This window comes from Cetorhinus maximus, chromosome 26, assembly GCF_964194155.1.
Source record: "Cetorhinus maximus chromosome 26, sCetMax3.hap1.1, whole genome shotgun sequence".
NCBI lineage: Eukaryota > Metazoa > Chordata > Chondrichthyes > Lamniformes > Cetorhinidae > Cetorhinus > Cetorhinus maximus.
The window spans coordinates 5,661,123-5,733,211 of NC_135904.1; the positions used below are offsets into that span (position 1 = coordinate 5,661,123).

At 45.7% G+C, this 72,089-nt stretch overlaps 1 long non-coding RNA gene across 1 annotated transcript; it reads left to right on the forward strand.

Moving 5' to 3' along the window:
- Positions 1–26,155: 26,155 nt before the first annotated feature.
- On the forward strand, positions 26,156–54,970 carry LOC144668158 (uncharacterized). The gene is made up of 3 exons (XR_013573430.1): positions 26,156–26,176; positions 39,056–39,116; positions 54,854–54,970. It is a non-coding gene; the product is annotated as an uncharacterized LOC144668158 (long non-coding RNA).
- The last annotated feature ends 17,119 nt before the right edge of the window (positions 54,971–72,089 follow it).

Consider the following 72,089-nt stretch of genomic DNA (forward strand, 5'->3'; position numbering starts at 1 on the left):
GACGCATCAGGATAATTCACAAGACTACTAAATTGTAAAGGGAACAACAATTTATACTGCATGAGAAGAGAGCGCTGATTGGTTGGCAAGTGGATTCCGATTGGTAGAGGAGCTGCCATGGAGAATGCATCACTTAACTGATAATTGACAGTTTCCAACTAAAGCCTTTTTCCTACTGAACAAAATAGGCGACACTGGTTCATTCCCCAGGGCAATGCTTTGTCAACCTGCCTGTTTTGAATTTAAATGCCAACCAATCAGCACTCTCTTCTCATGCAGTATAAATTGTTGTTCCCTTTATAATTTGGCATTCTTGCTAATTGTTCTGATGAGTGCAAGACGAGAAGCTTCACCAGCAAGTGCCTTTTTTCAGCAATACTTAAGCTCTGTGCTACCAAATGACTATTCTTTTTTTCTTCAATGGCCTGTCAAAAAAAATTGGGTAATGTGATTCAGTTAATCTTCTACAATATTGGCAGCAACGCTATGTCAATAACCTAATTTAGCTAATGAAATACATCATATTAATGAGTCCAACTTTTGAAATGATTTTCATGCAGTAAAGACTATATTGATGTGAGATACAATAATTGGATGGCTAAGGCATCTCTTAGAAGGATTTATTTTCTATCCTGAGTAAAATAAAATCTCAGCTCAATATACTTAAAGTCTGGTATATGTCTCTCACTTAACCAGAAGCCTGGCCTAGTCTCCCCATACAGCCTGAAGGCCAGCATCCTATGTAGTCTGAGGCTTGGCCTAGTTGTCCCAGGTAATTTGAGGCCTGGTCTAGGCCTCCCATAAAACCAGAGGAGCAGGCACAGGCCTCCACCAAACCAAAGGGGAAATTGGGCATAGGTCAAGGATTAATGCACTTGAATAAAACTTCCAAAAAAAAAATGCCTGGAAAATGATCACTCTGCAGTATTCCACAGTGGGTTTGGTTTGGTCTGGTTTAAACTTACCCACCACATGAAGGGCCATGGTCCATAATACCAGACTGGATCGAGGTTGAACCAATTGGGTGAGCAGGAGCAATGAGTTAGTAGCAAGTTTGGGTTTTAAAAGGCTCGAGCATGTCAAGGAAGGGAGGACTAAAGGAGTTGGGTCCTGAGAATGAGTACGAGGCAGTGATGATAAGTCTTGAGTTCAACGTGGTGAAAGAATGAGTAGGAGGAAGAACTTGGAGCTAAGAAGGAGCAAGAGATGCCATTTTAGAGGAGTCTTGATCACTGTGAGATAGGAATGCATGTGATGTAAAAACATGGAGGACGGCAATAAGTGGAGGATCAGATATTAAATGTGATATCATTTGATAATTTCATGGTACCACTGACATGCATTAATATCTCATTATGACAGCATTCTTGCTTTACTTCATTCTGTTTGCTGACAGACTCACAAGGACTAGTGCTAAATGATGCACTTGATAGTTGCAAGGAAGGATCATAGAAGTACTTGACCTGAGCTATCTGGTGTAATCTGACCATCATTGGCTACTGTGTAAAGCTATAAAGGGACAGCTGTGGAACTCCAGAGATACCAAAACTGCTCAACCAGGGATGATGACAAGTCAGTTTTATTGTCACTTTTTACTACCAGTAAATGATCATTGAGTGCAAAGAGCCAATGACGATTTATGAGGCATCCGTCATTGGGAATAGTTAGCAGTGAACGTTGTGCTCCAGCCTTTGGCACCTTAAAGCGTTACAGGTCTCCAAACCCCGCTCTGTAATTCTTTGACAAACCTTGTAAACCGAAGGAAGAAACTACTACAGCCTTCCAGACTCAACACTGAGCTCAACAATTTCAGACCAAAGGGCAGAATTTTACACTGATGGGATTTTACAGTCCCGTCGAAGTCAATGGGCTTGTGAACGTCTCGCCGCATTTTATGGACCTCCCCCCGCCCACAAAATTTCGCCCATTATCTCTGGCCCTCGTTTTGTTGCCTTTTCATTTCATGTTTCAGCTCCTCACTTATTTTGCTTTCTGACAGCATCACCCCTGCTCTAGGCACATCTCTAGTTTCTTTGTTACTATCCTTGTCCCTTCTCCAGGCCTGTAAGTTTAATTCTTCTGTCATTCAATCTCTCCTGTCTTCCACCCTCTCACAAACCTTCCTTTAGCCCCTTTTCCTGCCCACCCCTGGCTCAAAACCTAACCCTTTTCTAACTTTTCTCAATTCTAATGAAAGGTCATCGACCTGAAACATTGACCTGTAACTTCTGAGCTCCTGCACGCTGTAACTGAGGGGTTACCCCAAAGATGCACTGGAGAGCGACAACACCACCCTCCCTGACCCTCTCTGCTCCCAGAGGTCCCAGGTAACTGCCCAGGAAATGCAAACTCCCTCTGGGTAATTGCCCTGCAATGGAGGCCATTCAAAAGTACGATATAAATCACAAACTTCAAATGGTTCCGACTGTCTCACAGCAATAGTTACCCAGGACAAGTTAGAATTAAAACCATTTCCATCTCCTTGGTAGCTATCGTACTGAACCACCCCAAACCCCCACGGATCCCCATGACCGTTGCCCCGCCTACCCACCAACCCCCCCACACCCCCATCCAACTACTGGCCGACCCCCACAGGACCCCCTGACTACCACCCCACTGACCCCGCCCCCCAACCCCCACAGGACTGTCCACACCTCTAACTCCCCATGGGACACCCCAACTACCCCTCCCACCGATCCCGCAAAGGACTCCCCTCACCCCTCTGACCACCCACGGGACCACCTGACTGTCCTCCCCTCGACTACGCTGCCCACCCTATCGACCACCCCCTGACCATCTGACCCCGCCCCACTGACCACCTGACCCCCCCCACTGACCACGTCCTGAGCACCTGACCCTCCCAACTGACCACCCAACCCCATTCTCCCTCTGACCAGCTGAACACCACCTACTGTCCATCCAACCTCCACCCCCCCCACTGACCATCCAACACCCCCCCCACTGACCATCCAACAACCCCACCTGATCCACATGATCACCCAACCCCCCCACTGACCATCCAACACACCGCCATTAACCATCTGACCTCCCACCACCCGATCCCCCCCACTGACCACCCAACCTCCCCCTACCACCCGACTCCCCCTACTAACCACTCCATCCCCCTGACCCCTCGACCCCCAATGACCCGACCTCTCCTGATCACCCGACTCTCCCCCCACCATCTCATCCCACCACCACCCAACCCCTCCCATGCCCCCCACTGACCAGCCAATCCCCCGACCCCCTGAACACCCACTGACCCAATCCCCCAATCCCCCCGACGACCCCCACTGACCACTCCACCACCCCACTGACCACTTGAGCACCCCCCAACAACCCCACCCCCCCAATCCTACCCACTCACCTAACAAATTACCTTCCCCCTGGCTTCTCAAAGTGGCCGGACCTTTAAACCTACCTGCTTTACACCTGTTAGTGCCGTAAAAAAGGACGTGGTTTCCTTACCTATGTCTCTCTTTCCCTCAGCACAAGGTCTCGGGAACCCGCTGCACTACACTGTTCTCACCCAGCCTGAGCCAGAAGGCCAAACAAGATAGGAGAAGCTTCATTTCCAAGTAAGTAAGTAAAGTGAAGTGGCAATTTGACTCTGATTGCCACTCTATGGAAGTTACCAGCCATTAACTCTGTTTCTCACACCACAGATTCTGCCAGACCTGCTGAGTATTTCCAGCAATTTACGGTGTTATTTCAGATTTCCAGCATCTGCAGTGTCCTGCTTTTGGAGTAAGAAACCACTGTTGGTTTACGAACAGGATCATAGTGCAGGATAGGACGTACATGGTTACTTGGGCCATATCCAGATTAATGAATGATCCTGAACAGACAGCAAAGAGGTAGAATCATATCGAGGAATGGGTCGTGACTGTAGGTTTGTAAACCCCGGCTCCTCTGACCACGACTCCCAGCTGGGAATAGTGAATTTGCAGAGCTCATTTTAGATGTTGGATGTTCTGCTTTCACTAATGGCACTGTATATAACGGCAATACGTGGTGTCTTACTGGTACAGAAATGTCCCAAGTTCGATCACTGGTCTGGGCTAAGTTAGCTGATTTTAGCCAATTGAATTATCCTTAGCATCCCTGGGCTACTGAAAAGAAGCAGCAGGATTGTGTAGAATAAAGGGTGAACTCTAATGATAGCTGCTGAGTATGAGCATAAGGAGCTATGTCACAGTGATGTCACTCACTGAAAGTAGGTGAGTGTGAAGAATCTTAGTGGGTAGCTCCAGCTTTATATTGGTCTTATTTAGCCTTTATAAATAGTTAGTATGTAAATAATTGTGTTTTCAACAAAAGACCATTGCCTGCAGCTCCCTTCTAGAGTAAGAAACGAACAAGTCCCGGGATAAAGCCACGATTACAGAGATTCCTGACCATGAACTCTGCACTCTAACCCCAGAAGGAAAGTGCACATGTGGATATCGGTAAGTGTAGGATTGGATTTGCCCCTGAGGGTGCCCACAGTTGAATAGCCTGTTGACAAGTCTGGTCCACACTCAAGCAAAGGATGGGCCATGCACGCTATTCCCCAGTAAGTGGCAATATCTTCCAGGCAGGAGGGGGTGAGAGGATAATGTAAGAGAGGTAAAATAAAATCTTTAAAAATCAGTCCAGCACAATTTAGGTGGGACATAGCACCATACGCAACAGATTCTAAATTTCGAATAAGATCATGCTGGGAGAATAGCAAGACTGTCACTGGAATTCCAATTCTGTAGCCCACCAATGATCCCCACCCCACCAATATGTACACAGGAACCTCAGGACTATTATCCACCATTGTACTTATCCAGCAGAGTTTGCTGTGCAGGACCCATAACCTTCAATTCTAATGGGTTTTTAACCTGGTGAATGTTCAAGGCTATTCACAAGGCAAAAGGACACTGAGCAGGGACTGAGGAGAAGACTGAGGTGGTGACTGAACATGTGGATAAGGAGATAGGCTTTGTGGGGATTTTTAATGGTGGGCAGAGGAGCTTAAGGAGGGAGCACTGTATATGATGGATGAGAGGACATGCTGGCAATGGTGGTGCACAAGGCAAACGATGCAGAAGTTTTCATTCTTTGTATTTCATCTCGTTTTCTTGATGAATTAAACAATTCACCAGCGCCTCCCACGCAGATGTCGTTGATACTGGGTATGTTGCATTCCTCATCCTTTATGGTGGGTCTGGAATTAGAGATATCAGTGAATTGTGCCGGTATCACTAGAGCCAAATACAATCCTATCATTGTGGGTAATTTCTTTCCTGGTCTTTATGGATCAAACTCTGTCTTTATTCCTGTGCCCAAGTTGCTTCTGTACCACATGTGCAGCAAAATCCTCCACTTTCTATTTCCTGTTTGGGAAGGAAGAAGTTCTGTTGGCTGGGAGGTGGGGAGTGGGGGGATGGTTGGCGGGGGGTGGGGTGGGGGGGGTGGGGTGGGGGGTAGCGGGTGTGAGGTGGGAGGGAGGGTATCTGTCTTCTTCCTTTGTAGCAGATTTCCTCTGCGCTCACAGTATTCGATTCAGACTCCAGTCTGGATGTAACTGTCCCTCAGTTATGTTATTCTCCTGCAAATTTAGTATATTCTTGTGGCTTAACCTTGGCTTGTTCGACCCTAACAATGTCAATATAATGCTGTCAGGGTGGACTAACCTTGTGCGAGACGGTTAAGGCATGAAGTGGAATTTTGAATCATTTGAAATAACACAAGGGCAGTCATGATCCAAACAGTATGTTCACGGGAAATCCTAATAGAGGCAAACTCTCCATGTTATAGGAGGAAAGAAATATTTTTCTCTCCATTGATTTTCTCACTATCATCCCTTCCTCTCCTGCAGATTGTGACTCAGGCTAGTGTACAGTTTAACAGGCCTTTCTGTCCCTAGTTATTTCTTGGTCTGATGATCGCAGCCTAGGGTTGTGAGGAGGAAAATGTGCTAGGGTCCCTGCTCTTGAACACCAAACCAATAATTTGCTGCTGCAAGGAAAGAACTTGTATTTATATAGCACCTCTCAACTTCAGGATGCCCCAATACACCTACAGTTAGTACTTTTGAAGTTTAGTCACTCTGGTAATGTAGAACATATGACTGCATCAGCTAAGGACAGGATTGGGGTCATCTTTATGATTCCCACATCTGCTCACACCCGTCAATCCTGCATAATAGCCTCTCGGGTGAGACGATTGGATTGGGGTGGGGCAGAATGATGCCAAAGATTCAGGCAGCTATCCAGGGAAGGATTAATATTGTCAGGAAAGGAGTGAGGGGATTAGGTGGGGGAGGCGGGAAAGTTCACAGGAAATAAATGCCTGTTATTTGAGCACTACTTGCTCTTTTCATTTGGGCTTCATTATAATTTGTCAATCATATACTGTTTATTTACAGATCCTTGCCAAATCTCATCTACACATGCAACCATGTGACAGGACCACAGTAGCTCAGAGATGGAAACAGTGTCAATTTTTAAAAAAACAACTTTGGATGATTCACCCCAATTTGTTTTGGACAGTTTACAGTATAACTTATTGTTGATCTACTTAAATTGTAACTCAATACAACCAAAAGCTGTGAGTCATCTCCTCAAAGATGCCTTTGGAAGTGAAACTGTGTTTTGTGGATAATTTTATGATTATTACGTATTGTTATTAATCTTCCTCCTTCCTCCATTCCCTCCCCCAATCCTACTTTCCTTTCGAGATGATCCCTGACCAAAGGAGAAGATACCAAATCTGGCTTCAAACTTCACCTCCAGCAGCAGCTCCTTTCACTGGACTGGAGGCTAGAACTTTGACCTCTGCAAACCAACGCGATGACTTCTGACCCCAGCAAGAATACTCTTTCTGGCTTGGTGCATCATCTGCCTTGGAGGTCCTTGCTTGTATTTTATGTCATTGCGATAGTTTCTGGAGTAAGGGGGAGAGACCCAGAATACTTGGACTGCGAGGGATTGTTGAACACCGTATATGGAAATACTTATGTTTATATAGCGGTATATCACATCATACTTTACACTGAGAGCATTGTTCCCTCAACTATCCTGTTTTGGCCTAAAGGAACAGAAACACTGTTTAACTTTGTTTAATAGCCAAGCTAGGCCTACATGAAGGTATTTGTTTATCTCTGCAGTTGTCAAGGTAATGCTGTGGGTGTGACTAAGACGCCAGATGGCTGTCAATACTGAAGCCAATAGATCCTTGTGCTCAGTAACAGTTCCCAAAGATAAACAATGGCGGCAAACTTTACATAGCTACATAGAGCTCACGGCCAATTTATTTTAATGGTTTGTAAAACACTTTATGATTTAAAGAAAATCACAGCCAGCCACATCTTTGAAATGCTGCAGCCAGGCTTCTGATCATGTATCTTTTCTAAATTCAGTCTTTCAGAGTTTAAGACGTACTTTGGTTGATTCTGATGGTTCAGTAGATTAATGCATTGTGTGATGTGGTCCTGAGTTACTCCGACCAGCAAGGTACCAGCTGGTCTGCACCCAGTTCCCTGATCTCTGTGAGCGTGTGCTGAGTTCAGGGTCTCTGGGGGACACCATCCAGGATTCCTGATCCTTGTCTTCTATCCCACATTTAAATTTGCTAGTGGATACTCACTGCCTAGGTTCATGCAACAACAACTGCTAGTTGGATGAGCTGTTGAAAAGAAGCTGACAGTATTTCAACAAGAAGTAGCAAAAATTGAACAAATGAAATAGGAGTGTAGGAGACCATTCAGTACCTCAAACCTAATTTATCATTTAATTAGATCATAGTCCATCTATATTGGCGATCTTATGGCGCATTGAACAGTGTCCCTGCTTCTGAGCCAGGAGTTTGGGGTTCAAGTCCCACTCAAGGGCTTGATGGCCAAGGAAGGTCCATTCATAATGTGGCCAAACAGGTTGAATAGCAACTTGTAAATCCTTCAAACATTTGCCAGTGGCAGATGATAAGAGTAGATGAAATCCCTAGACAGCCATGTGATGGAAAGGAATTGCAGCCTCTGCATCACTATCCATAGGTCCAAAATGCAAGTAAAAATGTACGTTGCCATAGCAGCTCAGACTCTGGAGAGCCAGTTGGCTGGATGGCCGGGGTGGATCAGATTGGTGCCAACAGCGGAGGATTTGGTCCTGTTCCGGCTGGGGTGGGTTTGAGACCTGCCCCCTTTGTCCTACCCATTTTGTTCGAAAATCAGATGTTTTAGAAAAAGGAATAGGCCCAACAAGCCCACCCCTTTTTAACAGATTTCGATCTCACCTAAACCCTTTGTCACCATATCCTTTGATCCCTTCTCTCTCCAGAAACGCATCCAGTTGGCTCTTGAAACCATTTATACTGTCTGCTTCATTGACCTTTTCTGGTAACTTATTTTGCAACCTTTGGTTGATAAGGTTTCCCCTGACATCCTTCCTTATTCCTAACTTTCACCTTTTTAAACTTGTGTGTCTGGAATTTGAATCCTTCACCATAGTGAACAATCGGACTGGATTCATTTTGTCCATTGATTTTCATGATAATTTGTGTCACAAGGTCTGGTGGAAAATATCTAACCCTTGTAATGGTCAATGATTTCTTGCAAAACCCTGATTATTTATCAAGTTTTCCCTTAAGAAGGGTGGGAATATGCTATGTTAAGACTTCTCATTTCTTCAGCCCTTGGAAGGGTCCTCTGTAGGGGTAGTCGAGGTGAGACCACAGGCTCAGGAGACAATGTTAACCTAACCAGACTGCGTCAAAGTGATGAGATTGGTTCAATATTGGTTTTAAACCCTCAATCAATTCAACTCTCCATTGAAGCCAAGGAAAATAAAATCGGTATAAGTTGCAATAGCAGCGTTCCATGCCATCCTGTGGATTTCCTGGTTCCCAGCTTGGCAAAAACTCCATCTGTGCAAGAGCTTTGTAATCGTACAATTTGTCCACTATCATCAAACCCATCCATAGTATAGACAAAGCAGTGGTATAATCAGTGGTATATTTTGCATGAGGTTAAATGGGAGTCAAGAATCATGTTCATTAGCTGAAGCTTATATGAGTCTTTCGAACCACTTTTGGTTCCATTGTTAGTTTTGGAGGAACATGAGTGATCTGGGTTGGTGCCTCCAAATTGTCTCACAGGAATGCAAGCCTTGAGCCAGTGACAAACCAATTCATTTCCTATTGAACCTTGAAACTTCGAGTTCTGAGCTTGAGAGCTGGTTCTGTCTCTTTCAACCTCTTTTACCCCACAAGCAGCATCTTCCGAGCCCCTCAAACCTACAGTTCTATTCCCTGACAATAACGTGAGGGGTGGTCTTCCTTTAGTTGCAAATGACATCTCGGCAGTGTAATTAGCCAGGTCATAATTGAAAGCAGAGGAAAAGAAGGAAGCTGACAGAGGCCTCATTTATAGAACAAAAAATACATATTCATGTGCTTTTGTGACTTGGAAATTGCTTTCCCTTGTGTCTTTTTTTTAAAGGCTGCTGCATTCTTTTAGGCTTCCGTGGAAGCCCCTACGAAGCAATTGTTGGTTTTAAAAGGAGCCTCAGTGTTGAAATAATTGGTGCCATTTCACCTCTATGAAGGAAAGTGAAGCCCCATTTACTCTTCCTGTCTGTCAGCTTTTCATCCCAATGCTTTTTGTTTTTTTCTCCAGGAAGTTCAGGCCTACAGAATTGCCTTTCTAAGGCGTGTTCCTCATGACCGGGACACCGTACCCATGGAGAGCACACTAAAATCAGCTAGTAAAATGCAGCATTTAACCCCCTCCCCGCCGCTTACAGATTGGTCTTTGTTCTGAACTCCGGTTACGTTTGATTTTGTTTTTCTCTCTCACCTTTCTTCCCTCGTACATTTTGTTTCCTCTTGTGCTTTCCTTCTCCTCCACTCCTCCCCAGAAGCTGGTGGCAATTCACCATCAATTTGCTTTCGTAGGCATCATTGCTCGCCAAGCAGCACCGCTCTCGTGGTGAAGTTTGGGCAGTGAGCAGCACAGGTTATTTGACTGGGTGGCATAACAGCCCAGTCAGATCCTGCTCTCACCCAATATGCCTCTTTCAGCTGGGAGAGTCACTGGCTATTGGTCAGCAGCAAGACTTTTGCAGGGGAGCCTAGTTTTGAGTCACTGTGGGGAGCAGAGTGATTAAAGGTGGAAGGGGCACAGCAAAGTCAGACTTTTAAAATTTATTCTTTTATGGGATGTGCGCATCACTGGCAAGGCTGGCATTTACTGCCCATCCTTAATTGCCCTTGAACTGAGTGGTTTGCTGGGCCATTTCAGAGGGCCGTTAAGAGTCAACCACATCGCTGTGGATCTGGAGTCACAGGTAGGTCAGACCAGGTAAGGATGGCATATTTCCTTCCCTAAAGGACATTAGTGAACCAGATGGATTTTTACAAAAATTACAAAAAGCCTAGCTTTCAATTCTAGATTCTTGTTTTGTTAACCAAATTTAAAGTCCACCTGCTGCTGTGCTGGGACTTGAACCCATGTGCACTCGGCATTAGGCTGGGCCTTCTGGCTTACGAGCCCAGTCACATTACCACTACGCCACTGTCTCACCCATTTCCACAGTACCATGACCACCACCATGGGTAGGGCAAGGAGGCAGGTTCCAAATCCACCATAGCCAGATCAGGGATCGAAACCCATGCTGTTGGCATCAATCTGATCCACACTAGCCGTTCGGCAAACCAACCCTCCCCAAGGAGTCCGAGTTGCTACGGCAACATGCACTTTTACATGAATGATCTAGGCCCAAGCTGTGAGAAGTGATGGTCGAGGCTCCGATTTTCATTTCTGACCAGGAATCTCTCCCGCTCTTACCGCCTGCTATGAGCCCATCTCTTTTGAGCACAACAATAAACAGGTGGGAAAGTTAACAAATTAACAAATCAAATTTAAGGTGATAGCAGCAAAGGGGCACCGTAACAAAACCAAACTCCAAAGAAAACTTATCAAACTTATTAACTAAATCAAAATGTAGTTTTGGGGGCTGATGAAACACTCCAGCCCCCGCAGTGCCCACCAGCCACAGAAAGCCTCAAGCATGCCAGTGGGCATCGCGTGCTCCCTCTCCAAGGACACCCAGCCACGAACGTAGTCTCCCTTTATAAGTGCTCTAGGCACTTATTTAAACAATGCCCTTCACCTGTGTATTTTAGCAATATAATTAACATACCATTAACATCCTATTGGATTATTCTTGCTTCTTTATTCACATCCCAAATCCAGATGAAGAGACAGATTGTTATGGCCTGTTCCAATAAGTTCACCAAGCATCTCGCAAACACCAACTCAAACTCTTAGTCAAATGTTCACGTGATTGGGCACAAGACAATTTTTAGGCGTGAGAGTATGACAGGGCTTTTCTACACACAAGCTTCATGCCCAATCACTGGGGTTCGACAGGTTTGTTGAAGTAAGTCCTGGAATGGGTTCCTTTGATCTTTTCCAAAAACCATAATTTAGCTTGATGTCTGTCTGTGAACTGTTTCTACCATGGCAGTGGCTGAGTGACCAAGGTACTGGTCGTAGACAACGACACCATTTGCTCTTTATACATAAAAACATTGGCTAGGGGATAGAAAGTGGAGGGTAAACTGCTACCAGTAAACTGCTATCTCTCAGACTGGACAGAAGGATACAGCTGTGTATATAGTGGTGTCCACCAGGCGTTGGTATTAGGACCACTGCTCTTTTCATTATGTATTAATGTCCTGATCTTGGGAATGCAGGGCATCATTTCAAAGTTTGTAGATGATATGGCACTTGAAAGCGTAGTAAACAATGAGGGGGATAGTAACAGATTTCAGGAAGGCTTAGAATTTAAATGGGCAGGCATGTGGGAGATGAACTTTAACATATCCAAAACTCTGCTGCCTACCTCTTAACTCACTCCAAGCCCCATCCCCCTTTCATCCCTGTATCAGTCAATGTATCATGTATCAGCCAACATTAATACAGCTGAAAAACCACCTGACATAACTGAAACCATCTACACAATTGGCCTAAGTGTCTCTAAAGATAATCTATCATCACTAATCCTCGGAGTTTTGTGCCATCAACAAATTTAATAATATCATGGTCTCCAACTGAGTAAAATTTAACTCCGACAGAAGCACCAAACAGGTGGCCAGCAGCTCTGCCCAGTTTCCCTTTGCACAGATGATTCAGCACCGCCCATTCTCGCCCCTGCCAAAGCTGATTTATACCCCTCCCCATTTGGGATAACAGCGGCCCCTATGAAAGTCCACTGCTTATTGTTTCTCCTCAGGCAGGACAACAAGCATAGTCAAGTTCTCAAAGAATCCCTGCGTGTCTGCAAGGCAGCCGCAGTTACTGCTAAACCCATGCTTACTGCCTTCGATGATTCCTGTGCTCTTTAAAGACTCATCTATAGAGTCCCACGGAAACCCTCAGGTATTTATTCCATGATAGAGACCAGCCTAGAAGGCCTGTGAGTGCCAAAGATGATGCCTTCCAAATTGTTGGAGCTATATCTGTTTTCCTCCAGTGCTTGGCTACTGCAGCTCCAAAAAATATCAACCAAAACACTATTTTCCATGTTTAATTTCTCGAGGATTTTTCAGATGTATCCCATATGGCCAGAAGCTTGGTTATGCCTTCCAGTTTCTGCACAGTACATCCTTTAATAAATTCTAACTGTGCTTCGGGTCACTTTGTCGTATTTACTGTAACTGGAATTAATCTACAATTCTGCCTTGTGAAAACTAACGTGAAGAGGTGTTTGAAAGGAAATTGTTGGGATCAGTAAGGAATGATGTTTCCCTATATGGGGGTCCAGAGCAAAAGGGACATAATCTTCAATTTCAAACAGTTAAAAGCATTTCACACAGTGTGATGCATGACATGGTGGATAAGCTCTCAATTTCCTGGTCTCCTTATTTCCATTTCTCTCTGTGTTTTCCTCTATCATTTATCTATCTCTATCATTCTGTCATTCTGATTCTCATTCTGTCTCTCTCTGCTCTCACTCTGTTTCAAGATAACTGCTACACAACTGGTCAGCAGAAGCTTTATTCGTTGCGCACAGCGTGACATTCCAATTGATTTTTGTTTCCCATGAGCTGCCCCAGTGTTCCTCACTGCAACTCATTCAACGATCAATAACAAACTGAGCACAAATGAGACCTCAGTTTGAACAGTACAGACTCAGAAACAGGCAATAATATAGCTAATCTCTGAGCCTACACTTCAATCACACCCTCCAGTTCCTGCAGCAGTTGCACAATGACTCAACCCACTTTAAACAGAAATGACCTACACATGAAGTGATCCCCTCCACTCCAGCAATGCTCAATGTAGTTTATATTAATGAAAAGACCAGGTGACGATCTAAGGCCCATGGCGAAGAAAGGAGGACAGCAAGAAGGAAAGACTTGCATTTGTATAGTTCCTTTCATGACCTCACGATGTCCAATGGTTGCTTCGCAGTAAATGAAGTGCTTTTGGAAGGATTCTCACTGTTGTAATGTAGGAAATGCAGCAGCTGATTTGCAACAGCAAAGTTCCAAAGCAGCAATGTGATAATGGTTAGATAATCTATTTTAGTGATAAAAACAAAAAACTACTGTGGATGCTGGAAATCCAAAACAAAAACAGAATTACCTAGAAAAACTCAGCAGGTTTGGCAGCATCAATGGAGAAGAAAAGAGTTGACATTTCGAGTCCTCATGACCCTTCAACAGAACCTGTTCTGTTCTGTTGACGGGTCATGAGGACTCAAAATGTCAACTCTTTTCTTCTCCGCCGATGCTGCCAAACCTGCTGAGTTTTTCTAGGTAATTCTGTTTTTATTTTAGTGATGATCATTGTGAGATAAATATTCACCAGGACACTGGAGAGAACTCCTCTGATCTTCTTGCATGGGAATAAAAATTTGAATTATCCAAATATTGACCTATTAAATTAAGCAATTTAAATAAAACAACATAGATGGGTATTTTTAACACAATTAAATTCGAAGTGGCAGATCATTTGAAGTAAGCAACTTCAAAGGTAAAGTAAACTCTGATGAAGAGTCATACGGACTTGAAATGTCATCTCTGTTTCTTTCACCACAGACGCTGTCAGACCTGCTGAGTTTTTCCAGCATTTTCTGTTTTTGTTTTGGATTTCCAGCATCCGCAGTATTTTGCTTTTATTATAGCAAAGTAAACTGTGTTGCTAAACAATTGAGAAATATAAATGGCTGGAACGCAGAGAGGTTGGAGATCAGAGGTAAAAGAGGGATTACCCATTGAACACACTATGAGCTTAGAAATTACTGTTAGCGATACCAGTGAACAGACACTTAACATGTTCATATTGGAAATCTTTGTCCTCTATTGTAACACAAGTGCTGACCTGTATATGTTAACTGGATCAACACCTCTGCTAATGAAACAGACACAGAAGCGGCAGACGGATGCATGAAACATTAATCAACTAATGTTGCTGAAACAGAGACTTCTAGCTTGCAATATTTTTGTGAATCTTTTTTTCCTCGATTGCTCAGGCTCTGTAACATTAAGTTGTCCTGGATCCAAGACCAGGCTACTCCTGCTGTCAAAATAGACAGAAATCATTCATAATTAAAATGTTTATAAACAGACTTTCTCTTACAGAAGACTAATAGCACAAAACTATCTGCAATGGCTGCATGCTATTTTTTGTTCTTAATTATTTTCTGTCTTTTCTTCCCCTTTTCCTTTGTAATGTTGATGATTCAGGCCTTTTAGAGTACCTCAAATGTCGAATCCAAGAGATCTGAACCCATTACCCATGAACTTGCTGACCTACAGTGGCTTTGGGTCCAGCAATGCCACAATTTTTAAAAATTCTTATCCTTGATTTCAAATATCTCCACGCCTTTCCTCCCTATCTTTATAACTTTCTCCATCCCTAAAACCTTCTGAGATCTCTGTAGCCCTCCAATTCCAGCCTATTGCACACCCCTTGATCTTAATCGCACCACCAGAGGCAACTGTGCCTTCAGCTGCCTAGGCACTAGGCTCTGGAGTTCCCTTTCTCAACCTCTCCACCTCTCTACTTCTCTCTCCTCCTTTAAGATGCTCCTTAAAACCTACCTCTTTGGTGACCAGTCCTAACAGCCAGTCCACCCATTGCGGGACTGGAAATTCCTGTCCGAAGCCAAAAGACCCTTGGCTGGTCGGTCAAATTTTCCAATTTGCAATGGTTCTGACAAACCTCAGGTATCCCACTAAACTTATACCCCTCTGTCGGTGGGACCGTGAAATCCCATCCCTTGTGTGGCTCAGTGTCCAACTCTGTCTGACGATGCTCCTGTGAAAGACCTTGAGATTTACTACTTTAAAGGCACTATATCAGTGCAAGTTAGTGGTGTTGCTATTGTTGTTGAGACCAGGCAGTGAGTGGTGGAAGGCTATTCATCTGTGGCGGCATCACAGCTGAGGATAATCCCCTCCTTCCCTGGTATCTACACACAATCAAATTTGCTTTCCAGCCAAATTCGTTGGATAGTGATTTGGAGAGTGATCCCTATCTGATTTCAGCCCTCCCTAGCTCGAGGACACTGCAAAAACTACAACAGCAACAACTCGACATATATAACTGCATGAGGAGATAAAGGTTAGATGACCAAAAGCTTGACCATGGACAATAATTGTAGTTAGTACAATTGCAGAACAATTGTAATGTCACTATTACCAATCTGTCACCGATTAGCTAATGCAGCATTGACCAGGGATCAACAGGTGGCCTTTCTCATTGCTAGAGGATTGCCAACCCCGCTAGGTTTCTGCTGGCATCTCCAGCAATTAAAGATTAATCTCGAGGACACGGCAATGAGCAACCCAGAAGAAAAATCAAGCGTAAAAAGAAGCGTGTTTATTTTTCATCTTCTGTTTTTAAATAGTTATAAAAATTTTGGAACCAGGGTTTAAAAAAACGTTGTTTGACAAACAGTCTAATGCCATCCAATCGGGCAAATAAGAGTCTGTTTGCTTTCCGATTGGTAGGGCAGGTGTTATTGCTACAAGGATGGGTATAGCAGGTGACCAATGCATGAGCATGGGTACAGGAAAGTTGGAGGTGAATGGTCCCATGGTGGAACCTCCAGGAATGCCTCCAACCAGAGTTGGCAACCCTATAATGCCATGCTAATGTACCCAGCATGTGGGCATATATAAGGTAATCGGAGCTCTTGTTTTTTTATCTTGCTTTAGGGCTTTTAGTAATCCAAGATTGAAACAAAAATTCTATTCAGTTTTAAACAGCATTATATACTGCAACACTCAATAGATCAGTCTGCTTAAAATCTCCATCTTCAGTCAATGGTTAACGCTACATCAGACTGCTTGGTTACTGATACTGGTTGTTAAGGGTAGGTCACAATAACAACAGACATTTATATAGCGATTTTTACTGTAGTAAATCTTAAACAATGTTTCTCAGAAGGGAAGTGATGCACAGTAATAGAAACGTTAGGGGTGACTGGATGCTCAGTCAACAAGCAATTTGGAGGAGACTCTTAAAGGGCAGAATGTAATTCTTTCTTTCTTTCAATGGCAACAGGGCAATAGGTGGACAAGACAAATACAACAGGGTGCTGGGAAAATCCAAATTTGTTTATTTTAGGCATTGGCATGGTCAAAATTGGGGGAAATAAATCACAGAATACTTGAATATATCATATGTTAACTCTCAAAAGGGCAGGTAACACATTGCAAGAGGGGGCACGAGTTAAAACTGAACATGGAAATCATTTTATGCTCCCAGAAAAGGGGAGACTTGCATTTATATAGTGCCTTTCATGAGCACTGGCTACATTATAGCACTTTACAGCCAATGAGCTACTTTTAAAGTGTAGCCACTGTTGTACTGTAAGGAGAACAGCATTCAATTTGTGCCGGGTTTGGGAGGTGCTGTGAAGGGAGGCTTGGCGAATTGCGGCACTGCGTCTTGTAGATGGCACTGTCGCACTGAGTGCCGCTGGTGGAGAAAGTGAACGTTTCAGCTGGTGAATTGGTGTTGGGATGCCAACGAAGTGGGGCTGCTTTGTCCTGGAAGATGTCAAGCTTCTTAAGTGTTGTTGGAGCTGCACTCATCCAGGCAAGGGGAGAGTACTGAGGTGGCAGGAGTGAGAAGCGTGGTTTACACAGGCAGAGTCGGGGAGCGCAGAAAGCGTCTCCGCTGCTATCCCTTCACGAGAGTCTTTTTTCTGAGCTGAGAGTTTTGTTTTTCTGTTTTGTTAACTCCTTCTTAATAATAGTTCACCCGCCAACCCTGTAACTGCCTGCTCAAAGCTAGAAAACAGCTGGCTGTGAAAGTTTAAGCTTATGTGTGTTTGTTAATGAGTCAGTCTCACTGTTAGATTAGACAAATGTGCTAATTGCTTCATATGTGAGATTGCCAGAAGCAGCTTGTCGATCAGGAAGGCTCACAGCTAGTTGCAAACAGCTGGCAATGTCAGTTTCAGCTGATGACATGGATACGAGCGCCATTGCAGCCAAAGCTAAGAGTATCCTCTTGCCATTTAATTAAAAGATCTTAGTGCCAAGTAATGTTCGAGTGAGACACCTTTTCTGCACCATTAGTAACAAAATTGTAAAGATTTAGAAAAAACCTCATTTACAACTGTGCCAAATAAAATGTTGAGGAATCCTTCCCCTTATTGTGTTGTGTGAGAATATTCGAAGCAAACTTCACTTATTCTTCCCTTCAATTCAAAGTCAGCCTTTACGTGAATCTTTTTTCAGCGTTGTGTGGATTCACACCCGGCTACAATTCCACAGGCACCAGCTGTACCATTTATTTGGCCATTCTTCCTTTGAGAGTCTGGGCATTGAGATTCACAGGCTGTGCAAACAAGGTAGAAATATTCCAATTCCACTTGATTCTGTCCTCACCTGCTATCAAGCTATGTACATGTTATCAGTAGTTTTACTATACATTGCTTGATTGGCATCCCATTCACCAGCCATATCACTCACCACCTTCAACATTCACTCCCTCCACCACCAGCACACAGTGACAGCAGTGTGTACATTCTACAAGATTGCACTGCAACAGCTCACCAAGGCTCTTTCAACATCACCTTCCAATCCCATGACTGCTGCCATCTAGAAACACAAGGGAGGAGATGCATGGGAACGCCACCACCTGCAAGTTCCCCTCCAAGCCACCCCCCCCAAACCTGACTTGGAAATATGTCGCCGTTCCTTCTTTGTCGCTGGGTCAAAATCCTGGGACTCTTCCCTAACAGCACTGTGGGTGTACCTATACTACATGGGCTGTAGCAGTTCAAGAAGGTGGCTCAACTCAACCTTCTCAAGGGCAATTAGGGATGGGCAATAATAGTTGTCCTTGCCAATAACACTCACATCCCAAGAATGAATAAAAAATCAAGAAGTGGATGCTGAGTAAAGCTTCCCCTACACTATCCCACCAAACACATCCAGGCCAGATATAACATTGGTTAGATGCAGAGTAAAGCTCCCTCTATGCTGTCCCGTGAATCACTATCGAATCTGGTGCAGTAAGGATTGAAAGTAAAGTAAAGTTCCCTCTGCACTGTCCCACCAACATGTTGGGGCAACATGGACTATATATGAAGTTATTTCTATTCTACTGAAATACTTAAGAAACAAACTTAGAAGAGCAGCCCCAACTGTACCTTTGGGGCATTTCTACACCCTTACCAAATATCTTTATGGCCTCTGTGAGTAGGAGGGGGCAGGTTTATGTTGAATTCCCATGTTAGCCTGAAAAGTAAAATGTTTTGTATGCAGAAACTAATATCAGTCCTGAAACATGTTCTATTTCCAATTCTAATTATAAATTTCTGCACTTGCAGGCCAGGGACTGAGTTGAGTCCATTGTTCACTGATCTCCACTCACAATCTCCCATTGCAATGGTTCTGACAAGTCTCAGGTATCCCACTAGACTCATATCATGACCTGTTCATCCATCATCCCCATGCTCGCCGAACTCCATTTACTCCCAGCCTGACCAACCTCGATTTTACAGTTTTCATCTTTGTTTTCAAATCCCTCCATGGATTTGTTTGTCCCTGTAACCTACAACCCTCCTGGATCTCTCTGTCCCTCCAATTCTGGCCTCTTGTTCTTGGTGTGATCGCTCTATCATTGGTGGCAATACCTTCAGCTGTCTAAGCTCTAAGCTCTGGAACTCTTTCCCTAAACCTCTCCACCATTTTACCTCTCTCTCCTCCTTTAAAACATTCCTTAAAATCTATCTCGTCGGCCAAGCTTTTGGTCACATGTCCTGAGAGCTCCTTGTATGTCTCAATGTCGCGATGTTTTTGATAATGTTCCTACGAAGGCATCTTAGGAAGTTTTACTATGTTAAAAGGATATTAAAATGCAAGTTGTTGTTGTAGGTGCAGCACATACCCAAGCCAGTGGGCCTGGGAGAAAGCAGAAGAACAGCCAATGAGATTGAATCCTACTTGCTGTCAGTTAAATGACGAACTGACCTCCGTAGAAAAACTTGAAGCCTAGTCAGTCTTATCTTCTCGTGAGCGACTATTCCAACCCACTCCTGGCTGGCTTCCCACTATCTACCCTGCTCAGTATTGAGGTCATCTAAACTTCTGCTCCCTGTGTCCTTACTCCAAGCAGGTCCCGTTTACCTATCACCCTTGTGCTTGCTCACTTATATTTGTTCCTGGCTGAGCAAAGCATCAATGTCAAAATGTTTCATCCATGTTTTCAAATCCTCACCCCTCACCATCTCTCTAATCTCCTCTAGCCCCACAACCTTTCAAGATTCCCATCTAATTCTGACCTCTTGAGCTCCCTGATTTAGATCGTTCCATCACTGGTGGCCGTACATTCAGCTGCCTGGGCCCTAAACTCTGGAATGTCCCCCTTCTTAATAATGCTCCTGTGAAGTGCCTTGGGGCATTTTATTGCATAAAAGGAGATATATAAATGTAAGTTGCGGGTGGTGATGGGAGAAGGAGAAAGAATAGCAGCCAGAGACAGCAATGGGAATCTGAAGGGGAGAAAAAGCAAGTTTTTAGATCCTTATTCTTAACTGTCTATCTTCATTATTCCTGATTTAGTAATAGATGATTTTCATGTTCCTTAGTTTCAGTGCAGTTGACAAAATGGGATAAATGTATTTTTCAGCCTTGCCCATGTCTTGTTGATCAGTGTAGATTTGACAGTTTCCAAACACTGCAGGACAAACCTAACATCGTAATGATTATATATTATACACACCCAAGTCACAGAATCATCACAAAAACTCAAGGAGACATTTCTCCCTCTTCCACCGAATTTTGTCCCCTTCTCCAATCACAGTTTAAGGGCATGAAGGCAGAATTGGCTAATGCAAACTGGGAAACTAGGCAAAAAGGTAAGACAGTAGGGGCACAATGATAGACTTTAAAGGGGCTATTTAATAACTGTCAGCAAAGATTTATCCCAGTGAGAAAGAAAGACTCTTTGGGCAGAATTTGCCCTTGTCGGGCGGGCTCGGTAGGGGCAGATTGGAAAGGTCGGGAAGCCGACTGCCGCCCGCGATCGGGGCCGGACCGCTATTTCCGATTGAGGCCCGCCCAGCGTGAAATGCGAGCTGCAGCGGTCAGCACTGCCTGTGCTGGGGTGGGGGGAGCAGGGGGAGCGGGGAACTTGATGCATGCGCGCAGGTGAGCACCTGAAAGTCTCCCTGAGGCACCATGCTGCTCTCAGGGAGATGAAGAGTTTTAAAAATTAGAAATAAAGATTTTTAAAATGTTATAAAACATGTCCCCCCATCTGACACTGTCACAAGAGTAGGAACATGTTATAAATTAAATCTTAAAAATTTTATTTTATTTTTATTTGACTTTAGAAACCTCATCCCACCCGTGGATGAGGTTTCCAAAAAAATCCAAAGGCCGCTTGGCCTTAAGGTTGGGACGGGCAGCAGAAATTTTTATGTTAATTAATACTTTAATGGCCTTTATAGGGCTTCTAATTGTCAGTGGGAGAGCTGCTGATCCCCGCACACACCTGCCGACCGAACTATCGCGCGACTGCACATTGACATCGGGACACTCGCCTGACATCATCGCGCGCCATTTCACGCTCGAGCGGGTCAGGCGCGTGCCCGCCCACCGAGGTGAAAATTCGGCCCTTTGAGAAGGATGCACCATCTGTGGCTAAATAAGGAAGTTATGAATGGTATTAAATTGAAAGAAACATTACAATTCCGTGAAGATTAGTGGCAGGCCAGAAGATTGGACAGATTTTAAGAACCAGCAAAGAATGACGAGTCTCATATGGTTCCATGTTGGTTAATGTTCTCACAGGTCTACAGATCCTGTTACCGCACCTTGAATATGTCAGGCTGTATAGCGAGCGTTAGGGGGCCATTTAGCTCTCTGGAACATTACTGCTGAACTGGTTTCACTCTTACTATTAGTTGATACCTATACTGATCCATCAGCAGACAGCGATCAGGAGCAAGAACCTGGCCAATGTTTTATTTTCTCTCTGAAGCAGGGCCACAGAGGCTCATTGTGGTGTCCCACTTATACCCTGGGTGTGATAAGCTCACTGAACCACAGCGACACTGTCATTCAGACCAGGGGCTTCTCTGGGTGCACAGCACATTCCTACTACTCTCAACTCCTGAGGACCAAAGCAGCTATTTCCTTTTGTCAAATTTGTCGACCTCAATAGTTACCCTTTAGTGGGGCCTCCCAGAGCTTAGAAAACAACACCAATGTCCCAATCAAAATGTAGCCAACTGCAAATTAGTCTACACAATGAGTTTGTTTACTTATATTTTTTTATTTATTCATGGGATTCAGCGACATTAGCGAGGTCACATTTATTGCCCATTCCTAATTGCCCTGAGAAGGTGGTGATGGGCTTTCTACTTGAAACACTGCAGTCTTTGTAGAGCTGATGCTCCAACAATGGTGCTAGGAAAAGAATCCCAATAAATGGACCCAATGTCAATGAGGGAAGAGCCGTATTCCTGAGCAATTGGATACTTGGAGATGAGGCCTTGGGTGTGTTCTCACGGCAATCTTACCATTCTCGTTCTCTGCAACAAACAGCACAAGAGGAAGAGGTGCTGATGACGTCACCTTGGTGAATTGCTGCCAATCATAAATATTGCAGCCATGGTGCAGCAGTGTTGGAGAGGGTGAGCAGTGAGGGCAGTCTTGTGGATGGTGAGTGATGGAGGGGGTGGATAATGAGTGATGGAAAGGGTGGATAGTGAATGATGGAGCAGGTGGATAGTGAGTGATGGAAGGGGTGGATAGTGAGTGATTGAGAAGGTGGATAGTGAGTAGTGGAGGAGGTGGATAGTGAGTGATGGAGCGGGTGGATAGTGAGTGATGGAAAGGGTGGATAGTGAGTGATGGAGCAGGTGGATAGTGAGTGATGGAAGGGGTGGATAGTGAGTGATTGAGAAGGTGGATAGTGAGTGATGGAGGGGGTGGATAGTGAGTGATGGAGCGGGTGGATAGTGAGTGATGGAAAGGGTGGATAGTGAGTGATGGAAAGGGTGGATAGTGAATGGTGGAGGGTGCAGGTGATGAGTGATGGAGGGTGTGGGTAATGAGTGTTCAGGGGTGGTGGAGGGGGTGGATAGTGAGTGATGGAGGGGTGGATAGTGAGTGATGGAGGTGGTGGGTATTGAGTGATGGAGGAGGTGGATAGTGAGTGTTGGGGGGTGGCTTGTGAGTGGTGGAGGGGTAGATAGTGAGTGATGGAGGAGGTAGAATGTGAGTGATGGAGGCAGTGGATATTGAGTGATGGAGGGGTGGATGGTGAGTGATGGAGGGTGTAGATAGTGAATGGTAGAGAGGGTGGATAGTGACTGATGGAGTGTGTGGATACTGAATGATGGAGGAGTGGATAGTGAGTGGTGGATGGGTGGATGGTGAGTGATGAAGGGCGTGGATAGTGAGGGATGGAGGGAGTGGATAGTGAGTGACAGAGGCAGTGGATATTGAGTGATGGAGGGTGTGGATAGTGAGTGATGGAGGGTGTGGATAGTGAGTGATGGAGCAGGTGAATAGTGAGTGATGGAAGGGGTGATAGTGAGTGATGGAGCGGATGGATAGTGAGTGATGGTGGGGGTGGATAGTGAGTGATGGAGGGGGTGAATAGTGAGTGATGGAAGGGGTGGGTAATGAGTGATGGAGGGAGCGGATAGTGAGTGATAGAGGGAGTGGATAGTGAGTGATGGAGGTGGTGGATAGTGAGTGATGGAAGGGGTGATAGTGAGTGATGGAGGGGGTGGATAGTGAGTGATGGAGGGGGTGGATAGTGAGGGATGGAAGGGGTGGTAGTGAATGATGGATGGGGTGGATAATGAGTCATGGAGGGGGCAGGTAGTGAGTGGTGGAGGGGTGAATAGTGCATGATGGAGGGGGTGGGTAGTGAGTGATGGAAGGGGTGGATAATGAGTGATGGAGGGGGTGGATAGTGAGTGGTGGAGGGTGCGGGTAATGAGTGATGGAGGGGTGGATGGTGAGTGTTGGGAGTGGTTAGTGAGTGGTAGTGGGGGTGGATAGTGAGTGATGGAGGGGGTGGTAGTGAGTGATGGAGGGTGTGGATAGTGAGTGATGTAGCGGGTGAATAGTGAGTGATGGAAGGGGTGGATAGTGAGTGATGGAGCAGGTGGATAGTGAGTGATGGAGGGGGTGGATAGTGAGTGATGGAGGGTTGGATAGTGACTGATGGTGGGGGTGGATAGTGAGTGATGGAGGGGGTCGATAGTGCATGATGGAGGGGGTGGTAGTGAGTGATGGAGGCAGTGGATATTGAGTGATGGAAGGGGTGGATAGTGAATGGATCGATAGTGAGTGATGGAGGGTGTGGAAAGTGAATGGTGGAGAGGGTGGATAGTGAGTGATGGAGTGTGTGGATACTGAGTGATGGAGGAGTGAATAGTGAGTGGTGGATGGGTGGATGGTGAGTGATGAAGGGGTGGATAGTGAGTGATGGAGGGGTGGATAGTGAGTGATCAAGTGGGTGGATAGTGATTGATAGAGGGGTGATAGTGAGTGATGGAGGGGGTGGATAGTGAGTGATGGAGGGGTGGATAGTGAGTGATCGAGTGGGTGGATAGTGATTGATAGAGGGGTGATAGTGAGTGATGGAGGGGGTGGATAGTGAGTGCAGTGTTGGGCCATAATCAGTACAGTGGCAGAACCATTAATCTTCCCCTGACTGTTGAGGTATGTTCACACCTCCAGGGGATTGGTGATTATAGAATCACTCCTGACTCCAACCTTGTGCTGGTGGAGAGGTTTAGATGGCTCAGGAGATGAGCCATTTTACACAGAGTACCTAAGCCTCTGCTTGAGTTTTGTATCAATGAGGTTGATAAGTTCCTTGTCAATGTTGTCCCTCAAGATATTGATGATGGGGAGTCAGTGATAATGGTGGCAATGGAGGTCAAGCAGAGATGGTTCAGCTTCTTGCTCCATATTGTCATCACCTTTCACCTAATATGGTGTGAACAGTACCTGCCACTTTTATCCAGGTCCTGGTGTGAGCCAACAGGGATTGGTTCACAGTCAGAAGGGTTGTGAATGAAATGTTGTAGATTTAGAAAACCATGCACTCTTGGCCTTATAATGAAGAGAGGTCATTGATGGAACTAGTTGAACTGAGAATGCTTCTCTGAAGAACTGCTGAAGTGATGTTTCGAGGTTTTGTTGATTGACCTTCAACAACTACAGCCATTTCCCTTTATCTCAGGTTTTGACTTTAGCCTCTGGAAGGTTTTCCCTTTAACTCCCATTGACTCCAATTTAACTCAAATGTTGATGTTAGGAGCACCTCAGCTCTCCCCTGGAATTTAGCACTCGTGTCTGTGTCTGGGTTGAGGTTGTAGTGAAATCTAAAGACAAGTGTTTCATGTGAAAAAACAGCAGTGGAGAGAGAGAATTTGAAAAAAGAGAAACTTGCATTTCTATAGCACCTTTCACAACCTCAGGATGCTGCAAAGTGCTTTTCTACTAATGGGGCAACTTTGGGATGTAGTCACCGTGTAATGTAGGAAACATGGCAGCCACATTGCACAGAGCAAGGTTCCACGGAGAGCAGCAAGATGAAAGACCAGGTCATCTGTTTTTGATGAGTGTTGAGGCATGAATATTGGCCTGGACACTGGGAGAACTCACCTGCTCTTCAAAATGGTGTCTTAGAATCTTTACATCAACTGAGAGGGCAGCTGATACCTTGGTTTGACATCTCAACTGAAGCACAGCACCTCCAACAGTGCAGCACTCCCTCAGTATAACACTGGAATATCAGCCTAGATTTTGTGCTCAGGAACCTGGCTCAGAAACAAGAGTGCTACCCACTGAGCCATGTATGGGACACAAAAGAAGGGAATAAAAGATATTGCATGTATCAATTCCCTGGTGCTTACATCTCTGTGCCCATCCCACATGGTGAACATAATTACAAGGGCCTACTTGATATGGCAGCAAGAATAACTGAGAAAGGAAATGATGGAGAGAGCCATTCACAGCGAGTGCCCTATCTCAGGCACGCTGCCACAGAAAGGCACCAGTATGGGTACATGCCTGCCAGGGGAGAGAGAAATTATCAGAGAAAGTTATCCAGAATGCCTAACAAGTGCTTAAAACCATGAAATGCATCATAACTAAACCCAAAATGGGCTTCACCCAAGGTCCACACAAACAGATTTTTAAATGTATTTTATTGAATAATGACCAGGAGTGAAAGCCAGGGCTAATCCTCCTAGTCCAGGGAACATTTGTAGCACTCCAACTTTAAGTCAGCTTTGTTCTCTTTACAAAGAACAGAAAAGCTGGGCTGTGCAGGCAGCACAAACTGATAGATCCCAGCTGCCCTTCACTCTTTCCATAGTGATCTTGTTTTTGTCCTAGCCTGCCAGCACTGCTGTGTATAACAAGCAATACCTACACACGGACCTGCTCAAGGAGAATCAACCATGTGCTAAACATAGTCCTGAATGTTTATAAAACATTGCTGAATGATTAAATGGTTGGATTAAAGCCTAGGCTCCTAATATAGTATTCTCAGTGAACATAACACAAACACAGTAAATTATAGATATCTTCAGACATTTTTATGACTAATGATATAAAGTTCATTTATCGATTTTTGAAAAGCTTCACATTATCCTCATGGAGCTCTACAAAGTGTAATGTTGTTTCAGTGAAGATCAATGTAAGTAGAACTTTTTAAAAAACTTTCTTTTCCCGAGAATTTTGATATACGTCAGATTTTGAAGGGTCAGTGTAGAGGGAGCTACATCCTGGGTCTAACCCCTGTTGTACCTGCCCTGGGATTTGTTGGCAAGTCAAAGTGAGAATCGGCCCCCATGGCCAGGATTTTATGGCCCCACCACAGTGTGTTCCCCTGACCCAGCGGATACTGCGAGTCATTGAAATCTCCATTCAGTTCGGCAGGGCCGTAATATCCCACCGAGCGGGAAGGACTGTAAAATCCTGACCCGCGGCTTCTTTCAAAACGTGATGACAGGTATGATATAAAGGCAGTTTCACTCTGTAACTAACTGGGGGAGTCCAGAACATGGAGGAACAACCTTAAAATTACAGCAAGGCCATTGAGGGGCAATGCCAGAAGCACTTTTTCACATAGGAGTACATTTAATATGGAACCTTGCAGCCCCCAAAAAGCTGTCAAGACTAGGTCAACTGAAAATTTCACACTGAGACTGTTAGGGTTTTGTTAGGCCAGGGTATCCAAGGTTACGAAACAAGGTGGGTGATTGAGTTAAGACGCAGATTAGCCATGATCTAATTGAATGGCAGAACAGGCTCAAAGGAATGAATGACTACTCCTGGTCCTATAAGAGTGTTGGATGGGACATTGTGGAGGGATCTTTACTCTGCTTCTAACCCAGCCTTCAAGTAATCAAGGAATTCTCAATGATGACACTGGGTGCCAGAAATCAGAAATGTTGCATTCCCTAAAACAAGCTCCCCCTCCGCTTAATGAGAAGAAGCAAGTTCGCCAAAACATTTCCTAGTAGCAGAGTATGATACAACAGAAGGCCATTCTGCCCATCTTATCTGCGTCAGATCTTTGGTAGACCTATCCAATTAGCCCCATGCCCCTGCTCTTACCCTGTAACTTAATTAAAGTTACTTTTAACAAAAAAACATCTTTATCCCAATAATCGTGAGCTAAAAATTGTTTTGGTTGCTTCGGTGATATTGTCATCACATTTTAAAAGAACACAGGAGAGAAGATTGACACTTTGCGTGGTCTCCAGGAGGTGGGCAGGGTGAGAGGTGAGAGGCCTGAAACATTTTGATAGTCAGTTAAGTTTCATTAGAGAGCTTCCCTTGTGTTTCCAGTAGTGATGCACCAGCGAACCCAACTGTAAAAGCCCTAAGCAAAAATTTGAAGACTTACCTTTTCCCCAAAAGACTGCAGATGCTGGGGGGCAAATGGAGCTTTCAAGACTGAGATTGGTCGATTTTTATTAGGCAAGGGTACCTTGGGATCTGGAGTAAAGGTGGGTCAATGGAGTCAAGGTACAAATCACCCATGATCTAACTGAATGGCCCTACAGCAAGGATGGGCTGAATGGCCTATTCCTGTTCCTAATGTTGCTATCTTCAGGTGGCATCTAGGCCACCTTTGTGTCGGACCCAATATGGTGGTGAGTGGATTGGGATTGGGAATAAGATGGTGATTACATCTCTGTGATCTTTGAAGCATTACCATGTCCACCAGCCAGAGGCAGTTACAATTGGCCCTTAGTCTTTATAAAAGGACTGAACAGAGGACACTATTTTGAACACATTGATGATATTTCCACACAACAACCAGAGGGAATATTATTCTCCTCTGTCCCCACCGACCCCCACTGCCCACACCTTTGTTGCTTTTGCAGAGTGTCGGAGGTAGGATGTTCATTGTACTGTTTGATTTCGAAAGGTAGTTCCAGCAACTCCCTGCCTACTGTGCTGAAGCACCCAAAACCTAATCACCCAATTCAATTCCAGTTTCCACAAAGCACAGATGTATTCTGTTATATAACATCTAGAAACCCTGGGCAGGATTTTGGGGTCATAGGGCAGGTGCGTTGGGAGGGCCCTGGGGGTGGGGGGGTGGGGGGGGGAGGAGGAGTGTGGTGGTGGGCACCAAGACGTAGCACTTGGAAACGTACATTAAAGGCACCATGAGCACAAGAGGGACGGTTCACAGGGGATTTTCTGTTCATTTATGTTGGGTCTATCTTTACTGGCCTGGGAATGAAGACCAGAAAAGGTTATGTAAATTTTTTTGGATTGCCAAGATGAGATTAATTTTGTTTTTGTCGTAATGGCCTGAGTATGCCTCACCTTTTAATTTTCTTGCTTAAGAGTACGCCAGTATCTAATGCTGGACATGAATGGCTCTAAACTTTATTGCACAGGCACTGAGTGATCTTTGGGTTAAAATAAAAGGGTCCTTTCGGACATCGAGGATGGAGGTGGCAGCCCTGGCCTGTGGTTGAAGCTGATCTTTGGCAGCCTAGCTGAAGGAGCGTTGTATCAATGTGTCCCTGGTGCCCTTGCCTCCTTAGAGGTTACCGTGGTCTGCCTCCACACCCTCAGCATTCTCCTCACATTGCTCCTCTTCAGACTCACTACTGGATTCATCATCTGTGGCCCGTGCAGCTGTGTCAACATCCTCTTTCTCCAGTGGGTCCCTCCTTGCCGGTGCCAGATTGTGGAGAGCGCAGCATGTAACCACTATCAGTGACACCCGCTCCAGGGGGTATTGTAGTGCGCCCCCTGAATGGCCCAGGCGTCGGAAGTGCATGGTCCTCTCTATCTCCGCCCTTGTGGAGCCATGACTCATATTGTAACACTTCTCTGCCTCTGTGCGTGGGTAGCAGAGAGGCACCATGAGCCACCTCTTCAACGAAAAGCCCTTGTCACCCAGCAACCATCCATCCCGTCAGGCTGGAGCAGTGAAGAGCCTCAGCACCTGGGAGTGTCTCAGGATACAAGCTTCATGGTATCTTGCACAGGCTTTCAGAATCAGCATCCTGTGATCACACACTATCTGCACGTTCATGGAGTTGAATCCTTTTGTGTTGACGAAGGCACCGGGCTCACCCGCTGGCGCCTTGATGGCCACATGTGTGCAGTCGATGGCACCCTGGACGTGGGGGAACCCAGCAATCACTGCAAAACCTCTGGCTCAGTCAGCCTGGCTGGCCTCGTCCGTACAGTAAAGTATAAAGGTCAGTACCCGCCTGAACAGAGCTTCTACCACCAGCTTGACGCAAATATGGACAGCTGATTGGGAGACTCCACACAGATCTCCCACTGACCCCTGGAAAGAGCCGGAGGCATAGAAGTCGAGGGCTGCTATGACCTTCAGAGACACTGGCATGGGGTGTCCACCCACACAGTCGGAACTGATCTTAGGCCCGATCATCTGATAAATGGAGGTCATGGTCTCCCTTGAGAGGTAGACCCTCCTTTGGCATTGCACCTTGGACATATTGAGGTAGCTGCATCACTGCCTGTAAACCCTGGCAGCAGGATAGTGGCATCTTCTGCATCCCCTTCTGCCTTGGACTTCCTGCTGGCCCTGCACCCCTTGTGCCTGCGCCTCTCCTCCCACAGGTCTCCCCCCTGGAGGCTGCACAGGGACACCTGGCCTCCTCTCCGTTCTGCCCCTCTCTCCCTCCTCAGAGGAGGTGCCACCAGCGGAGACCACAAGCCCCATTACCAGGGTAAGGGAAGGCTGTCTGATACCTGGAAGGGTTCACACGGTCTGAATGGTCTTGGAGACACCAAGGAGTCTTGAAATGAAGCCTAGAAATGCTAAGAATGAAGCCCCGAGCAGAGATGAAGCTGCTAAATACCAATAAGTCACCGGCAGCAAACTATGTACCAAACTCCCCACTACTGACACTGGCGATGCTGCTCACCGCTTTTATCCTGCCCGGGAATGAGGTTTTTGAAAATGTCAGCTGGCTGCCTGCCCGCTTTGCCCATACGAACAAGCACAAAATCACACGGGCAAAGAAAAATTGGCTATTTAATGGCCTTAAATGGCCTTTTAATTAATGGCGGGCACAGCTCCGGCACCTGCCCACACTTGCCGATCGAAATATCACGCCAGCGCGCAGTGATGTCGGGACACTCGCCCGATGTCAACGCGCGCTATTTTATGCCCGGTCAGGTCGGGCACACACCTGCCCACGGGGCATAAAACTGCCCCCTATTTCTCAGAAATCTTCCTACTTGTTTCTAATGAAGTAGGTGGTGTGAATGTTTAGCATAAGTTCAGGGATGAGATGCTGGGCTCAGGAGTGGGGGTGTAACACATGAAGGACAGAAATGGTGATGTAAATGTGGGTCTTTCATGTTTTTCTTTCATCTTGGGTGGAATTATGACTATTGTCCAGTTTTGTTTTATTATGTTTGGGGGCCAGAGGGTATTTCTGCAGAAATTCTCTCAATATTAAATTAATGAGGCAAAGTCTATCATAGAGGAAGTTACACATGGGTCTGAATTTTCTGTTTGTTGGACGGGCAGGCCTGACCCATTAGGCGCTGGGCGCGGAGCTGATGGCTGCTGGTGAAACACGCCGCGCCGCCATTTTGCGTGGGTGGGCCAATTAAGGCCCGCCCAGTGCGTTTCAGACACCAGTGTTCAGCGGGAAATTCAAATGTGTGGTGGGCGTGTTCAGACCGCCGGTTCCAATGGGGAGCCGTCAGTCTGTATAAAGAGCAGCCAGGCAGCCTCCTAGAGGCAGTTCACCATGGCCAGTCATCAGGCAGCACGAGAGGTGAGGGCAGAGGAGGAGGAGGGGGGGCAGGCTGCAGGGTAGGCCAGCGGGGGGGCCACTTTGCCCCTCGGTTCTCAGATGCCTGCCTTGCTGCCCTCCTCGAAGAGGTGTCCAAACATCGGGATGTCTTGTTTCCGGAGGATGGGAGGAGGAGGGTCCCCCACATCACCAGGCAGGTGTGGCAGAGGCTGTAAGCGCCCATGATGATGTGCGGCGCACAGGAACGCAGTGCCGCAAACAATTCAATGATTTTCTGCGCTCTGGAAGGGTGAGGACCATGTCGCCTTGGCCATTTGACCCAGCAGGTAGCCTTAGCCTTTGAGTTCCCCCCCCGCAACGTCTTAGTGTCGTTACTACAATGGGGCATTTGGCACATGCTGGTTGGGCAAACAGATGGTGACCATGCTTACATCAGCCTTAGTGGTTGAGGAGAAGATGGGTTCTCCCCGTGCTATGTGTTGGTGTTTGTCGCATTTGAGTAGTCTGGGGGCAACCTACAGGGGAGGCAGCTAGACACATACTCAGAACTCCAACACATGTCTTATTGATGGTGATGAGATGGTGGAAGGTGAGCCTCAAGGTGTTGTAGCCAAGAGCCATCTGCTGGCCTCAGCGCCGCACCTAGTTGCGCCTCCTTGCCATGGGCGCTAAGACCTGTGTGTTATTCAAAGTGATGGACACCGAATGTGTCCAAGTGGCCGTTAGGGGAGGGGGTTGGGACCAGCTGTACTATCTTCAGGGGACTGATCACCAGTAGTGTGGACAGGAGCCTCTGGAGGCCTCAGATGGGCCACTGTGGTCGGGGTGCGGCGTGCGCGTGCAGAGTACATGAGCGATCAGCCCCAATAAATCCTCTTCTCTGTTCTGCAGGGAAAAACTGAGAGCAATGTGCGGGAGCGCCAGTGGACTGGTGATGGGCACACCCTGCTCCAGCACCTCATCACCTATGAGGAGCAGGCCATGGAGCTGGGGAGGAGGCAGGCGGTTAGGTCGGCAGGTGTCGGTGAGGCTGGGGTCCAGCGGCCAGGTATTTGAGGGCCACAGTCCCATCTACTCTGTCTCCTCACCATCCAAAGCACTGATGGTTGCTGCAATTGTTAATGCTGCAACACTGCTCATTCACAGACTGATACAGACAGACGTGTGGGTCATACACAAAGGTCCCTCAGCCCCTTGAGGATGTGCGTCTCCAGCACATTCCAAAGTCGCCTTATCCCATTTGTGACCACTATCCCCATGGCCTAACATGCCATGGCATCGCTGCTGCACAGCTAAAGACATTTTGCATCTTAGGAGGGTTTGTACCTCCACCACCCTTTCAGCCAGTGCGTCCCACATTACTCTGTCCAAAAGGTCCTCAGCACCTCGCCTGTCAATCTCGTGCCCCTCAACTTAAATAAATGCCACCACGTTACTCATCCCTGCGCCAAGGGGAAATGTTGCCTTCTGTCCACCCATTCTATGCCCCTCATAACGGTCTGAAGGTCAATAATGTGACCTGTCAAACTCCTGTGCTCCACAGCAAATGTCACAAGTGTTTGCAATGTTTCCTCATAGCTCCAACTCTCCAGGCCAGCATGCATCCAGGTCAGGAACCTCTGCACTCTCCCCACTCCAATGCCATCCCTCCCATGAAGCGCAGATCACAACTGGACGCAGAAGTGTAGCTGTGGCCTTGACAGCGTTTTCTGCACTTGCAACATGACCTCCCTTTTCCTACATTCTATTCCTCGGCTAATAAAGGCAAGTCTGGCTTCGACCTTGTTATGTTCCTGTTCTGCTACCTTAACGGGTCTGCCCAGCAAGGTCCCTGTAACCGTCGTGACATCCCACGGTCCCACCATTTCTCATGTATTCCCGTACCTTGCTTGTCTTGTCCAAGTGCTTAACCGCACACTTATCCACATAACATTCCATGTGGCATTCCTGAGGCCATCTGACCAGCCTGTCTGTATGCGCGTGTAATGTTTGAGCCTCCTCTTGACTCTTTACCACCCCACCAATGTTCGTCTCCTTAGGTTCTTGAAGGGTGAGCGACTTATGAGGCTGGAGGGGGGAAACGGATGAAAGGTGTTACTGACTGAACGCTAACTGATGCACTGTCCTTGTTGTTAATTTCAACATCACTACCGCATGGCCACTACCAACATGTCCAGAGCCCCCTCCACACCTGAGGGCCAAGACTTGCAACTTGTGTCACATCATTTCAGCCAGCCAGGCACCAGCGCAGCCACAAACACTTCGGTGGGGATTACAACGTCGGCTAGTGTCCCGGGTCACAGTGGAGAGGGCACTTCACAATCGCTGGAGGAGATGGCAGGGACAGAGTGCCAATGGCGCCAGCAGCCAGAGGACTGCAGGGGACCAGGCACATGCTGAGTCCGGCACTGATGATGTGCCTCTGGAGATGTCACCAATGCAGCAGCTGCAGGACAAGCGGCAGGAATCGCAGGAGCATCTGGCAGGGTTACATGAGGCTGTACTTCAGTTGGTCTCTGTGATGGAGGAGTCCAGGCAGAGTGTCAGTGAAGGCATGAACCTTAGGACAGAGCTTCAGGCTTCCTCCATTGAGAGATTGGCGACTCTCATGGAGGGGGGCTTCAGTCGGATGGAGGCTCTTCTGATTGGGTTACGCTCTGACCCGCAAGCCCTCACAGAGGTAATGGCCACAGGTGGTCATTCCCAATGTGGGAGATGTTCTGGGCACCAAGTGTCACCTCTTGGTGCCCATCCATCTGCGGTGAGCAGGGAGGTCCAATGTGACCTCACGTTGGCGCAGCAGCTGCCTGTCATCGCTGTGAGCTCCTCTCAGGGCGCTCCGGATGAGGGCAGCAGCTCCTCCACCCCTCTGCCAGTCAACGTTGCATCTGTTGAGGCAGCGACAACTGGGGAGGTGCCAGTTCTCCCTCCCAGGCGGGGCCAGCACAGGCTCCACGGGACAGAGGACGCCCGCCAAGGTCGTCAAGGCCAACAGGACAGCAGAGTCAGCAGGCTGTCTCACAAGCCACTCTGAGCGATGGGGCGGCATTTAGACGTAGCACCCGCAAATGAAAGCATAAGGCACGTTAGGCACTCCACGGGTATGTCACTGGTGATTTTGTGTTGGCCTTAGATTAGGGAATATATCATTATGTACATCAGAGATACGTTTGTGGCTTATTTTGGTGGGAATGAAGTCCACTTTTCTGACCATGGCTGAAGGTGTTTCCTTTGTGCTGCATTTGTATTTTTCACAGACATCTCGTGAGTGTTTGAGTGGACATTGATGTTTCTGTACTAAGCCCTTAGTTACAGCTGATGAGCTGGAAGATGTAGTACCCAAGTGCCACGTGTGGAAGCGCCAGGCAATGCTGGTCCTGCTGATCCATGTGTGTGGAGCTAGCTGAAGGTTCGTTGGGTTAAATTGTCCCGGGTGTCCCTGCCTCCTTGGTGTAGTAGTGGGTCAGCGTGCTGCCCTCATCATCGCCCTGTGCTTCCTCATCCTCTGAGCCACTGCTGGATTCATCATGTGCAGCCTCATCCACTGCGTCAAGGTCTTCATCGTCAACTGCATCCCCACTTTCCAGCGCAAGATTGTGCAGAGCACAGCATGCTACCACTATCACAGAGACACGATCTGGGGGGTACTGGAGTGCGCCCCCTGAGCAGTCCAAGAAATGGAAGCACGTCTTGAGAAGACAGATGGCTCTCTCCACCACAGCCCTTGTGGTGCCCTGGCTCCTATTGTACCGCTGCTCAGCTTCTGTTCTTGGATGGCGGAGAGGCGTCATGAGCCACCTTCTGAGGGGATAGCCCTTATCGCCCACCAGCCATCCATCCAGCCGGGCTGGAGCACTGAAGAGCCCCGGCACCTGGGAGTGTCTGAGGATGTAGGCATCGTGGGAGCTGCCTGGGCACCTTGCACAAACTTGTAGAATCTGCATCCTGTGATCACACACTATCTGCACGTTCATGGAGTGGAAGCCCTTCCTGTTGATGAAGGCACTGGGCTCACCTGCTGGCGCCTTGATGCCCACATGTGTACAGTCTATAGCACCCTGGACACGGGGGAAGCCAGCAATGGCCGTGAAGCCTCTGGCTCGCTGTGCCTGACTTGCCTGGTCACAGCGGAAGTGGGTGAAGGTCAATGCCCGTTTGAACAGAGCGTCTGTAACCTGCTTGACACAAGTGTGTACAGCTGATTGGGAGACACCACAAAGATCACCCACCGAGCCCTGGAAGGAGCCAGAGGCATAGAAGTGGAGGGCAACAGTGACCTTCAGAGCCGCTGGCATGGGGTGTCCACCCACACAGTTAGGGGAGATCTCAGGGCCAATCATCTGACAGATATAATTGACTGTCTCCCTTGAGAGATGGAGCCTCCTTCTGCACTGCATCTCAGTCATATTGAGGTAGCTGCTTCGCCGCCTGTATACCCTGGCAGCAGGATAGTGGCATCTTCTGCGGCCCCTTCCACCTTGGACAACCTCTTGACCCTGCACCCCTTGTACCTGGCCTCCCAAAGGTGGCTCCCCTGGAGGCTGATTGTTCAGTCCTGGCCTCCTCCTTATTCTATCCCTCCCTTCCTCCTCAGAGGAGCTGCCTCCAGTGGAGATGTCAGAACCCATCCCCAGGCTAAATGGAGGCCTCTGGAAAGCTGCAGGCCCGATAAAGATTCCTGTCTGCAGAGTGCTGAGCTGAAGCTTCAAAGTACAGAGAAAGCTATTGGAAATTGATCTGAACTGGTAACAATCACACAGGCAAGTTTAAAACACTTTCTGCATTAAATATTTAGAAAAAACATGAACAACCCCTCTGAGCCCACATGAGGTTTGTTAAAAAATAAGTTACCCGCCTGCCCGTTGGGCCCGTGTGCCGAGCTGAAGATCACACGGGCTCCTCAAAATCGGCTTCAATTGCCGAGTTAAGGGCCTTAACAAGGCCTTTAATTAATGGCGGGCGCGCGTCACACTACATAGCGCGCCCGCCCACCTAAATATCGTGATGGTGCGCGTTGACATCGGCACGCTCGCCCGACGTCAGCGCGCGACATTTTAAGCGCTGACGTGTAGGCTCCACTACCCGCACGTCAGCCATAAAATTCTGCCCATGGTTTGCAGAAGGAGATTAAATTGTGGATAGAGTACTTAATAGAGGAGTTTGTATATGATTGTGGAAAGAATGGTTTTGCTGGGCTGAGTGGCTTTTTCTTGCTCCATGTTGTCATAAACACCGGCCTCCCAGATGTCACCATCTGGAGGAAAGAGAACCTAAAATAATGGCAAACAAAGTAGAGGAAATACACCATCGTCAAACATACTTATAGGGATTTCTTGAGAGATTGAGGGAGAATTTGGAGCAGAAAATTCACCCTCTGATTTTCCGTTTGATTAATATTGATTACTTTTGATTTTTTTTATTCTTTCATGGGATGTGGGTGTCGCTGGCTAGGCCAGAGATTATTGCCCATCCCTAATTGCCCTTGTTCAGAGGGCATTTTTAAGAGTCAACCACATTGCTGTTGGTCTGGAGCCACATGTAGGCCAGACCGGGTAAGAGTGGCAGATTTCCTTCCCTAAAGGACATTAGTGAACCAGATGGGTTTTTATGACAATCGGCAATGGTTTCATGGTCATCATCAGACTTTTAATTCCAGATTTTTACTGAATTTACTAAAGCCATCTGTCGTGGTGGGATTTGGACCCGGGTCCCCAGAGCATTGCCCTGGGTCTTTGGAATTCTAGTCCAGTGACAATACCACTACGTCATCACCTCCTCTCAATCGCCTATAAATTCACAGTGACAATGGGTTCGAATACCAGGGAAGCCATATAAAAAATTTAGGAAGGGACGTCGAGGAGAGATTTTACAGCCAAAGAATGTTAGAATAAGATAAATACAAAGATGTTGGGGCAAAGTTGTAAACTGGCGTTACGGGACAGTTGCCCATTATAAAGACTGACTGTTTTCATTGTACTGAGACAAATGAAAATCAGATGGTTTCCATTACGGACAGTGATCTACTTTTTCTAGTTCAACAGTCGGGCGGGAAGCTGAAAATCTACTCCATTGACAGAAAAGAAGAGAGGCTTGCATTTATGTAGCACATTTCATGATTTCAGGAAATCCCAATTAAGTACTTTTTGAAGCATATAGTCTCTGCTATAATACAGGAAACTCAGCTGCCAATTTGAGTACAGTGAGGCTCCACAAACAGCTCGGAGAAATTATGAAGATAATCTGTTTAGTTGATGTTGGTTGCAAGATAAATACTCCCAGGTAACTAGAGAGTACTCCCCTGTCTTCTTCAAAACAGTGCCATGGAATCATAAGAGAGCAAATGGAGCATTAGTTTAATATCTTAACCAAACTAAAACACCTCCAACAGTGCACTCTCTCAGGACTGCAGTGGGAATGTCAGTGTAGATTTTATGCACTAGTTACTAGAATGAGATATGAATCAACTACCTTCTGATTCAGAGGTGACTGTGCTACCCATTCAGGCACACTGACACTCATGTCAGGAGGTTAAGACCTCACGCTATATATTTTTATAAACTGTATATAGATTTCCTCATGGGTAATTTCTAAAATTTTAAAAACTGGACAAAGACCCTTTTCAAATGGCTGAAGCTTTATCTATCTGTGGCCTTCAAACAAAAGGAGCTATCATGGCAGCATTGCAGAAGCTTACACCTTGTTATCTCTGAAGAGACCCAAATGACTCCCTGTGGGCTGCAGAGACCAAATTCACAGAGAACTATACAAAGGCCATCTACATTTCATAAGCCAGGCTTGGCCAACCAGAGCCTATCTGTCTGCTAGGACAAAGGACCCCTCAACCTTCTTTTCAATTCTTAATGGTGGAACATTTAACCATCTTGGGAATCCACACAAGGGATACACACCCTTTGTCAAAGACACTGTGAAGAGATGGGAGTCATGTGACATGGAGTCCTCTAGCTCGTGTAACAAGTAATATTGCCTTGCTGTACTGTAAAAACCTCAGCCTGCTATTTTAACATCTACAGGCAACAGCACAGAAAAGGGGCAATGCCCAGATTGAATACCTGGCCCCACCTACACTGTTTCTACTGAAACCTTTGTACCATCACCTACAATATTGATTCATCTCTGCATGCCTATTTCCTCCTGTGAAGTCAACTCCACTGGAAAAGGGAATTATCCAGCATCGGTTTTCAGCCTGATGGCCTCCGTGAAGGGACCCCTAATTGGAATTTGATTCTGGATTCTGGGCACATGTGAAATAATTATTATTTTCTCTGTGGTCTTTGCCCTGTAAATCTTTCTTTCTCTATCCCTCTTTTACTGTATGAGTGAAAAGAAAGCAACATTGCTACCCTCCTCCCGCACTTCAGTGTGTGCAAATAAGCTAACCCTTTGAGTTCATCCTATCTCGAGTTTGCTATGGGGCTATTAATAGAAAATTGGATCACACCAAAACCGAGGGGTTGGGAAATGTGCCATTGCTTATAAAGGGCGAAGCCATTCAAAGCACCTTTCTGTTTATGAATATGCGGCGAGAGGAGAAATCAGGGCTGTTTAAATTAAACCCCTTCCTGCCCATAACAATGTGAATAAGGTAAAAAGGCAATTGGGGAGGGAAAAGAAAGATTTAAAGAGTATTGTGGGTTTTGTGTATAAACAAGGGGTTGGTTTCTTGGGGCACATGAACCTAATTCTGTTTCTAAAAATCTTGACATTCTCCTAAACTTGAGGTTAGCTAAAACTCTGGTGGCCATAACCCAACTCAAAACCAAGTCCCATTTACCCACCACCTCTATACTCGCTGACCTTAAATTGACTCCCGGTCTGGCAACATCTTCATTTTTAAAATTCTCATCCTTGTTTCCAGTTCCCTCCCTCACCCCTCTATCTCTCTAACTGCCTCCAGCCCTTTAATCCTCCGAGATATCTGCACTGCTCCAATTCTGGTCTCTTGTGCCTCCCCAATTCCCTTTGTTCCACCATTGGCAGCCTTGCTTTTGGATGCCTGAACCCTAAGCTCTGGAATTCTCCCCATAAACCTCTCCACCTGTCTTTCCTCCTTTAAGACACTCCTCAAACCCTGTCTCTTTGACCCAAGTTTTTGGTCAGCTGTTACTCCAAATGTTATTCGTTAACACGACCTTGAAGAGAACTTGGGATGTTTTACTATGTTAAAGGTGCTACTATAAATGCGAGTTGTTGTTGTGAGAATTGTACTGAAAACATAGTTGGCTGCATTCTCCATGTCAAAATGCTTGACATCATTTTTGTTTTTTTTATTGGCTCTTCAGCTGAACTGTCAGGTAACTGTGCACACCAAGTGCTGAGCCAAGTCCGGTTCTCGTGTTAAAGGTACCTGAGCTGTCCTGTGCTGCCATTCACGGGAAGCCAGTGTTACGACCCAATGATCCACCTCAAGAGGAGGGCTTCTTTGTCTGGCTCTCTCCTGAAAACCTCTTCCACCTGCTTGAACAGAATCCACAATCGCCACGCCCTTTATTTAATTGCATGCTCAGCAAACACCCTCCTGACAACTTGCCTACTGTACTTTTTTGGCCTAGCATATGCAAACAACAGTCTTAGATAGAACTGGTATCACTTTCTGCTGTCTGATGCACAATTTAAATTGAGCAAGAGCTCGCTCTGCACAATACTGTTGCTCACAGGACAGCTCCTCCTTTTCTTTCTCTTTCTCTGTCTCATGCCTCAGATCTTTTTTTACAAATTTTTTTTTAACTATCTTTTCTCCCCTGAGGCCGGACTGGGCTTGGGGGGGATGCAGGGCCACTGAGGAACATTTTAGGCAGTAAAATAGGTTGCAACGAGTCACGGCCTATTTGACACTCGAACAGGCTTTCTTCCCCTGGTCTCTGAAATTGAGTTTCACCTTTCCCGCCCCCCACCCCCCACCACCACCCACCCCCCAAAACCCACCCCCCCCCAACCCCATCTCCTGAAGGAGCTGGTCCCTCGCTGGGGGTGCAGCTTCCAGAGGCCATGACAGCTCAATTGGTTATCACAGCCAAGTCTGATACTCTTGTCACTCTATGTCCATACACGTGCACACGTGCACACACACTCACATGTGCACACACTCACATGTGCACACAAACACACACACACACACACATACTTTCTAGCAACATAGGAATGTAGGCAGTACTTTGAAGCAGCAATCCTGGTTGATTTGGGGCTTGGCATTGCCCACTGTCATACTGAGCCATACAGACCAGGAAATTCAGAGGCTTAATGCCTGGCCTGTTCTGAGTCAGGGTAACACTGGGGGAGGGGGGTAGGCGTGCAGAGCACTACAATTCATTGGCATCCAGGGTTAGGGTGGAGGAATACTCAGAGGCATTTGCTACTCCTGGTCACTGTCCAGTGACTCCCTGTCTGCTGGATTGTGTGTATATGTTTGTGTGTGCATGTGTGTGTGTGTATGGGTAGAATTTTGCCGTTGGCGAGCAGGGGGCGAGGCCCGCTCACCGACGCGTGAAATTATGCGGGATAACGTCAGGCGGAACCCCCGATGTCATCCCGCCCCATTTAAATTTTCAGGAAGGTGGGGGCACAGCGAGATCAGCTGCAGGCCCGCTGACCTGTCAATGGCCAATTGAGGCCATTGACAGGGTCATTTAAACAATTAAAGGACCTGCCCGTCCGACCTTAAGGTCAGCGGGTCGGCCAGGAGACCCGGCGGCAAATAGAGAAAACATGAAACCTCATCCACCGGCAGGATGAGGTTTCATGTAGGGATTTAAAAAGTTTAATAAAGTTTTAGTGTAATTTATGAACATGTCCCATCTCATGTGACATTGTCACATGAGGGAATGTTCGGGAATTTTTTTTTTCCTCTAATTTTCATATTTTTAGAAGTGTCAGCGATCTCCCCGAGGCTGCACTTAGCCTCAGGGAGATGTGCGCTTTATCAGGCGCATGCGCGAAACAGCGCACTCTCACTTCTGGGGAATCCCCCCCCCCCCCGCCCGCACAGGGAGTGCATAGCGCTTCCCGCCGGACGTCACGCTGGGCGGGCCTTAATTGCCCCGCCCACTTAAAATGGCGGCGGGGCCCGCTTCTCCGGTGGGGATTGATTCCCCGCCCGCCGGAGATTGGGTCGGGCCCGCCCGCCCGACAGGCAGAAAATCCTGCCCGACGTGTGTGTGTGTGTGTGTGTGTATGGGCGGAATTCTCCGGGCCTGTAGGAGGTGTGAGTGATAGGCGGCATGCGCAGAAAATACAGCGCTACCTGCTTCCTGATGGCGTGAAGACAGATCGCGATGGTTCGCTCAGCCCACCGACAGCGGGCCACATTTCCCGCCATCAGTGTGCAGGGAGCTAATTGTAATGCATCAGCTTGTAACTAAAAGGCCATCCCGCCAAACTCTTGGAACCCCACCGTATCATCCATCCGCGTCAGCAGGAAAGCGCACTGACATGTTTCACAACAGCACACGGGCAACATGCACTTGGCGGCTTTCACTTTGCGGGGAACTGAGGTGAATGAGCAGCAGCGTTCTCCACAGCTCACCCATTGTTTACAGGCCTCAAGGGCATCGGAGGGGTGGGGGCAGCTGATGTCTGGCCCCTGGAGGCGACTGCTGAGGGGGGCGATGGTTTCCTGGGGCAAGCAGTGACCAGCCTCAGAGGTGGCTGCTGGAGGGGTGGTCAAGTGCTGCCCTGGCGCTGTATCCCGCACATAGGGAATCAAGGTGGGGGGCAGAGTAAGCGAGGGGAGTGGACATACATTAGGGACACCTGTATAAACTGACCATGCGTCTGCAACTAAGAGAGATCAGGCGCAGCCACAGTGATATGACTGGGGTCAGCCTCCTTGCCTGCCTGCCCATGCAAGCAACGCGGAGGCAGCAAAGGGCCACCAAGCGCTCCATACCTTCACCCACCCCCCACCCCCTCCAGCACAGACTTCAAGATCGCCACCACTTTACTGGACTGTGGAGCAATTGGACTGCTGTACAATCTCCTCACCAACCCTGGCCATGTAACAGTCACTGCTGGAGGTGCTCACAGCCCCTTCGCAATCTCAGCATCCTGGTTTGGACCAGCGTCCCCCATGTCGCAGGCTGACAGGACAGCCATGCAGCGCACTCATCTCTGGCCATCCGAGGGGTGGCCAGCACTCTCCAGGAAGCATTAAAGGGAAGTCACACAGGGCCAGGAAAGGTGCTAAATACACCCATGATGACCACACCCCTCTCTCTCTTCCATGCTACAGGAGGACCACATCAGGATCCTGGATCCTGGTAACCTAGCTGTGTGCCTGATGGCCTACGGAGACGGTAGAAGATGGAGGAGAGTGTGACTGGGGCTCCTGGCTGTGCAAAGGCAAGCACAGCAACCTCTGTAAGAAGGGGCAGCAGGGGCTCCTGCACACGCAGCCCAGGAGCGACAGTGAGCCTTGGCAAGTCAGCGCCTAGCGACACCCAGAGTCTATAGAAGCCGCCTGTCATTACTGCAGATGACTGAGAGTCAGCGTCACTGACAACTGCTCATGTCTACGGACCTGGTGGTTCACATCTGCCACTTACTGCAGGACTTGGCACCAAGGGGACATGGAGGGCATCCACTGCCAGTGGCTGTGAAAGTGACCGTGATGCTCGATTTCTATACCAGTGGCTCCTTTCAGGGCTCCACAGGCGACCTCTGTGGGATTTCACAATCCGCCACCCACAAATACATCCATGAGGTCACAGATGCCATCTTCTCGAGGGCACACAACTTTGTGCATTTCACCCAGGACCAGGACACCCAGGATGCCTGGGCCATTGGATTCGCCCTGATCTCGGGATTCCCACAGGTGCAGGGTACGATTGACTGCACCGATGTGGCGCTCAGGTCTCCATCGCTGCACACGGTGGACTTCATCAACCACAAGGGCTTCCACTCACTGAATGTGCAGCTGGTATGCGCCCGTCAGAAGTGCATCCTGCAGGTATGTTCACAGTTTCCAGGGAGTGTGCATAACGCCTATATCCTGAGTCACTTACAGGTGCGTGAAAGAGCACAGCAATCTCCCTGAGGCACAGAGCTGCCTCAGGGAGATTGAATGTATAATAAAATCATGACAGAATCGAATTAAAAACTTATTCAAACATGTCTCCTCGTGTGACTGTGTCACATGAGTTGGAACATGTTTATAAAGGTGGGAAAATGTATTTATTTTATAAAAGCTTCAGGAAACCTCAACCTACCTGTGGCTGAGGTTTCCTGAAAAACGCGAAGGCCGCTTGGGCTTTTCGCCTGCCCCCCGCCAACATTAAGGTTGGACGGGCAGTGTTCTTAAGGACTTTAATTAATTTCTTAATGGCCTTAATAGGCCCTTAACATTTCGGCAGGCGCGCAGCCATCTCCAGCGCACGCCCGCCGAACGAAATATCGCGATGACACGCGATGGTGTCGGGACACACGCCCAATGTCATCACGCGTCATTTTACAATTCAGCATGTCAGGCACACCCCCGCACACCATCCGGAAGATTCTGTCCTGTGTGTGTGTACATGTCTGTGTATGTATATGTATGTGTATATGTGTGTGCATGCGTGTGCGTATATGTGTGTGTATCTGTGTGTGTGTATATGCGTGTTTGTGATTATTTGTGTGTATATGTGTGTGTATATGCATGTGTGTATATGTGTACGTATATATATATATGTTTGCGTGTGTATATATGTGTATGTATATGTGTATGTGTGTGTATATGTTTGTGTATATGTGTGCATGTATATGTGTGCATGTATATGTGTGTGTGTCTATATGTGTGTGCATGTGTGTGTGCATGTGTGTGCATGTATGTGTGTGCGTGTGTGTGTGTATATTGTCTTGCCTCATGCGGAATGATCATATGGGTGAAGTTTTGAATAGCACAGCCCAGGTCATTCATGAGAAGAGCAAGGAGAAAAATATGATTTCATTTCCTTAACTTCAGAGGAGGAGTGTCAATCCAAGCTCAGTTGATCTGGGACATCCTGGCGTCAGGAGGTTTCGTGCTCAGGTCCCACTCGAGACACCATATCTAGGCTGGCACTCCCAGTGCAGCGCTGAGGGAATGCTGTCTTTCAGATGACACGTTAAACAGAGCTGCCCACTCAGGTGAACGTAAAAGATCTTTCACCACCCATGCAAAGAAGATTAGGAGATCTCCTTGATGCCCTGCCTCAACTAACAGCACCAAAATGGATGGTCGGGCCATTATCACATTGCTATTTGTGGGAGCTTGCTGTGCATAAATTGATGGCTGCGTTTCCTTACATTACAACAGTGACTACCTTTCAAAAAGTACGTTTGAGGTTGAGAAAGATGCCTAATCAGTCCAGGCTCTTTCTTTTGGTTCTAAGGGGCTGAGCTGGATTTTGCGTCGATCTTCCTGCATCTTTGTTGCTGTCTTTGGCTGAGAGCTAATGGTGCAGGTGTGTGGCTTCTCAAAGGGTGTCAGCACTTTGAAGCAGGCAAGAGGAAAATCTCCCCCCCTCCACCACCACCGCCACCACCACCAACTCCAACCACATCTCCCCTGCCCCTGCACCACCCCCCCAACACCCTCCTTCCCTTAGGGAGTGTTCATTTTGTGTGTGTGTGTGTCACAGCTATCTATTATTGACAAGTGCTGGCAAATTAGCATTCAGGCAGCAGGCACTGAGAGTCTCAGGATTCTGTGTCCTATTCCCTTTCACTTCTGTTTGTTTCTCTCTCTCTCTCTCTCTCTCTCTAAGTCTAGTAGCTCTCAGGGCCTTTTCAGTTCACAGAGAGAGAGGTAAAGGTGAGCGACTTATTTCTCAAAAACCATTTCTCTATGCAAAGGGAGGAAGGGAAATAATAGTTCGGACCTGTGGGTTGAAAGGGCAGCCTCTTCCCATCAGGAAGCCCTTTCAGCTTTGAGCAATGGCTACAGCCTTTGTTTCAATGGACTGTTTAGAGAGGAGTGGTGGGAAGGTGGGAGTGGGGTGGGGGGAGGCGGGGGGTGGGGGTGGGAAGGGGTGGGGGGAAGGGGGAGGGCTACAGGAGCAAACTTGAATAGGAAGGAAAAAAAGCAGCCAAGCCTTTTAAGACTTTTGTGCAGAAATGCTTTCACACTTTGCCCTTTCATTGAGCTGATTCTATGAGATTTGGTGAGAAAGTGAACTCATGTACACTGAATACCCTCTCAATCAGGACCAGATGCAAAATATTCGCTTCTCATGCACCCCAGGCCACCGATTTTTTTTTTTCCCTCAAAAAAAAATCAAATAGCCCAAGTTAAAAAAAAAATGTTCATTGACCGCCGGTTACTCATGAATAATTTTCCCATGCTAACATCAGCAAACAATAAGGAAACGAGAATGAAGCTTTATATTTGCTGTAACGAGGCCACAGAATGTGTCCAGTTTCAGAGTAATCTACATCCTCCCTCACCTGTAAGGGTCAGCAGTGTTCAGTGGGTAGCACTGTCGTCTCTAAGCCAGAAGGTTCTGGATTCATCGCCCCTCTCCAGAGCCTTGGGAACAAAATCTAGGCTGGCATTCCTGGTGTAGTGCAGTGTTGAGAAGCGAAATTGGGAAACGTTACTAGACAAAAAAGCGTGGTAGAAGTTTGGAACTCTCTTCCCCTAACAGCAATTGAAGCTAGATTAGTTGTGAACTTTAAATCCAAGATTGATAGATTTTTGTTAAACAAAGTTACTAAGGGATTTCAGCAAAGACAGGTATATGGACTTAGGGAGCAGATCAGCGATGATCTCATTGAATAGCCGAACAGGTTCGAGGGGCTAAGTGACCTCCTGATTCTATGCACTGTCAGAGGTGCCATCTTTCAGATGAGACTTTAAACCGAGGCTCTTTTTGCCCTCTCAGGTGGGTGTAAAAGATCCCATGGCACTATTTTCAAGAATAACAGGAGCTCTTCCTGGCATTCTGGCCAATAATAATTTCTCAATCCACATCATGAGTTCAGATCATCTGGTCATTTATCACACTGCTATTTATGGTGCCTCACTGCGCATAAATCAGCTACCACATTTCCTACATTATCACCGTGACTACATTTCAGAAGTACTTCACTGAAAGTACTTTGGAATGTCTGAGGTTGTGAAAGACTCTATATATAAATGCGGGTCTTTCCGTCATTCTCAAAGCTGCTTCTATACCTTACTCCCAGGCCACGGCCCTCATGCAGCTGATGACAACAGAAGAAATAAACTTGCTGTCAGTCAAGAAAAGCTAGTTCCACTGGATCCCTCTGTCTACCCCATGGTGACTCTCAGCTTTACCTTTAGCATTACTACTGGTCCCAGGTGTTAGGAGTTTGGATAACCAGCACGGGACTCACACAACACAAGAGTTGCTGTACAAAAACAGAATTACCTGGAAAAACTCAGCAGGTCTGGCAGCATCGGTGGAGAAGAAAAGAATCGACATTTCGAGTCCTCACGACCCTTCAACAGAACTGAGTATAGTTAGGAGAGGGGTGAAATATAAGCTGGTTTCACCCCTCTCCTAACTATACTCAGTTCTGTTGAAGGGTCGTGAGGACTCAAAATGTTGACTCTTTTCTTCTCCACCGATGTTGCCAGACCTGCTGAGTTTTTCCAGGTAATTCTGTTTTTGTTTTGGATTTCCAGCATCCGCAGTAGTTTTTTGTTTTTATACAAGAGTTGCTGTAATGCTTGAAATCAAAGGCTCATTGCACCAATTCTTACTCTAAGTCATTTGCCCTTTTTCTAGTGTCTGCCAGGTGTGATGTCTGTTCACTTCTCAGTTAGTTTCTGGACTGTATATTGGCAAAGACCCAACAGTCTTTTAAAACCAATTCACAGTGCAAGAAATCCCCAGGATAGGATGAAATGTTGGTTTTACACTCCGACCAAAGATTACTCTATGTCGAATTCAATGAAGAGTGAGATTGGGGCAGGAGTGCAGTGGGGACGTTAAACCAGAGTTGCAACTGATCCCATCCATTTTTCAATGACCAGGTTAGTTTAGACATAGTGTAGAGGTGGTAGCATCTCCTGAAGCAAGGCATTCAGAGCCCGATTCTCAGTAGAAGCAATAGCATCAGTTCCCTGGATGTCAACGTGTTTGTGATTTGGGGAGCTGATGAAGGAAGGGAACGTTGGATCTCCCTGTCGACATCAGTGTACATTTCCACAGCTATCGTCACATGCAGAACAACAACAGCAACTTACATTTATATAGCACCTTTAATGTAAGAAAACATCCAAAAGCAGATGGAAAGATCAGTCATGTAGGTTTTGCATTAAGGAGGAAGAAGAAATGGACGCCAAGCTTGAGAGAAAAGAAAAAATGGACATGGTTGACACTGGGGGAGTGAAGAGGGATTTGGAGGCTTTGCATGGAGGGAGGGAGGTGGCAATAAAGAGAGAACCAGGCAGTCAGAAGACAAGGATGTAAGCTGGAATGTCAGTACAAGCTATCCAACAGCTTCCAAAAACTGGTGACTTTTATGGAAACAAAGTTGAATATAAGGCTGTTAAATGATAACAAGTAATTACACTGAAAGTGCACTGGGACTGAATGTGCTCAGCATTCCTTTGCATCAGACTTTCTTCTCTCCAACACCAGTAAGACTTATTTCCTCAGTGGTTTGCCAAGTCCTCAGAAAAAGTAGATGTTTGACATTTTATTAGGTGCAATATTTGGGAATCTGAGGAAAGAACCTGCGCTTATATTTTGTTTCTCGTAACCCTGGGACATAATTTTGAAGTGTGGACATTGTTGTGGAGTGCAATGAATATGAACATTGTCCATTTTCATCTATACAACGATCTCTCCTGAATTTGATTGAAAACAATTATCCGCCGTTTAGGAATGAATTATTTTTCTTTATAGTATAAAATTTATCCCAGGAGCACCAGATCATCTGTAACTAGGAGAAAAGAGTTTAAAATAATTTCCTTCCATTGAAGACTAAACTGTATAAATGCATAAAATTGACTGAAACATATTGTGTAGGTGCACGTACTGTTGGCTAATTCATGTCTTTTATAGTCAACTTCCATAGGAATATAGGAGCAGGAGTAGGCCATTCAGCCCATCTAGCCATTCAATGCGACCATGGCTGATCATCCACTTCAATACCCTTTTCCCACATTATCCCCATATCCCTTTATGTCATTGGCATTTCAAAATCTGTCAATCTCTGCTTTAAACATACTCAATGATGGAGCTCCCACAGCCCTCTGGGGTAGAGAATTCCAAAGAATCACAACCCCCTGATTAAAAACTTTCTCCTCATCTCAGTCCTAAGTGACTTCTTCCTGTGGATTATGTCCTGTTGTGGGATGGGACAGAGCAGTTTATTTATCCAACAAGAATAGGTGAATTTAATATGATTTGTCTTGAAACCAGTCACTACATTTTATTATTTGGATTTCAAGCTGTTTGTTGCTACCCTTAGGGGTTCAGTCGGTACGCATGCTGCCTAATGAGCCATGAAGAACAGGACAAGCCCAGCTTCCACCTTAGAGTGTGCTCAGTTAGACGATCTTATCTCAAGTGCTTGCTTCTGGTGACTATTCAGTGACTTGGTTGAATAAACAGTGAGCATTCACAGGGACAGATCTTGATGGGTTACGATGGTGTAGAACGGTGGTTAGCAAGTTGGCAGCCCAGTTTCCGGCTCTGCCTGTTTTAACTTCTATTGACGTCATCGGAAGAGATGTGAAACAGGCTGTGGACTCACTATCATCTGTTTTTCTGTGGCTACAGGAGTAGGTCAGAGGCTGGGAATTCTGTGGCGAGTAACTCACCTCCTGACTCCCCAAAGCCTGCCCACCATCTACAAGACACAAGTCAGGGGTGTGATGCAATACTCTCCACTTGCCTAGGTGAGTGCAGCTCCAAAAACACTCAAGAAGTTTGACACCATCCAAGACAAAGCAGCCCCGCTTGATTGGCACCCCATCCACCACTTTCAACATTCATTCCCTCCACCACCAATCCACAGTGGCTGCAGTGGGAACCATCTACAAGGTGTACTGCAGAAACTCACCAAGGCTCCTTCGACAGCACCTTCCAAACCCATGATCTCTACCACCTAGAAGGACAAGGGACAAGACATACACCATCCTGACTTGAAAATATTTTGCCATTCCTTCACTGTCGCTGAGTCAAAATCCTGGAACTTCCTTCCTGACAGCACTATGGATGTACCTACACTGCATAGCCTGCAGTGGTTCAAGAAGGCAGCTCACCACCACTTCCTCAAGGATAATTAGGGATGGGCAATAAATGCGGGACTAGTCAGAGATGCCCACATCCCATGAATGAATATTTTAAAAATCAAGACCTACCCCAGAGAGTAGATATAACAGGCATGGTATTCCAAAAGAAAAAGAACTTTTGCTAAATATTGTGAGCTGGGATTACTTGATGGTGATATCCTGTCTCAAGTAGAAATTGTTTCGACACTGGCATGCTTATGGAAGGTGTAGTGATATTGTCACCAGGCTAGCAATCCAGAGACTCTGGGTAATGCTCTGGGGACCTGGGCTCACACCATGGCAGATAGTGGAATTTTAATTTAATAAAAAATCTGGCATTAAAAGCCTGGGTTTGTCCTGTTCTTTATGGTCATCAAACCATTGTCGATTGCTGTAAAAACCCCACCTGCTTCACCAACGTCCTTTAGGGAAGGAAATCTGCCGTCCTTACCTGGTCTGGCCTACATGTGACTCCAGAACCCCAGCAGTGTGGTTGACTCTTAAATGCCCCCTGAAATGGCCATGCAAACCACTCAGTTCTCAAGGGTAATTAAGGATGAGCAATAAATGCTGGCTATGAGTGCTATTCCAAATGGATATAGAACCGCTGCTACTGCCGCACCAGTTCCATCTGTGGTTTACGCCCGATGGCAGCACTACACATTGAACTGGATAGCACAAGGGCCCATCATCTTCGTGGCAGTGTCTGCCATTCGTCTTACTGAAAAGGTTTTTGTTTGCATTATAATCTAAAATATGCCCTGTTTTAGCAAAGCTAATGTAGACAATTTGAAGAGAAGCAGGTCACGTCACTCAGTTATAAACACCATGCCATTAAAATGTGAGATGTTTCTGGCCCCGACTGCCAATCACATGCTGGAGCACAACTGGAACCTGGGTGGGTCGTGTGCTATTTTTTATCTTTCAAAATCAACGTTTCAAGGCAATGGGGCTTGTTCCAACACAAGTTGGTCTTGGAATTTTTTATTACTAAATAAGATTTGGTTTACCTAAGGTAAAACCATCACACCTGTGTGTATAAAGTTAGTACAGTCATTAAATCCTGTTTACAAAGCAGAATAGCTCAACTCCAATCAATTTGAATGGATTTTGCTGGCACCGTCTCCCGATGCAGTACCTCAAGTTGACTCAGTCCTCGGTTTTTATTTATCACAGAGGAAGGTGACAGGAGTTTGGCAAGCAGCACATTTTTTTTTTAAGTGAGTCTATTGAGCTGACGTTTTCTTTCAGGTTTACAGTCTGAGTTTGCTGTGAGGGTTTGGTGTGGTTATTGCATGAAGGAATTCAGTCATGAGAGAGATGGGGGGGTGGGTGGGGTGGCTGGGGGTGGTGGTCAGCACAATCCAACCTAGGCAGGCTGCTCTTTTCTCTGCTGGCTATGAGAAATGAGGCAAGCTTGGAACAATCTCCATTGTAAAAATACTTTGCCCACCTCAAAAACCCCTGCCTCATGAGTGAGAAAAATACTGAACTGTTTGTCATCCAGTGCCTAGTACTTAGGAACATGAGAAATAGGAGCAGGAGTAGGCCATTGTGTCTTCAAGTCTGATCTGCCATTCATTAAGATCATGTCTATTATTTTACCTGAATTCCACTTGCCCTCTCCAGCCTATATCCCTCGTTTCCCATAGTATGCAAAAACCTATTGATTTCTGTATTGAATACACTCTATGACTGAGCATTCACAGTCCTCTGGGGCAGAGAATTCCAATCATTCACAATCCTTTGGGTGAAGGCATTTCTCCTAATCTCTGGCTAAATGACTGATCCCATACTATGAGACTGTGACGCTGTGTTCTAGCCTTCCCATTAACTAATCTTCACTCCATGCTATTATATCACCCCAATCCTAAGAGCCCTAATTTTGTGTAATAGCCCCTTTTGTGGCACCTTATCAAATGCTGTGTTGAAAATCCAAATACATTACATCTACTGGTTTCCTCTTATCTACCCTGCTCATTACAACCTCAAAAAGCTCTAAAAGATTTGATGAACACGGTTTTCCTTTCATAAATCCAATCATACTATGATTTCCTTACTGACATGATACCACATCCTGAATAGTAGATTACTGTATCACATATTCCCTGCTACTGCTGTTAGGCTAACTGGCCTGTTTTCGCTCTTCCTTATTACTTGAACTTCTTGAATTACATTTATTACCTTCCAATCTACAGGGACTATCCTAAAATCTAGGGAATTCTGGAAGATGAAGACCAAAGCATCCACTATCTCTGTAACCAATTTTTAAATCTAGGATATAAGATATCAGGTCCAGGGGATTTGTCAGTTTTTAGTTACATTAATTCCTGCACTGCTACTTCTTAACCAATAATAGTTTTAAGTTCCTTGTGCTCACTAGACCCTTGGTTTCATACTATTTCCAGACTGTTTTTTGTATCTGCTATTGTGAAGACGGATGTAAAGTATTAGTTTAAGATCCCTGCTATTTCCTTTTTTCCCATTTCAATTTCTCCTGTCTCTGCCTCTAAGGGAGCCATACTTACTTTTGCTAATCTCTTCCTCTTTACATAACTATAGAAGCTTTTACCATCTGTTTTTTTATGTCTCCTGTTTGTTTACACTCATGTTCTACTTTCTTTCTCTTTATCAATTTCTTGATCATCCTTTGCTGAATTCTAAATGCTCATGTTTTACTGCTCTTTTTGGAAACATTATAAGGCTGTTCCTTTAATCAAATACTACCTTGAGTTTCTCTTGTTCGCGCAGTTGGACCACTTTTCCTGTGGGGGTTTTTATTACTTATTTCGCAATTAGCAGGATGTTAGGTCAACCTGGCTCCTGATATATCCCACAGCCAAGGGTAACCCAAGATAAAACTTGACAGGTTCCCTTAAGGCTGTTGCCTGAGAGACCTGTCTTAAGCACCTTTGGGTGATCTTGGGCAGGATGGTTGTAGGAACACAACAATTGACCCCAGTAAGGGAAGGTTCCATTTCTTGACCACTATTGATGATTACACAAGTACAGACATCATACAAGAGGAACTGGGGTTAGTTTTAGTGGCCCCCACTAAATAGCCTCCTTACCTCCCTTTAGTCCATTCCTCCTCTCACAATCTGCAAGGTTTTATAAAACCTAAGCTTGACGTCAACATTTTCAGATTCACCTTATCTCTCCTATCCTTTATACCTCAACTGCACAACCCAGCACTTGGGAGCTTCTCAGTAATATTAAAGCTAAAAGCACTGTATCAAAAATCAGCATTATATCCTCTCTGTGTCTCCAACTAAATTTGATAGATGACTGTGAATTTGGTTTGTGCTGTAACTATGCAACGTCTGTTTTAGGATGAGTTGTTTGAACACTGGCTGCTACAGAGGAGGTCAAGCCTCGCCTACGCAGAAAAGTCTGTCTACATCTGTTTAACTGCAGTGAGAGTTGATGAAATTCAGGCCACCTGTTCTACAGCAGTAAAGCTGACATTGCGATGTACTGGAAATTCCACCAGTCCTCTTGCCAAGTCAACCACACTTGGGTCCTTCTGCTCATGAGAGAGTATGTTTTACTATTTTTAGTCTCAAGGCCTTGTACGAGGATCCTTGTCAGTCGATACCAGTTCTTTCCCAGTACACTGTCCCGTCCATCTCCCTATATTGTCTGATGTCTGACTGGTCAAAAGCATAAACTCCCTGCCTTGCAACTTCTACCCCTAAGAGGAAATGTCATAGGAATATCATTACCTTCAAGTTCCCCTCCAAATCACACATCATCCTAATTTGGACACATATCACGTTCCTTCATGTTTGTTGTGTAAATATCCCAAAAATTCCCTACCTGACTCAAACACGAGAACCAATCCCTACATGAAAAGAGCAAAATTTTGATTTCCCATTAGGAATTCCCAATTGGACTTAACAATTGGATTCAGCAATCCCTGCCAATCTCTGCTCTTGCAGCTAGACAATTTTCAACATCCCTTTGCATTTGACTTGGTAAAACATTTCAAGGCGCTTCATAAGCGAGTTATGAAACAAATACCTGCCAGCGAGCAACAAAAGGAGATATTAGGAGAGGTGACCAAAAGCCCAGTCAAAGAGGTCAGTTTCAGGAATGTCTGAAGGAGGAGAGAGAGGTAAAGAGGTGGAGAATTTTTGGGGTGGGAATTCAAGAGTTTACATCTGAGGCAGCTGACGGCACAGTCGCCAATGACAAGAAATGAAAATCAGTAATGCACAAGAGGCCAAGACTGGAGGAGCACAGAGATCTGAAGTAAAACATAAAGGCAGATTACAGGTAAAGTTGAGCATTACACCATACACAGCACAAATTCCACTTGGGCTCACCTTACTCTACCTATGCTAAGTTATACGGTCAACTCTGAGCCACTGTTTTGATAACTATACTTTGTCCAGGTGATTATACTCTTCACATCTACACTCAAGTGTAGTGTCTATTGTCTTGGAGTGCTGAAGTGATGAAATAGAATAGAATTCTATTTGTACTTGTCCCTACAGTCTCAGGTGATAAAGCGATGTAGTTGTTAGATTGACAGTTCTTTGTGCTGTGATACATGCAAACACCCTCCAGTGAAAGCATGTTAGCGTAGACATTCTTCAAAAGGCTGAATTCCCCTTCACCTGCGCAAACAGAAACAATATTTTGTAACAGGATGAGAACTTGAAACCAACGAGTGATGTTGTCTTTCAACTACTTGCAAGTGAGTTCAATGCTCATCTGAGTTCATGAACTGCTGCTGAACAGCTTTTGAAATTCATGGCACAGTATGGGGGCAGGGAAGAGAATGACTGTCAAACATGTATATTTATTCAGCTTTCTCTCCTCCTCTGCTGAAATGACTGGCTCTTGCTGGAGTAGCAGTCCAGCTGCATCTGGGCAAGCTGGCCATTCTGTATGTGAGCCTGGCCACATAGTCAAGCTTTGACAGTCCATCACAGCCAAGTACACCTGACAGTCACATATGTCCATGGCAAACATTTACTCATTAGTAATCAAGCACAGAAATCCTGTTTCTCCCTTAGTAGAAAACATTGTGGCCAATTATTAGATCATCTCCAATACCCCGCCAGCTGAGATTAGCTAACTCAGCATTCAAATCTGGACTGTAGTTAATCTGCTCAGTTTAGTTACACACTATTTGGTGCATCTACCCACTGAATCATGCAGGGCGGAACACCCAAGTGAGTTAATTTTTATATTCATTGTGGTTACTGACTTAGCTAACGAAATAAGACAGAGTGGGAAAGAAGGTCAAAAGACTTACCTCTTTCATTTCTTAGGTTGTTCCAAAGTGCTTCACAGTTAATGCATTACTTAGGGAGCATAATCACTGTTGGAGGGAAGTGCGATAATCAATTTGGTACAGCGAGGTTCCATAAGCAGCCATGAAATAAATGACCAGAATAAGCTGTTTTAGTGATTTTGGTTGAGGGGAACTGGGAGAGTTCCTCTCCTCCTTTTCGAAATAGTGCCATGTCTGCCTGAAATCTCTGCGCTCCTCCAATTCTGGTTGCTAGTTCTTCCCTCAATTTCCTAGATTTCACCAGCTTGGATCTACGCCCATTCTTCACACTGTTCTGTTTCACCTTGAAGTGTTACTTTGGTTTTATCTTTTTGGGCACTGTTCAAATCCAGTGTAAGTCTATAAGCATCGCCTTCATATTTGTCTTCTTTTGAAGCTAAAATTCTCCAGTTCTTCTAATCTGCTTTACAAAATGGTAACGCACTTGTTACTAATATTGTGAAGCACTATTGGATCAATCACAGAACTGTGGATGTGAATGACTGCATTAGGTTAGTTTTGCCTCCAGCTGTGTTGCTGCCTGATTTAGCAAATTAAAATGCTAATAAAGTTTTTTTAATCCATATCCAGTTACATTCTGTTGAGGAATACAGTGCACAGGGAAAAGATACAGAGACTATCGAACCAGGCAGGAAGGATATTTGACGAGCAAACATAGTGACGAAACCTACTCTCGAAGAATTCTGACGCAAGTAAGGAGTGTCATGAACAATGAAATTCACTCCTTGTCTCAGTATTACTGTTAGATGTGTTCAGGGAAAAGGCCACAATCCCTCAGATGCAGGATAAATCGGTTCCTGAATTTACTTGTGCCCTTCTCTATGAGAACTTTTAACAGGAGTTTGATGTATGGACAAGGATATAAACTGGCGATGGGACTCACTGACTGATTAATTTAATGCATGGAAATAGTTCTTTTTAATACATTTTAATTAAAGTTTGATCTCTGTGAATTGGGCAGTTTTCTTTCTTTTTATTGTTTTTATTCATTTATATGTAATTTTTGAATGAACGAGCAATGTACCCAAAATGAATTTCCTTATGGACAATAAAGTTAAATTGAAACTGAAATTAACTGCACAGGTTTCATTCAGAAAGGGAGAAAGCTTTCTTAATGTATATTTAGAAACCTATAGGAAAGCCTATAGTGCAGGGCATACTCATGATGCTTTAATTTTGTTTCTGGGATGCCAGTATAGGCACAATGGGCTGAATGGCCTCCTTCTGTGCTGCATCATTTCTTGATTCTATATGGGTGATGCTAGTAAGTCAGCATTTATTGCCCCTTCCAATTGCTCCAAAAAGGTGAAACATGAAGGCTGAGGGGGCTTAGGCACAAACTGATGAAAGGCAAGTTTAGTCTTTGGGTGGGGTAGTGCAGCTAAAAATCCTGGAGTCAATCAAGAGGTAGCTAGATGCTCTGATGGGACAGGTCACCAGTGATACAACTCTCAGCTCTAGTCAGAGGTTTGTGGGTTGGGATTCCACTTCAGAGACTTGAGCACAAGAACTAGGTTGACACCCCAGCGCAGTCGCCCAATCCCCACTTCTTCCTCAAATGGAAGTCAAAGATCCCACTTCACATTTCAAAGAAGAACAGGGGATATCACGGGCTGGTAACTACCTCAGTGCTGCTTGTGGGATCTTGCTGTGTTTAAATTGGCCGCTGTATTTCATTTCCTAGCGACTATACTTCAAAAATAGTTCATAGACGGTAAGGCACTTTGGGACATCGCGAGGCCTTCCTCCCTTTTTTCCTTATGAAATGATAAGCGAGATGGGCTGAATGGCCTTTGGAATAAGGTTCAATTACACCCTTGGTTTAGGAATCCACAATTTGTATTTCTCCAGCTGAGAACTGTTTCAAGTTAGCAAGGTCAGTAAAATTGGTGCAGCTCCAAGGAGAGGGTGACATTGAACCTTGTAATATGGGCACAGAAAGTTTTAACTGCCCAGTGTAGAATGAAAATGCTGCAAATACACACACCAGGTGGCATTTAATCCAGGTGTGAGAGGTCAGCATGAATCCCACGTTGCCTCCTTGGGGAAAGGTCACCTGTATTAAGTGCCATCTCAGGCTCTCTAGAGGCCAGCGACTGGCTTTCCCCAGCATCAAGAAATTCCTGACCCCTGGGAACTGCCGACAGACAGTGCCACCAGGTGACAGTGGTTTCTGCTGGCAATGTACCCACCAGAGGCCCAGGACCAGTGAGGGACCCCAGGCCACAGATGAGTGAAGGGGAGGAATGGGTTTCACAGAGTGGGGTTTTCAGGAGAAGGAGGGAAGAGGGGTCTGCGGCAAGGGCAGGGAGGTGGCCCTCAGCAGCTCCCTGCCCTTCCTGATACCAGGTCCTTCAATCAGGCACTGAGGGACCCCCACCCCTATCCCCACCTCCAGGAGCCCACAAGCAAACTTGACAGGCTTTGCTTTACAGCCTTCCTGCATGGTGACTGCCCCACACACCGCTGGTTGAACAACCAATGGCGACAGGATGAGGCACTTATTTCCCACTTAAGGGCCTCAGTTGGCAGTAGGGTGGGAAGACCCTCCACCAGTGCTTAATCAGGGCAGAGGCAGGAAGGCAGCAGGGTCCCTACCTGCCACCCTCTCACACGATTACACGATTAAATGCCCCCCCCCCCCACACCTCCAAACTCACCTTGAGGAGGGCATTAACTTCTGCCCATAATGTCCATCAGTGTATATAATGAGAAAAGATGGATTAATATTTCAGGTGGAACATTCTGCAGAAGTGCATTTTTTTGTTTATTTTTAAATAAGAGGGGGAGGTTAAAAGTAAACCTTAGCATACACAGCAGATGGTATACAGTCACAATAGATCCTCCTCCTCCTTCAGGTACCATGCCCTAAGAGGGCATTGGCGACCATGGACTTCCATTGGATTGGTCCATAATTATGCTTGGCAAAGCACTGCAGTGGTTCGCTGTTACCTTCTGCAGTCTGGCTGACCAGGAAACTCTCTTGCTCTTACCGCCTGCCATCACTGAATCACAGAATTGTTACAGTGCAGGAGGAGGCCATTCAGCCCATCGTGTCTGCACCCAGCTCTCCAAATGAGCGTTATGACTTAGTGCCATTCTCCTGCTTTTTTCCCGTACCCTTGCACATTGTTTCTATTCAAATAATCAGCTAATACCCTCTTGAATGCTTCAGTTAAACCTGCCACCACCACACTTCCAGGCAGTGCATTCCAGGCTCAAACCACTCGCTGTGTGAAAAAGTTTTCTCTCACATCACATTTGTTTCCTTTTTTTGCAAATCACTTTAAATCTGTGCCCTCTCATTCTCGAACCCTTGATGAGCAGGAACAGTTTCTCCCCATCCAGCCCCCTCATGACGTTGAACACCTCTATCAAATCTCCTCTTAGCCTTCTCCTGTCCAAGGAGAACAGTCCCAAAATCTCCAATCTATCTTCAGAAATCAAGTTTCTCATCCCTGGAGCCATTCTCGTAAACCTCTTCTGCGCTCTCTTCAATGTGATCACATCCTTCCTATAGTGTGGCGCCTAGAATTACACACACTACTCCAGCTGAGGTCTAACTAGTGTCTTATATAGGCTCAGCATAACCTCCATGCTCTTGTACTCTATGCCCCTATTAATAAAGCCCAGGATACTGTATGCTTTATTAACTGCTCTCTCCACCTGTCCTGCCAACTTCAATGATCTGTGCACATATACTCCCAGGTTTCTCTGCTCCTGCACACCCTTAAGAATTGTACCCCTTATTTCATACTGTCTCTCCATGTTCTTCCTGCCAAAATGTATCACCTCACACTTCTCTGCATTAAACTTCATCTGCCACCTATCTGCCCACTCCACCAACTTGTCCATGTCTTTTTGAAGTTCTATATTGTCCTCCTCACAGTTTACAATGCTTCCAAGTTTTGTATCATCTGCAACTTTTGAAATTGTTCCCTACACACCAAGTTCTAGACCATTAATGTATATCAGGAAAAGCAAGGGTCCCAATACTGACCCCTGGGGAACTCCACTAAAAACCTCCCTCCAGCCTGAAAAATATCCATTGACTATTACCCTCTGCTTTCTGTTACTCAGCTAATTTTGTATCCACATTGCTACTGTCCCTTTTATTCCATGAGCTATAACTTTTCTCACAAGTCTGTGGTGTGGCACTGTCTCGAATGCCTTTTGAAAGTCCATGTAGACCACATCAATGGCATTACCCTCATAAACCTTCTATGTTCCCTCTTCAAAAAACTACAGCAAGTTAGTTAAACACAATTTCCCTTTACAAATCCATGCTGGCTCTTCCTAATCAACCCACAATTTTCCATGTGACTACTAATTCTATCCCAAATAATTTTCTCTAGAAGCTTCCCCACCACTGAAGTTAAACTGAATGGTCTATAATTGCTCAGCCCTACTCCTCCTTTTACCACCCTCTTACTATTTATGTGCCAATAGAAAACTTTGGAATTCCCCTTTACATTGGCTGCCAGCCTTTTCTCATGATTCCTCTTTGCTTCTATTATTTGCTTTTTCACCTCTCCTCTGAACCTTGTGTATTCCACTTGGGTCTCAATTGTATTTTCTATCTGACACCTGTCATAAACACACTTTATCTTCCTTATCTTAATTTGTATCTACCCTTTCATCCAGGGAGCTCTGGATTTGTTTTCCCTGCCTTTCCCTTTTGAGGGAATATACCTTGACTGTGCCTGGACCATTTCTTCTTTGAAGGTGGCCCATTGTTCAGCTATAGTTTTTCCCTCCAACCTTTGGTTCCAGTCTATCCGGCCCAGTTCCGTTCTTGCCCCATTGAAGTCGACTGTCCCCCAGTTAATAATTCTTACTCTGGATTACACATTGTCCTTTTCTACCATCATCCTAAACCTTACGATACAATGATCACTGTCTCCTAAATGTTCCCCCACTGACACTTGATCTCCTTGGCCAACCTCCTTTCCAAGAACCAGGTCCAACAGTGCATCCTTTCTTGTTCAGGCATATTGGAAGGATTTACAGGCTGATAATCAGCCTGTTTGGCCACATTACAAACGCACCTTCAGCGGTCATCAAGTCCTGAAGTGGAGCATCTGGCCAGAGGCAAGGACACTACCCATTTCACCACAAGCCTTCCCACACAACAGGTAGATTTTAATATTTACTTAGCTGTACAGATTATGGAGCATGGAGAGTATGTTTTGCACACCGATATAATGTGGGTATAAAGATCAGCATGGTTGTGTTTTACCACACCCTTCCCCCATAGCTCTTACAAAGCTGCAACAGGTTTTTAATAACAACTTAAGGAGTAATGTTTGGCAAACCTTTAATTGTTTAAAAATATGATGTAATTTGTTTTAAATTGCATCGCTCTGTCACTGTAAATTATATAATCATGACAAAAGTTGTATTATTTTTTGCTTCAAGCAGCACTCTCACCTCTGGGTCAGAAGGTTGAGAGTTCAACTCCTACTCCAGAGCCTACAGTGTGTGATGCAGGCTGGCATTCCAGTTCAGCACTGAGAGAGTGCTGCATTGTTGAATGAGCTATCCTTCTGATATGATGTAAAATCAATGCCCTGTCTACCATTCCTGCGAGTTTCCTGGTTTCCTTGAAAAGAGAGTTATATGCCTCTAACAAGTCAAACAGGAATTGAGGAGACTGTGGTAGTGGGCATAGGGCATGGAGGGAAGGGCATAGGAAAACCTCCCCCCAGTGGATACCTGAGCTTCTGACCACCAAAGTGAAGCAGGTGCCAAAGATATCCAAAGCAGCACTTGAGCCTAGGGTAACCCAGCCCACCTTTTCCACCTCAACATATAAATCCAGGAATAACTGGATAACAGTCAGGAGCAGGAATCTTAGCTGATTTTCCCCACTCCTAGCCCAGTGGTCAGCAGTCTAATCATCAATCCTGTGACCTGCACGTGACTAATGATTCCATTTGTTGGAGCTCTTATCATTTCCCGTTTATCCTATGCCTGTTGCCCTGGTGCTTTATCAGTCCTCAATCTTGCTAAACGTCTAACGTCCCTTATCTGAGATCGTTCTCTGCTTGGAGTTTTCTCATGTTTCTCCATCCCCGCCATTCGTTTGGTTACATAAATCTGTATAATGTCATAAATTAACCTGGCAAATTGGAGCTGGTGATTACAGAAATTCAGTGTGATACACGCACATTAAAATCGACCTCCTGCGGCTCAGTGGCAAAGTATTGAAGGTAGTAAAACAGACCGAGAGGGAAAACTTCAGAGAAACCTGCTGAGGTAATTTGAAGCAGGAAATGTTTCCTCATTATTGGCAGTGGGAGTGATTCAAGACTGTAGCCATGGGCTGATTTCTCAATTTACTTGTTTTAGACAGAGACCATTTTTAATCTTAGATTTTAATATCTAATTTAAAATAACCAGTGCGTAACTTAACCAGAAGGCTCCTTGTTCCGAAACTGGACAACACTGAGTTAACTAATTCAATCCGTGGGCATCAGTTCAGACGACGCAATTGGCCTCACTGCCTTTAGACCTGGAAAGGAAGAGGTATCAGCCAAGTTCCCACTGCCAGAGATCCTCATTGGAAAGTGTATTGTGTGTGTCACTGTTGGGTGCGGACAGGATCTAACTCAACATGTGAAGGATGGCCACCTGGGCTACATAAATCTGACTTGCACTCCCTTGAGTAAAGGAGATTGAGGGATGACCCCATCAAGCTATTTAAGATGTTTATTTGGATTTGAGAGGGTGGTTACAGCAAATCTATTTCCTCTGGTGGGGGAATCAAAAGCTAAGGGGAAATAATCTTAAAATTAGAGCCAGACCAGTCAGGAGCAAAATCAGGAAGCACTTTTTCATACACAGCGTAGTGGAAATCTAGAACTTTCTCCCGCAAAAGACTGTGGATGCTGGGTGTAATTGGAACTTCCAAGAGTGAGGTAGATAGATTTTTACTAATGGTATTGAGGGACATGGAGCAAAGGCAGGGAAATGAAGTCGAGGTGTGGATCAGCCATGATCTGATTGAATGGTGTAGTGGGCCAGAGGGGCTAAATAAACCTCCTCCTTTTTTCTAATGTTATTGTGTTCATATGGCTGAGCAACTGAGGGATGGCTGAGACTGGTGGAACCAGACGCTGGCAAGGGTCAGCAACCTCAGGAGAGAAGGGAAGAGAATGAGAGAGTGTATTTTTAAAGAAAATTGGGGAACAGCAGAGGTGTAACAACCCACACCAAGCCACACATCACCCTGACTTGGAACTATATCGTCGTTCCTTCACTGTCGTGGGATCAAAATCCTGGAACTCCCTCCCCAGCAGCACTGTGAGTGTACCTGCACCAGATGGACGACAGTGGTTCGAGAAGATGGCTCACCACCACCTTCTCAAGGACAATTAACAAATGCTGACCTTGCCACCGACACCCACATCCCATGAAAGAATTAAAAAAATCAGGTTTCCAAATCATGACCCAATCCTACACACTGCCGACTGATTGATCTCAGATCTGCTGCAGTGCAACATCACCGGATGGAGGCCCAGCACAGGAGGCAAGGCAAAATAATACAGAAGAAAAGTCCCTGTGTTATCACTTCACCATTCCCATCCTTTATGGTTTTGACCTGGGCCTGGGAAACAGATCTCCCTCCCTCGCCTAGACTGCAGATGGGTGACAGAAGAACATTTGCTGACTTCATGCAAGACTTTATGAGGTTGCTAGAGTTTAAGCATTCTTTTTTTCATTCGTACTCAGGATGTGGGTGTCGCTGGCAAGGCTGAAAGTTATTGCTCATCCCTAGTTGCCATGAGAAGGTAGAGGTGGATAACTGAGTGGCCTCTTCTTGGGCACAGTTAATTGTTAGCCATGGCATTGGAGGCACACAAAGACCAGACTGGGTAAAGGGAGGAGATTTCCTTCCCTAAAGGACATTCGTGAATCAGTTTAATTTTTGCATAAGAACATAAGAAATGGGAGCAGGAATAGGCCATACAGCCTGCTCCGCCATTCATTACGGTCATGGGTAATCTTCTGCCTTAACACCACTCTCCCACCCACTCTCCATATTCCTGATTCCCTGAGGGATCACAAATCTATTGATTTCAGCCTTTATTATACTCAACAATGGAGCATCCACAGCCTCTGGGGTAGAGAGTCCCCGAGGTTCAGCAATCCAATAGCTTCACAGTCAGTTTTACTGATTCCAGCTATTTTTTTCTCTGCTATCTCAAATAAAGTGGTTTCCAAGAAAAAAAATCATGTTTAAATGATGTTTTAGCACCAAACCAACAACATTGTACTGATAAAAACCCATTAATCTCCCTCAGCATGATCGACCACACTTTTAACCTGACTGAATTCATCTTCCCTTTGAATGTTTTCCTAGTGCATTTTGTCTAACTCTCTTTCAGTGCCAACATTTTAACTTGTGATATTAAAAAAGCATATTACAATTCGAAAAAAGCAAATTATCCTTTCAAAGGAGTATCTCTTTGTCAGTTCTGCTTATGTCTTGTCCCCTTCCCCTTCATACATTGCTTCAGATCTTGAATCACTAAATTTATATCAAAGAATCTTAGCTGTCATCACTCACAGATAAAGAATGCATGAGTATCGAGGGCCCTTGGCACTCATATATTCCTGCGCAAAGTCAGTGTGTTTGAGAGAGCAGGGCAGGAATCATTTTATTTTTCATACAAGACGCTACATGCTTGGCTTGAAAATTAACCTCTCATTAAGGCTGCGTTAGACAGTTTTGTTGAAATATCACAGCAAACTTGCGGGCACACAGTGTAAATGCCCAGCTATTCTCTACTCTCAAATAGATTGTCCTCCTACCTCTCCGTCTCCCCCTCCCCACACACACAGCCTTGTTTGTTGTTAAGGTGGGTTGCTGGACTCAGTCATGCCACTTTGAGGAAGGGTCAAGGGGATTTTAGGAATTTCCTCTGAGGAAACAAGAGGGGGTGGGAGGAGATCAGTGGGAGTATCACATTACTCACCTTCTGGCAAAATGCTATAAAACGTCAGATGAAGAACAGCGTCTCTGGATGTCCTGTTGACCACACAAAGCACATGGTGCAAATAAGAGCCTTGGGAATGGAGAGTGGTAGTGTGTTACAGTTCACTCAGGGAGTACCCGTTGCTGTGATAAAATTTACTTTTTAGTCTGGAGCTATGGATACTGATGGTAGGGGCTCCAATATTCTTTCCATCACATGCTGACCAGTAATCTCTCCCGCTCTTACCACCTGCCATTGGTGTGTGTTGGAAGGATTTGCAGGTTGATAATCAAACTGTTTGGCCGCATTATGAGCACAATTTCCTTGGCCATCAAGTCCTGGGGTGGGTCTCAAACCCGGAGCTTCTGGCTCAGAGGCAGGGACACTACACACTGCGCCACAAGACCTCCGAATGAAGAGTAGCTGGGGGTAAAAATCTTCTTGGACATAGGTTCACCAAAATGCCATTGTGAGCAATTATCAATTGACAAAATTTCACCCCTCATAGTAATACATGGATTGTATAGGCTTGATGTTTAGAAGGCAATTAAGTTGTCCCCCACACAATTAATGGTCTCTTCTTCACACCTCAGTGTGTTACAGCTTTGTTATATTTGGGTTCAGAACCTTCCATTTCAGCACTCGCTAACCCCAATTTTCTGACCATCAGCACAAATGAGTGGAAAATTGCGTGCTGCCAAGTGTGGAATTGGAAGACTCCCTGCAGAATTTTTGTCCTGTGGCTGGAATGCTCTTGTCATTACAATGTTCTCCCTAACCCAGCAGAAGTCAATCCTGATGCAGCTTCACTACAGGTTTGAACCTGGTGCAGAGTGGCTCCTGGCGGTACTGGTGCTAAGCTTCAGCTGTACAAATCCAGATTTAGGCCCAATGTGCTTCTGGGGTGAAATGGAGTGTGCTTTCCCCCTACAGGTGTCCACTTGGTCAAGTTCAGATTTAGGCTACATTTACATTCTGACTGTGGCATCAATGTGAAGCAAAACTGGTTCGTACTGACATTATAGTTGCAGCACCAATGCTCAACCAATGGAAATGTTTAACGCTTGACTTCATGGAACTACCTCAGTGCCTCAGGAAGTAAAAGCATTATGCAGTGTGTGGCAGACCTGAAATGCCCAGGTTTGACTATCAGCCAGAACTGAGGGGGGCAGTGGAATATAATGGGCGGAATTTTACATTGGCGGGATTTTACGGTCCCGCCAAAATCAATGGACTTTGGAATGGCCCCACCCCCTCTGCGACGGGGCCATAAAATTCCGCCCTATGAGTTTCATTCTCACCTGAATAGCGAGAAAGAAGATTTTGTCAGACTTTCCACTCCAGGCTGGTCCATTGGGAAAGTAAATGCAGGATGTGAGGTGAGGAGAAGATTAACTAATGTTAAAAGGAAGAGAAACTTGCATTTATTTTGCGCTTTTCATGACCACCGGACATCTCAAAGTGCTTTACAGCCAACGAAGAACTTCTGAAGTGTAGTCACTGTTGCCCCGCACGATCTTAAAGACCCTCAGCACTGGCAGTTTCAACTTAAACATGATAAGGGGGGGGTCCCTTAGAAAGGTAGGCCAGAGCTACTGACACCCGTGACACAGGACTTCAGCGGGAGGCAGAGTCTTCAGGAAGGAAGGGAGAAAATTGAGAAAGAATTCATCCTAAACTAGAACAGTATTGAATTTAATTGGAAATAGGTTTTTGCTTTAGCAAAAGGTCTAAGCGACTAGCCATAGCCCCACAATCCAATTAACACTTTTCTGTTTGCACCATTGTGTGGTGGTTGAGCATTTGTTTCCCCAAAGCAGCTGAAGACATTTGCAGGCGTCTCGCACTGAAAGGCCAAGAGCCCCCAGCTGTGCCTCAGGCCGAAAGAGGCATCCCATAATATCAATGATATCATCCATGGAGGAATGTCCCCTTCCCTCAAGTGTCAGAGGGCTTTTGGGGTCAAATGGCAGCTGCTACCAAATTGCTGTCAATCAAACTTCTCAGAGGGCAGCAGAGGGATTTGTGGAAGGGCTGGATAGTGAGGTCACAGCTCCCTTTCTGCACAGCTATGAAACCTTTACAAGATCAAATCAACATTGACGGCCAATTTACTCAGTGCGGCTGTTTCCTGTAGTGGTCACCGTGGCAACGCCGCTTTCGCACCAATTATTTTTGACTCGTTGCCCAATTAGCCGCTGCAAATAAGAGGCGGTTTCATTTTTTTTTTCCCACCTTGTACGGTAATCTGAACCACTTCTTGTACCACTGGAGACCTCACCTCAGCCCAAACCAAGGATTACCGAGGGAAAAGAGGGAGAGGGAAAAAGGGATGTGGCAGCCCGCCCGAGGTCAAGGGGCATCTTGTTTTCTGACAGAAATTCCACTCTCTTTTAAATGAAATATCATTCTTGAGGAATAATAATTGCAAATAATAATTAACAAATCCTTACAATTTTCATTTTTTCTAACAATGTGGAATGACAAATGAGGTGTGCATATTGAAAACTATGGTGAAATAAGGGAATTTCTCATCATGCAGAGAATCCAAGGTTGTGGTTCCCACTAAAGGGCAATGTACAGCTCCCAACAATGACTGAGAATGAGGGGAGAGATAATGTGGATAATACTTTGTTAATACTTATTAATATTTTGAAAAATACATTGACACCCAATGCTGGAATGGTTCTGTTTATGTTACACATAATGAGAAAAACCCTGCTAATGCGTGTACTCATCCACTAACTGATTCCATCCCTGCATGCCAACCATACTCCCAGACCTCATGGGAGAGGCAGCAAAAGAAAAGAGCTTTCAATCAATTCGGGAGTCCCTGGCAAAAAGTTCTCCTTGATCCCTCATAAGCAATTATGAAAGGCCCAGGGGCCTCCAGGTCCATGAACTATTATCCTGTAAACACATGCATATAATGACCTTGTTTCCCAGGAGCACTTTCTTAAATGACTGCAATGAATCAGGCTTCACTGTACCCTCCAATGTAATCTTCCACAGGCCAATCACACTAAGAAAGGTGTGACCTTTGGACATCCAGTCTTAACCCCACACCCTCCCCCTCCCCCTCCCCACCCTCCTTAAGTTTGTATAGGGTGCACTCTAGCTCTTTGCTCTATCCTACCATATCAAACTCTTGGGAAGATTTTTGTATTCACAGCCTGGGGGGTTATATGACAAAACGGATCATCTGCCCTCCGTAGATCCAACTTCCAGATATTATTTGCATTGGATATTCTCTGCAGAGTGAGGGTGATTAGCTCAGTCAAATTACCAGCCAGGCAGTGATGGTGAAAATCTTTGTGATGTCCCTGCTTTAATAATAAGTAACCCAAGCTGTGGCCTTCTAAGTCTCCGTCTCTTCAGCAAGTACAATGTCCAGCTGATACAATGTGCAGGCAAATCACTAAAACCTGTGTCAAAAATAAGCACTGTCTGCTTTATATACTAGTCAGTCACCTATGCTATTACTCTCGGGGGGCGAAGACCAAGTATAGTCTTCAGGTTTAGTTCTCTGTAGCTCTGAAGAAGGGTCATACGGACTCGAAACTTCTCCACAGATGCTGTCAGACCTGCTGAGTTTTTCCAACATATTCTGTTTTTCTTTCAGATTTCCAGTATCTGCAGTATTTTTATCTTAGAAGCTGGGAATTAATTCCACCCGGGGGTGCTTTTCACACAGCCCCTTCGATGGTTTATTTTCTACCAGTTACTGTTTCCCATTGAGTACCCTCTGTGCCATTCCTACGACATTGTTAGGATGCCCAGCTTGTAAGTCGAGTGGCCCAACCAGGAGACATTCATATTCTCTCTCAGTATAAATAAAATAATAATAAAAAAAGGCTTATGTTGGCCAGTACACCTGGGAGCATGTGTCAGACTGTAATTTCATCCCATCTGATGAATGCAACTGTCTGGGACAAAGCTACTGGAAGATGCTGGGATATTGGATTCAATAAAGCTCATCATGATTGTAATTGAACCCAAAGCCTCTACAAATGAGGTATTGCAGTACATTTCAGTTGAGATTCAGTACAGTACTATAATCACAGATGTTTCTTGGATTAACCACTTTGAATTGAAGAGAATATCAGTTAACTACAATATTGGGTTGAACCTAAATGGCCAGACCATGTGCTCGCATGCTTTTAAGTGAAACAATTCAATAATTTCTGTTTTGTGTACAAACAGTAAATCTTTTGTTTCAATGATACCAAGTGTGGGTAAGCACATTGGCGTCTCTCATACTTTATACCTGGTGGCATGAAAGAAGGCTCTGGCCCATCAGCTCAAGAGTGCAGTCCCTTCAGCCTTTCTTTGGCTGCCGTTGCATCCCAACCCCCCGACAGCCCCAGCTGGCAGCCCTAATGTTGGATCCTCCATTGCTCTGGAGTCCGTACCCACCACGTATCAGTTGTGTCCCAAAAACATTTACTCTCCTGGATGCTGCAATGAGCAGAAAACAATCATGAAAATAACATTGCGGGTTATTATTCTTTCTTTCTTTGAAACATTCCTTGATCAGGTGTAAAAATATTGGAGTTGGGCGGATTAAAAAATCCAGTAAGGAATTCAGAAGAAATTCAAAGATGTGGAACTTGCTACCACAGGCAGTGGTTGAAGTGAATAGTGTAGATATATTTAGGGAGAAGTTTGACAAGCGTATGAGGGAGAAGGGGAGGGTTATGATGGTTGATTTAGATGAGGCAAGATGTGGGGGGAGGCTTGAGTGGAGTTTAAACACTGATCTGGACAGTATGGGATGAATGGTCTGTTTCTGCTTTGTATAATCTATGTAATCCTATGTAGAAAAGTGCTTTGACTGTGCTAGGCAGTTGGAAAGCGAGGCCATGCGATGAAACCTCCATAGTTGGCAACCCTAGTGTTGTGCGGTGTGAAGGTCCAGTTACATCTCCTGTAAATCAAGACAAACACTGTATTCTCCCTGTTCAAAAATGATACTTTATCGACAAAAGGAATCTCCAAAAACATTTCCATATCATCTGATTTATATTTATGTTCCCTGAATTTCACAGGTTTTTCTTTACATGGTTCCTATTAGGTTACAAACAGACAAATTTAATCCTCTCCTTCTGTGCTGGGTGATATGCGGCTCTGTGGATTAAGTCTCACTTGTGTGAAAACATTCAGCCCTGACTGTTCAAACCAAGACTCGGGGCCAAATTTAATGCTGTCTCCAGATGTGTTTAGCAATTAAAGGAAACAAAAAAAAATCGCAGAGGGTTAGATTAAATCCTGTGATGGTTCAGCTGGTAAATGCACCACCCAATGAGGCAGTGAGTCCAATTTAATATGCTTGAGAGGATAGAACTCGCATTTATATACAGGTCGCAACTGCCAATACCTCAGAACATCCCAAAGTTTCTGCATCTAATGAGGTGCGTTTGAGGTGTAGTCACTCTTGTAATGCAGGAAAATGCAGCAGCCAATTTGCACACAGCAAAATCCTGCAAAAAAAAAAGGCAACGAAATAATGGCTAGATAATCTGTTTTAAATTATGTTGATTGAGGAATAAATTCTGGCCAGGTCACATCCCCTGCCTTGGGATGTTTTGCATCCATCTGAGAGGGTGAAATACAGAAACACAGCATGGCAAGCCCTTGGTACAGCCCTGGAGTGTCAATCCTGACATTTATACTCAAGTCCTTGTGTGGGGCTTGAATCCACAACATCTGAGTTTAGAGACAAGAGTGCAAGCTACTGGGCCATGGCTGACACTTTAGCACAGTGGACAGCACTCTCATTTGTGAGTGAGTAGGGGAGTAAATATCAGGAAATTGCTCAGGCATAGTCTCATAGATTTGGTTTTCTGCCCAAATAGCTTACATGTTTTATCACGGCATGAAACCACATCGAAGGAAGCCAATCATGTAAGTGTCAGCTCTTTGAAAGAAATATCCAATTAATTCCACTCCTCTGCTCTCCCCCCATAATTCGTTACTTTTTTCCCTTCAAGTATTTATCCAACTCCCTTTTGAAAGTTACCATTGAATCTATTTCCACCGCCCTTGAGGCAGTGCTTTCCAGATGTGCTTTGATATCACACTGCGCTAGGTGTTAATTTTGACCTCAGCGTCTCTAGGCTAGAGTGGGGACAGTGAAGTTTACTGTTCCTGATCATTGTTAGTGACCCCTTGTGGGTGGCACACACACTTGGCTGTTGGGTGCAGACAGTTTCAGACTTGGTCGTGATGTACCTCACACCCAACCATGGCTTAGTTGGCTGGATGGCCAATGTGAATCAGACTGGTGCCAACAGTGTGAGGTTTCATTCCAACTGGGATGGATTTGGGACCTGCCTCCTTGCCCTGCCCATGGTGGAAATTGTGGCACTCTTGCTCAGACCTGTCTTCAGGCAGAGACCTTAAGAAGATGCACAGGGATAGGAAATTCAGGGGGCAGTGGGTTTGAGTCCCACTCCAAGACTTGGTGCCCAACGAAGGTGCATTTGTAATGTGATTAAACAGATTGACTATCAATCTACAAATTCTTACAACACATGCCAATGGCAGGCAATAAGAGCGGAGGAGAATCCTGGTCAGCCATGTGCTGGAAAGAACGTTGGAGCCTCTACCATCACTGTCCATAGCTCCAGACTACAACATGCATGTTGCCACAGCAACTTGGACTCCCTGAGTGATCTGTGACACACCACCACCTTTAGGGATCCTGGAGGGGGAGAAGCTACAGCAACTATCAAGATTTTCAGATAATGATTCTTTGGAAACTCTAGTTCTGGTAATCAAAGATGGGCCCTGGGAATATAAGCTAAATGGATTCTCATAACTGAATTTTGAGGGGCTCTTGGGCAGGAGAAGGCAGAGGGCACATTCCAAAATAAATACCATGTCAGTTTGAAGGAGATGAAAACGGCAGCCTCAGTAAATCTTGTATTAATCTGGGCAATGAGTGTTGGCAACCATTCAAAAATACCTCTCGTGAAAGACTGGCACGGCTTCAAAACCCATCTTCATAAATTATACAATTAATTGACTAAAATTATAGGCGAGAATGAATTAATTGGCTAATTGTGTGGGTGGCAGCCTGGAAGCAGTAAATTGTCACCCCCACACCTAGTCTGTGCTGAGTGTTGCTAAACATCACTCGCAAGCTTTTATTATCCCCATTAAAGCTATGTATAATCATACCAATTGTATAGAATTACATAGAATTTATAGTACAGGAACAGAACATACAGCCTAATAGGTCAATGCTGGTATTTATGCTACACATGAGTTTCCTCCTTTATTACTTTATCCCCTCTCTACCTGATTCTTGTGCTAAAAAATCTACCAACATACTGAAATGACCCCTTCTTTCAAAATTCCCCAGAAGTAGGGTCATAAACTGTGGGAGCTGTGTTCCGATCTTCAGAGATACCACACTTGTATGGAGTCAGGTCCTTTGTCAAGTAACTGCAAATATTATATCTAAGCTACGGGCAGAATCGTCCCAGATTTGCACCAAGTTCGGTAGCGGGCGGGAAAAAGGACGTTTTACCCGCCAGGTGCAATGGCGGCTTTTCATACCTTCTCATCCCATTCCTGGGAAACACGCCGCTTCGATGGCGAGCGGGCTCCGATTCACCCGCCATGCTGTCATCTCACCGCTTCATCACACTGGGCACCACAGTGGGTGGGCACACATCTTAACGCTTCCAGCCCAGGACCTGCTGCAAATAAGACATGGCCCCAAAAGGCAAGAAGACTGCAGACCCCCGGTTTAGTGACGCGTCCCTTGAGCGCCTTTTGGATGTCACACAGGCCCCGCCATGATGTCCTCTACCCTCACTCTAGCCACAAGAGGGGCAGCAACATTACCGCTCCGGCTTGGTAGGCGATGCTAGTGGTGATCAGTGCCAATGCTGCACAGAAGAAGTTGACCATGCAATGCAGATAGAGGATGAATGATCTCATCCGTGCCGCCAGGGTAAGGCACTCACACTTATAAGCCCATCACACACTCACTGCCAGCTCAAGCGACATCACCACTCACTCTCTCACACACACCCTCACATCTCCATCTGGCCTCATCTCCTCTGGAGGCTGCCTCCTCAGCCCTCAACATCTTGAGGCCATTTGTACAGATCAATTTGTGCCCCCACACACACCCTGGGATAGCCTCCTCCCCCAGTACAGCCCTCACCCTGCAGCCTCTTCTCTTGCCTGAGGCCACTTCTCCCCCTTCTCCAAGCAAGGCCTTGCCCTGCAGCCATTGAGAAGCCACCCCTGTCTTATGGCTGGTCCGTTAGGGGAGACTGACCCCAGAGCTCCCCTAAAAGTGACGTGGTGCTGTCTGTGAAGCCTGGCGCTGATGTCTGCGAGTGCTGCCTGAAGCAAGGTGGGCAAACAAACCTCGAAGTCCCGAGTGAAGTGCAGCCTGCCAGGCGTACGTTACATGTTGGTGTGCAATCACGCCAACATGCTCGGATGATCAAGCGTGGGGGGGATGATTCCAGCGATTTGGGCTTATAACGAAGTGCAGATGTATTACAATGAGGTTCCCGACGTCCGACACTGGGAAACACAGCCCGTCATTGATGTGCAGAGAGAACGATTGCAAACTGGTTTCAAGACATTGTGAAACTGATTTTTGGCCTTCTCGCCATATTGTCCGCTCACACCGTCAAACACGCCTGATGCCAGCGGGCACAGAAAATTCTGCCCTATATCTGTGGTGTAACCCAAACATTACGTGAGGACTGCTGAGATGGTTGAATAGCGCTATGGGTGTGCAGGTTCTTCCATGTTAGTATATTGAGCTGTAGCACACGGTGAATACTATGAGAATT